General features: G+C 35.4%; 6 protein-coding genes across 6 annotated transcripts; 4 read left to right on the top strand and 2 right to left on the bottom strand.

The window, feature by feature from the left end:
• The first annotated feature begins 4,635 nt into the window (after positions 1-4,635).
• LOC143579900 (uncharacterized) lies at positions 4,636-9,594 on the top strand. Its single transcript, XM_077063076.1, has 3 exons — positions 4,636-4,723; positions 7,186-7,296; positions 8,338-9,594. Exons 1-3 carry the CDS (start codon positions 4,646-4,648, stop codon positions 9,475-9,477), a joined length of 1,329 nt encoding a protein of 442 aa, XP_076919191.1. The 5' UTR covers positions 4,636-4,645; the 3' UTR covers positions 9,478-9,594.
• A 17,026-nt stretch (positions 9,595-26,620) lies between these two features.
• Positions 26,621-28,903, top strand: LOC143579899 (uncharacterized). The gene is made up of 2 exons (XM_077063075.1): positions 26,621-27,160; positions 28,574-28,903. Exons 1-2 carry the CDS (start codon positions 26,642-26,644, stop codon positions 28,721-28,723), a joined length of 669 nt encoding a protein of 222 aa, XP_076919190.1. The 5' UTR covers positions 26,621-26,641; the 3' UTR covers positions 28,724-28,903.
• Positions 28,904-34,539: 5,636 nt separating this feature from the next.
• On the top strand, positions 34,540-37,189 carry LOC143579898 (uncharacterized). Its single transcript, XM_077063074.1, has 4 exons — positions 34,540-34,830; positions 35,633-35,797; positions 35,979-36,030; positions 37,027-37,189. The coding sequence occupies exons 1-4, from the start codon at positions 34,553-34,555 to the stop codon at positions 37,120-37,122; spliced, it is 591 nt and encodes a 196-aa protein (XP_076919189.1). The 5' UTR covers positions 34,540-34,552; the 3' UTR covers positions 37,123-37,189.
• Positions 37,190-38,218: 1,029 nt separating this feature from the next.
• On the bottom strand, positions 38,219-44,480 carry LOC143579897 (putative ethanolamine kinase). The gene is made up of 11 exons (XM_077063073.1): positions 44,336-44,480; positions 42,061-42,152; positions 41,863-41,969; positions 41,468-41,573; positions 40,479-40,601; positions 40,282-40,373; positions 40,034-40,118; positions 39,833-39,938; positions 39,628-39,694; positions 39,320-39,412; positions 38,219-38,512 (listed from the first exon to the last, which is right to left on the bottom strand). The coding sequence occupies exons 1-11, from the start codon at positions 44,452-44,454 to the stop codon at positions 38,381-38,383; spliced, it is 1,122 nt and encodes a 373-aa protein (XP_076919188.1). The 5' UTR covers positions 44,455-44,480; the 3' UTR covers positions 38,219-38,380.
• A 2,594-nt stretch (positions 44,481-47,074) lies between these two features.
• LOC143579886 (uncharacterized) lies at positions 47,075-48,989 on the top strand. The gene is made up of 4 exons (XM_077063062.1): positions 47,075-47,224; positions 47,318-47,567; positions 47,660-48,052; positions 48,847-48,989. The coding sequence occupies exons 1-4, from the start codon at positions 47,075-47,077 to the stop codon at positions 48,987-48,989; spliced, it is 936 nt and encodes a 311-aa protein (XP_076919177.1).
• A 6,931-nt stretch (positions 48,990-55,920) lies between these two features.
• LOC143579896 (adenine nucleotide transporter BT1, chloroplastic/mitochondrial-like) lies at positions 55,921-60,101 on the bottom strand. Its single transcript, XM_077063072.1, has 3 exons — positions 59,510-60,101; positions 57,499-57,660; positions 55,921-56,394 (listed from the first exon to the last, which is right to left on the bottom strand). The coding sequence occupies exons 1-3, from the start codon at positions 60,080-60,082 to the stop codon at positions 55,921-55,923; spliced, it is 1,209 nt and encodes a 402-aa protein (XP_076919187.1). The 5' UTR covers positions 60,083-60,101.
• Between the last annotated feature and the right edge of the window lie 11,988 nt (positions 60,102-72,089).

The raw sequence follows: 72,089 nt of genomic DNA, 5'->3' as shown, positions 1-72,089 counted from the left end.
TCAATTCTCGTTTACGAAAAAACTTTTGCTTTTCAAAAAGTTGAACAAATAAGCAATTTTCACCGGCGGCTTCCTGTTAACCAGCAAACCATCTTTAATCTATCTAGTATGGCCTCATGCAATAAGTTCTTATGATTTTCTTTGGGATTCACAAAACAAGTTAATTAAATGTAATATATTTTGCAAGAGCCTACTGGTACAACAAGCTAATTAATAGTTTGTACGTAATGGGTTATAGTCTCTAAAATTTCATATTAATGCAAATTAAATTTCAATTAACAACCATAAGGTTCGTATTTGTTTGAAATCTTTTTGGCAATCTTAAAGCGGCATCCCGTAGATCGAAATATTTTGTCGGCCAGCACATTTAACTTATGTTGATTTGAACTTTGGATCGGATCACACACTAAGTTGCAAACACGTTGAACATGCATCTAAGGTTGTCCGTAACGAAGAGAATACAATGAATAGACTTCTCGATCTCTATCCCAATTAGAAGAGATAAGCGAATCAAGATGCGAAAACGGAAATCAATGAAAACAAAATTCATTGATAGGTCTTCAACAATAACAAGAATGGTTATAGAGCTAGGACGATAACAAACAACCTATGGAGAAACACATAATCATTGATATATATAGGGGGACTACAGGGTTGGTTGGCGGTATCAATGGTTGAACTGCTCCAGCCCACTCCATTTGTTGTTCCTCCCATACTGGCCGGGTAGATATGCGAGCGGTGCAGCGAGCACGTGGGGCAACTCTGGTGGATGGACCAATAGTAGGCTCTGATTCAGTAGGCGCCCAGTTCTCAGGGCCTGGAACGAAGTCGTTTGGTCTAAGCACGGGTGGAAAGTCTCCAGCTTCCACGGGTCTCGAGGGTCCTGCTCCCAAGTCAAACGGTTGAGCCGTCACATAGGCTCCTTGCTCCATCGAGTAAGTTAGAAAAATTTGTCTTGCTGGTGAGTCTTTGATAACAATGGCTTTTCCACGATCATTATTTCCTGCCATTTCTTTAACTATTTTTGACAAATAATAATATATAATTGTTAGTACAAATAACATTTAGAACATATATCTATATGTGTGTTTACTAAATACCTTAAATATGAACTTAATGATGCGTTGTCCTACATATTTTAATTGTGGTTAAAGCTTGGGAATCTTAAGTTTTTAAGAACCCAATTCCCTGAAACTGTTGGCTCTGATACCAATCTGTCACAGCCCAACTAGGGGGGGTTATTTGTGACAACCAGTATCAACCAAACGCAGCGGAAAAATATTAATATTATTACAATACTAAGTGTCTTTGTCCCAAATACAACAAACAGAAAGGAAATACAAAGTTTACAACGAAATGAATTATTCATGAATCTAGTCTATTAGTCTTCTAGCTTCATTTTAGTTGTAACTTCGTTTCGCATCGTGCCTAAGTGCGTCACACCTAAGTTATACCTGAAAATACATACTTAAAATACGTCAACAATATGTTGGTGAGAACATGAGTTTAAGACACATGACACAATAAAAAAATATGGTGCATATTAAACAAATTCATAATCAAACCTGTGTCCACGACTCGTGAACATCAAAATAAATACCCCTTACCCATACCCTTATTGTTATGGGTCAAATTACACTTATGTCTGTCCAACATAAGTTACAAACGGCGTGGATATATGTCACAAGATATACATTTTATCATTCAGCGGGTGGTCATCCCATGATGTAGGCCCACTATGTGCGGGGATCTTCCCCAGATAGCACTACCCATATATCTCGTAGCTCCTTTCAAAGTTAATGATTGTGCTATAAAGTCGGGGATTGTTTAAGACAACTATATCGGTTTTGGTTAATAATACACCAAATAATTTATAAAAATATTTAGGAGTATGTATTCCATGTCCCAAAAAGTTTTAAGTAAATAGTTGAAAAGAGGGATCACATGAACTCACCTCTTAAACTCTTGATCAGAATGCATGTCTTGTAAGCTTGATAGTTTAAGACCCTATATTATATTATTGTGTTACAATATAGCTTATACAAAAATATATCCTAGATGTGTTTGTGCCCAAACTTGGTTTTGGGCCACATGCCAAAGACCTTATATTGATTATAACGTATAATAATTTTACTTACATACCGTAGGTAAAACAAATATGTATATCTTAATATAAATTTTCTTTAGTTTAATTTTACATGTTCATTTAACAATTTTTAGCTTGTCGGTTTTAACCAAATACCACTTATTAAAGGCCTATTTGTTTTAAATAATTAAAAATAAATGGTTTAATTATAATAAGACTATATTAACTTATTTTTGATTTTATATTACTGTAAAAACATGTATTTTTATATTGTTTAATTTATTTTGTTACTTATCTTTAAAATTTCTATTTTCAAATTTTAAATGGTGAATAAATAAAAAAAAATACCTAAGTTTAAGCTAGATATTATAAAATTTTGTTTTTATACAGTATATTATTTCAAAATATATATACTTATATATTTTAAATATTTATTTTCTGTAATTTATTATTTTTATGTAAACTAGTCACTTTTAAAGCCTATAATTGGTAAAAATATATAAAATTTATCAAAAAAATATAAAATAAATTTTATGGCTAATATACAGTATATATGCGCTATAAAAATTATTAGTTCAATTATATGGTTGATTTTTAATGGTAAGGTTATTTTAGTCATTTCACTAAATTTTTATAAACGCTACAAAATTAAGACCTGCACCTAATTCATTATTTTCCCATGTTTATATTCATATTTTTGATGTTTCTGTAAATTTTTATAATTTTTGGAGGTGTCTAACTATTTAATCCGTTTATTGGCATTAAAGCTCGTTTTAAATCGTATAAGTGTATATAAAAACATTTTTGAGTGATTCTTTTTATAAAAGTACTTATTTAGGAACTAAGTTTTCTGGAAAAATTGTGTTTTGTAATTTATTTGACAAAAGTCCTGTTTTTGAATTATTTTAGTTTGTGAAATCGGGTTACATCGGTTATTAGTGAGATTTAGCGATTTAATCGAGTTTCCAGCCAGGAGTTGACACAAATAAGGTGAATATGGTTTGGTTACTGTAATATTAGAGGTTCTTAAAGTATTGGTCAGGTGGGGTATAGCCCGTGCCTACTTAGCGTGTAAAACTCAAAAGATAACGTTGTAAATGTAAAGCTTCGGTATGGTTTTATGTACCTTTGAGTTAGGGTTGGTAATACGCACGATTGGATGACTTTAAGAATTTTAGCGACCTGTGATAATGTTGGCATAATAATATTAAGGGTTTAGGAATGGCAACTGTAAAGTGATTGGTTTCATATGCAAAAACCAGGTTCTGGGTTACCGTTTAGGTCTGGTCTAGAGCTGTTGTGAACACTTCTTGGGGCGCAATTAAGACTAATATGGATCATGCATGGAAGGTCCAGGGGCTGAACAGTTTCTGTGACAACAAGTTTGAATGATTAGGATTTAGGAAGTAGTTTTAGCACATGAAGGTATTACAAAGTAAAGGTTTGATGTGTTTGAGTGTAGAAATTGAACCTGAATTTTTTGGAGGGTTTCCTGAGCGAAAATCACAGCAGCAACACAGAAATTCCAGGGGTTTATTAGTGTTCCTGGAACATTTTCAAGGCTGATTTAGTATGAAGAATATTGTTTGAGAATCAAAATTTAAAACCGGCAGGAGGATTACTTACACCACGGGGGATTGATTTCATTTTAGGGCTGATTCAAGGTTATGATATCTTCAAGGTTGATTCAAGACATTCAAATAGATTAAATGGCTGGAACAAGAGAGAGTAATGGATTTTGAGATAAAGAACAATCAAGAAATCTCATAGGAATTTATAGAACTTACAAAGAGAGGTTCATGCTCCTGCAGTTTTGATTTTCCCGTATCTTGTTGAGGGAGTTCCAAGGGATTTCAATAGGGGTTAACATCTAGGGTTTGACCTTGAATCCTGATTATGGATGATACGTTAGTTTTTGATAGAATCCAGAGGAAGACTTTTTGAAAAGACCAGAGACTTCTTTGTTCAAGATCTTGATGTAATCTTTGTTTTAGTCAACCATTCATCTATGTAGTTCGCTCACTTCTCAAAAAACCGGGCAGCCCGAGCCGCAGAACCGGACCGGTTGAACCGGTTTATCATGGAAAAAATATTATTTTTTTCTTTAATTCTTTTTCCAACTTAACCAACATGTTTGAGACAGAATTTGTTCGGCATACCCGACCGGTTCATTGTCCAGTTATAATAACATTACTTTTTGTCATCATATAACTTTTCACAAACTCCACTTTACTAACTGAGACGTCAAATGTTAGGAAACATCTCTAGAGAAAGAGTTTTGACCGCTTATGGCTTAAAAAGATTATAAATGAGTACCACATGTCACATGATATCATACTCGTCCAAAACTCTGCATTTTCCAATTTTATTAATTAAAATAAAATAAAAACCAGGGTCATGAACACACACACGCATACACAAACAGAGAGCACCAAAATAATAAAAAAAACTCTTAAATGAAACCCAATTTCTGCATCACAAAAACCAACCAAATGAAAGCCTAACCATAACCGTACTCAATCAACCATCACCGATTCACTCGCATTAATCAATCAATCAATGGCTAATGAACAGGAGTTACTGAAGCGGTTCACTGACTGCGTCTATTTCCTAGCCTCTCCACTCACTTGCAAGAAGGTATCGTCATTTCCGTTACCGATTTCAGTTAATTGTTGTTATTTTCGTTGATTTCAGTCAATGTTGTCGGTAATTAGTATTACGTTTTGCGAGGATGTGTGAATTGCTAGGGTTTTACGATTGTTCGTATTTCATAGTGTTTGATAATGTAATGCCTTAGGGTTATTCGTTTCCGTAACCGGTTTTGTAAATGATTTCAGTTAATTAATTGCTATGTTTGTTGATTTTAAGCTTCTAATTGTGTTAGTGAATGTAACGATTATGTGCTTTTTTGCGAGGATGTGTATGCTAGGGTTGTACACTTTTATGAATCTGGTTATTGTGTTGCTTTTATTTATGTTTTTCGTTATAATGTTTGTATTTGGGGACAATGCAGTGAAATTTGTTTGTTTCTGTTAGAATATTGTGTGTATGGAAACTTGTTTGATTTATTTATAGGGTTTGCTACGGATTGCGTTAGGTTAATTGTCGTTTGGAACTTTAGTTTGGTTGTAGAATGTGCTGATTAGGGGTGAGCTATTCGCGGTTCTGAACCGCTAGAACCGGGGAACCGGAACCGAACCGCTAGATCCGAACCGTATGATTGTATTTTGGGTCCGGTTCCGGTTCCGGTTCTTAAATTTAGCTGAAAATGGTTCCCGATTCGGTTCCGGTTAGACCGAAGGTTCCAGTTATAGAACCGCTAGAACCGGGTTAGGTTTAAACTTTGAAGATTATATTTAAAATCCTATTTATTTAGTATGCTTTCATACTTCCATGTACGAGCGACCATCCACGTCCTCACTTTTCCGGTTGCATTAAATCCCTTACAATATCATAAACAATAATCATCTTCCATGGCCCTAAATCTGTTTTAAAAAATAATTGTTTTCTGAAATATTTTGAGTTATTCTAATATATTTTCAATCCCCTTCATTAAAATATAATATGTTGATATGATAATGTTTTATTTTATGGGTTGTCGCTTATTTATTGCACCTTCTAATATTTCATATTTAGAATTTTAGTTGAAAACTGGTTCTGGCAAGACCCGTTTAACTTGGTTCTGAACTGAACCGGAACTGTTAAAATACGGTTCGGTTCCGGTTCTTATATTTAGCATTTAACGGTTCCGGTTCGGTTCTCGCGGTTCTGAACTGTTGCACAGCCCTAGTGTTGATTATTTTAATATCTCTGAATTTAGTGAGTTTTTTGTGTTTTTCATTCAATTTTGTACTCTATTCATCTTTCTTGTTAGGGTATTATCTCGAGTTCAGTTAAGTGCTCTTCTGCTAGCTGATTTTATGCTTTTAATTGCGTTGATGATTATAGCGTGTAAGGTTATTGGTGATTTGTATTATGTTTTGTGAGGATGTGTTTGCTAGGGTTGCATTGTTCTTATTTTATATTTTCTGTTATAATGTGTTTATTTGGGGATAAAATGCAGTGTAGTTTGTTTGCCATCGGTTCGTGTTAGGGCTTTGGTTTTTGTGTGTGCTTTTATTGGAAATGATTTATTAGTGTTAGGTTAATTTTTATTTCAGGCTATAGTTTGGTTATAGAATGTAGCTGATTAGCTTAATACATCTAATTATCTTTGATTTTAAACTTTCAATTGCGTTAATGAATGTATCGATTATTGTTATCGGAAAATCATCTTATGTTTTCTTCAATAGGTATGTGTTTTGCGAGGCTGTGTATCCTAGCGGTTATTGTTATTGTTGATTCTTATTACGTTATGTGAGGATGTGTATGCTAGGGTTTTACAAATCTGGTTAGAATGTGTGCATTTGGAAAAATGCAGTGTACTTTCTTTGTTTCGTTTAAAATATTGCGTGTATGGGGACTTCTTTGATTGATTTATAGGGTTTGCTACGGATTCCGTTAGGCTAATTGTCATTTGTCTTTAGTTTGGTTGTAGAATGTAGTTGATTACCTTAATATCTTTGTATTTCGTAAGGTTTTTTGTGTTTTTCATTCCATTTTGTAGTCTATAAGGCTTTCTTGTTACGGTATTATCCTTAGTTCATCATTATTATTAATATGTGGTTGAATAGTGGTGATTGTGGGATGATGTTATGCAAATCTTTAATAATTTATAGTTTAAGCTTTCAATTGTGTTAATTAATGTAGCGATTGTTATTATCAATAAATTGTATTACCTGTTCTTCAATTTATTCTGTTGTGGGTATGCGTTTTTCGAGCCTGTGCATTCTAGGGTTCTACGAATCTGGTTATTAACTTATTATATTGTTGTTATTTCATATTATTCGTTACAATGTGTGTGTGTAATTGGCTTTCTTGTTAGATTATTGTGTAATAAGTTATCTGGAGTTAATAGTTATTATTAATATGTGGTTGATATAGTGGTGATCGTGTGATGAATGTTATGCATGTCAGCATGTGGTCACAAACACAATTATATATATTTTTTTTCTTCTTTTGTTATTGTGGAACCTAACTGTTGATAATTGTGTTTTTAGGGAATTGAATGTGACTACAGGCACAGCGAGATTGCTAGGCTGAACCCTAGAGATTGCTGGTATTGGTTGGGAGGTTGCTGCTATAACCCTGATTGTGCTTTCAGGCATCCTGTAAGTTCAGGCTATGTTTTAGTCAATATTGTAGCTTTTTCTTTCATGCTGTGTATCAAGGTTAATCGTAACGCGCATAACTAAATATATGAATAATGCATTCGTGTTTTATAAATGCACCAACAAGCATGCACATCTGAGAGGTATATAGAGTACATGAATAAAAAAACCTTTTTGGATATAATTTGACCATCGTACTTGGTAAATGCTTGAGTTTTTGTTTAATTTTCTTTTCTAAGGTATTGCTTGTCTACTTCAACCACGTGTCATATCGAGGTGTTTTCATTATAATGATTTAATTGCTTTTCACATTCAATTTTTGACACGCAAGAGTTCATATCGAGTTGTTTTCATTATAATGATTTAATTGTTTTTCACATTCAATTTTTGACACGCAAGAGTAGGGCGTGTCTCCTAACTAATTGGCTCAGCCTTAAGTAGTAAAGTAACAAGTAATAAATAAATATTTAATGCTTGATTATGCAAGATTGCTATGGCCAAAAGGGCATAATTTGATTTACTACATTATTAAGAGTATTGACAATGATTTTCAACTCTGCACAATAATAATACGTATAATTTAAGAAATCATGGATAGGTTTTGTACAGAGAATTAAATAGGATTTGATTCTTCATTACAGTGGTGATTCACCAATATGATGTTGACAATTTTTATGCAAAGCATTTATCTATAACAATAAATATAAATCTGCAAATAAGCTATATAGGAGGTCGTATGCATTGAAAATAGATTCGAGCAACTTGCTAACTGTCTTTTTTGTTTCCCTTTTATCTAATTCTTTTATGTTGACCTGCATCGGGCTTAATTTTCCACCTATAGTTCGGATATTCTAGCATGCATTTTACTAATTCCACAATCAATAACACTTCATTGCACCAAGTATCACCTATCTTTGGTCTCGCAGCTTATGACAATGATCAAATTTTATATTCTGTTATGTTGATTAATGATTCAAGTATTTAATATTTTGGGTTACCCTGTTTGCCTTAGTTACTGAATTAATTCTGTTACTTTTGTAGCCACTCGAGGGATTAAAGGAACCACAGCATGAACCTCTAAACCCTAACAATGGCCCCACTTTACCTGTAGACAAAACTAACGACCCGTGTTACTTCTACTCCAAAGGCTTCTGCAATAAAGCCGATAGATGCTCGTTTCTTCATGAACCACCTGCCTGTAACAAACCCATGGTTAAAAATGAAATTCCCTGTGAAAAACAGTTACATGCTGTAAACTACAATGTACCGACACCTGTCCAAACTGTTTATACTCATCCTGACCCACCCGACCCTGCACAAACCGAGCACACATATACAGTGGTCAAGCACATGACAGATTCCCACCAATCAGCTTCTAGAAGTGAATCCGTTGAAAGTGAAGAAAATGTGGAACGAGAAGAATTTGTCGACAGTGAAGAAAATGTCGAACGAGAAGAATTTGTTCAAAGTGAATCTGATGTTTATGATGATCAAAGTTCGGATGGTTATGTCGAACAGGATAAGTGGTTGGATTTATCACCCGGTTTTGATGTTTTCGTTGAAGGCGAAAAAGAGAGACTAGAGTATGAAGAAAATGAAGTTGACTTTTTCTCGGTCAACGGTGAAGAAGACTACAGGGGGTTCGACTTTCGTTATTCTGAAGATAACCGTTTTGATAAAATTCCCGAGCAATCAAGGGTTAGCATCTTTAACCGTCTTTCATTCAAGAAAAGAAGTGTTCACAAAAGACTGGTTTTAAATGTTCAAAGAGGTCTCAACCTTCGTGACCATTTGAAGAAAGTCAAGGTTGTTGACTTAGACCGTCATATCCGGAGAAACATTCGACCGCGCAGGTCCCGTGGTGAGGTTGACTTTGACCATAGAGGCTGGTCAAAAAAGACTTTCCCGGTGAACAGATACCGGCCGCCCTTAAAGAAGCCACGGTTTCTTTCTTCAGATGTCTCAAGGCTAAGAAAGCCAAGTCAGCAACACAAACGAGAATCTCGGAAGGAATCTGGTGTGTTTACAGGACCAAAAACGCTTGAGCAAATTAAAGAAGAGAAGAAAAAAGCCAGGGAAAGTCGAGATTTCGAGTTGAATGATCGAAGCGGGCCGGATGGGTTATTTCAGGGGCCTAGACTGCTTAGTGAGATTTTGAAGAATAAGCGAAAGATGGGTTAGGTGTAATAGAAACCGAACGTGTTTGGTGTACAGTGCTGAGCTGGATATTGATGGACTATAGGGTTTGGTTTGTTGTGTCAGAGACTATGGTTTTGTTAGTGTTTTTTTTTTGGGTTCAGTTTTGGGGTGTTGGAAGGAAATCTGGTGAAACCTGCTTTTATATGAGAGAGTTTTCATGGTTATATAGTTATCCTTTTGTTGTCTTTTGTGGTACAAAGTGCACTCTTAAGTCATAAGAATATAAGATGCTGATTTGTTGGTGACAATCTGAAACTATTTACTTTCATTCTTATCTAAATACTAGGTAAATAAGTAGAGGTGAAAAAAACCGATTCCAGACCCGACCTGTGGTTCATCCTCAAAACTGTACCCGTAACCGACCCATACCCGCCGGAACCGGTTCACCAATACCCAGTCAAAAGCCTACCCGTAGCCCGATAAACTCGGCAAATCCGGTCAAATACCCGACCATACCCAGAATCGGTTCCTACCTGACCTGATTTTGTTTTGTTGATCATACTGACCGGTTTCAATTTCTGAAAATACCCAATTTATGCACCTCTATCAATGAGCTTTTAGTTTTTTTATAAGTTACACTAAGATTTGCCACTATTTACCTTACTCTTAACACCCTCAAGACACGGAACATTTCTGAAGAGGTAGGTCCCAGCAGAGCCCAGTTGGACCCGCAAGACTCACTTTGAAAAGGGACGTCTGCGCAGTTGGACCCGCAAGACTCACCTTGAAAAGGGACGTCTGCGCGGTTGGACCCGCAAGACTCAACTTAAAGAGGGACGTCTGCGCAAAGACCAACTGGATCTGCAGGACCCATCACGCTCAGAGAGATGACGTCCTTACGCGCAGTACGCAAGCTGTTCCCGCAGGAAAAGCCTCCCAATGGTGACGTACTCCGCCTGTTCCCGCAGCTACGGATACTAGCCATCAGGGAAGGCTACCCGCACAGCAAGGCTACACGCACAAGGCACTAACTCTCAAATAATTCAGTAATGTCACCTGAAGAAGGAATGAGCAAGCCGGGAATACTCCCGCACAAAGCCGGGAAAACTCCCGCTCAAATGAGCCAGTCCGTACGCTACTGGAGGATCTTTTGTACTATACCTGCCAAGGTATGGACAAAAGATCTGACCAAAGCTGCGACAGCTCACTGACAACAGTACGACGAGCAGCACGCTCTAGTACTTAATATCACTATCAGCCGCTGCCTACTCACCAACCCTTGTCGTGGCACGTACATAGCCAGCAGTTGGTGGAAAAGGAACAGTACACAGCCGGCCATGTCACTATCAGCCGCTGCCTACCCACCAACCATCAGCACGGCACGTGCGTAGCCTACAGTTGGTAGAAAAGGAATATTATACAGCCGGCTGTACCTTCTTGGACACCTACCTTCGGCTATAAATACTCCAACACCTTGGAACGGTATCATATCTTATTATCATATCTTCTCATATATCTGCTCTAGTCATTTCTCTTAATATACACTTATATTCAGAGCAATCTAGTCTTTTTCAGTATTTTCAAAACTTCTGGAAAGATGGTTAACGTTACTCCGGTCCCAAGGCCAGCGAGTGACCAAGAAACCCCCGGTAATCACAACCCCAGCTACTGGGAGGAACACCGGCGAGTACACAAATTTTACGAACACTACCCCGGTTACCCAAGCCGGGGCAAGTGCAGTAAATTTTACGAACACTACCCCGGTTACCCGAGCCGGGGCAAGTGCAGTAAACAATCCTCCCCTGGGATTCATTGATACCCAGGTGGAGAGACATCAGACGAGGCTCCCCCGCCAAACACTTGATCAAGTTAAAGCGTGGGCGGAAGCACGTCAAAAGGAATTCCAAGCTGAGTTGGATGAACGCCTGCGTTCACTCCAACAGGCTGACGAGTTCGGAAACACTCAACAGCTCAACATGAGCAATGAGTGCGAGTACTGGGACGATGATCGGGAGGAATCCGACACCGACGCAAACCCTCGCCATAGGGCGAAAGGGAAGCGTAAGGAAACGGACTTCCAACCGAGAAGGAATTTTAGAGAAACCTTCAAACCAAAAAACGCGGGTGGAAACCCATGTGACTTCTCCAAAACCTTTAGACCAACTGTTGCAAATGCGGGAATGTCCAAGTTTGCAAGGGACATTACGGAAGCAATCGCCTCGAAGAGTGCCAAGCAAATGTCCAATATAGGCACATACGATGGTATATCTGACCCAGACGATCATTTGAACAGATTCATAGCGGGGGCAACCGTCAGCAATTGGACGGAACCCACGTGGTGTTACATGTTCCAAATGACGCTTGTTGGGGCAGCCAGAGCGTGGTTCGACCGTCTACCGGTCCACCACATCTACGATTGGGCAGACTTCCAGCGGAAGTTCAGCCAACACTTCAGTCAACAACGAAAGTATACCGAAGAGCAATGGACGATCCTCAACTGCATCCGAGAGGAAGATGAGTCTTTACTAGACTTCATCACGCGCTTCAATTCAAAGAAGCTAAGTCTGGGCACTATTAGCGAAGATCTTGTTCGCGCTGCTTTCATCCAGGGCGCCGAATACCCAGAGCTCATCCGCACCTTAACGGGTAAAGATGACATGCCATCCACGTGGGATGGCATCATGACAGCAGCTAAACGCTTCGCGGAAACGGAAAAGCAACTGGGTAGAGATCTCCCCCAGAGCACAAACCTCTACACTCAGAAAACAAGAGAAAACAATGTCCTTACCGCCCGACTAAACAAAAAGAGGAAGCTAGGCATTTGGCAGTCAAGGGTAAACTTTGACACCTCATCCGGCTCGCACCCTCTGTTAGGCGGAAAGGATAATACGCAGTTGTCAAACCGGAACTCCAGATGGACGCTACTCACCAAAAGCGTCACCGAAATATTTGCCACCGAGAGGCTCCCATGGCCAAAGGCTCCAATAATCCGACAGCGTCACAACGCTGATCAGAGCAAATCCTGTGACTTCCACAGGACAAAAGGCCACACCACCGAGGAATGCTTAGACTTGAAGGACGTCGTCGAAGCATTTTTCAGAGATGGGAAACTCACGCACCTCGTGGCGTAATGAACGCTGAGCAGGCTAATGTGTGTAGAACCCCAGTTGGGGAAAACACGAATGAAACTACAGCTTCAATGTTGGAGACTACATACTGCGTAAACAACGAGATTCCGAACCAGGTACATATCGGCTCGAAAGGCTCGATGACACTCCCATCCCAAGAACATGGAAGGGAGCTCAATTACACAGGCTGCATGTAGATCAATTCCAAACTTGTAAAGAAAAGGCCCAAAGCCACTTCTAATGGAAATGATTCTCCTTATCACATTGACGCTGATGGTCTTACATTTATACTTATGAACTTTCCACACTGATATGCCGGTATTCACTGCATAAATAAGTGGGGAAGTCGTTGCCTGTGGACGGCGGCAAAACCCGCATAAACACAAAAAACGGCAAACCTTCACGCAGGTCAGTTATAGGTGAAGATTGGTCATCCCACTAAATGAAAGTGACGGTCCTACCCGCACAATCATGATAGAGAAAACTGAACACTAACCTATTGACAACCGCGCGTCGAACGGTTAACTTATTCAAAACACTGATATGCCGGTATTCACCGCATAAATAAGTGGGGAAGTCGTTGCGTGTGGACGGCGGCAAAACCCGCATAAACACAAAAAACGGCAAACCTTCATGCAGGTCAGTTATAGGTGAAGATTGATCATCCCACTAAATGAAAGTGACCAATCTATGAGTATGTGTATCCACCAACAAAACAATAAACAACTAGCACATAATCACATAATTTATAAGCAATATGATGCGAAACAAATACATACAAGACACGAATGTAAAATTTAGTTTGACACAAGAAACAAAGTTTGGACGTGTTACACCCCAAAACGTGTAAAAGTAAAAAGGGGTTATGAAAACTCACCTTTGATATGAAGTGTAAATAAACGAAAAGTCAAAGTGCGTCAAAGAAATCGAATAGATTGAACTTCCCGAGCTACAAATAAAATAATACATGTATTTAACGACGAGTTTATGGAAATATTAAACTAGTTATTTTATAATTTTGTTGGATATATATATATATATACATATATATATATATATATATATATATATATATATATATATTATTTTATTATAATTTTCACCAGTATTTAAGGCGTCAGATTTTAATAATATTTTATGTTTAAATGGTAATTTAATGTTTTAATAATATTTTAATATTATTTGGTTAATAACTTAACATAGTTACGAGGAATGTGAAAATTTGCAAGACACGGGTTAAGATTTATGAGTTAAAACAACTTTTCTAATGGCCAAACGAATATTTAAATGATTAAAGTTAAAGGATTAATATTAACGCAAACGAATTTATTTGGCGGTTACGAGATTTGAAAATGGTTTTATTAAGGGAAATAGTGAGTTTTTATTTAATTTATTTTATAGAAATTTTATTTAATTTATTATGATTTTTAATTGAATTTATTTGATATTAATTATATATATATATATATATATATATATATTAACTTGAAAATAAAGGAGTTTAAACAAAAAAAATACATTCTGACCCGGGGTTTCGAACCCGGACACCTCGCCCTCACAAACACGCATGCTAACAGGCTGAACTAAGCCTCCATTCAACTTATAAACGAAAACTAATTATTATTTACACTAGTTCAGTTCATCCTTTTCAATTGAAAACCCTAGGAAATCCAATTCGTTAATTTGGTTCCATATACGATCAATTTTAGTTAGGGGTTTTGTTAAATGCATGTAGCCGATCAAAAGCCCTATGGTAATTACCTAGTATTGGACTTGTTGGACGTTGAACGGAGCTTGGCCGGAACCGATTGTTCTTGAGCAAAATTTGTAATACTTAACGTGTGCTTTAGTGTAATTGATCGATATGAGCACGTTTGCACTGAAGTATGCTTCCTATTTTTACAAAAAATTTGACCGTTGGATGATTAATGCCCGTTAATGGGTTTCAAGAATAATCCGGCAGTTGGGTGATTAATCGGCCATTATTAGGCCGTTTATGTATGTTTTAAAGGTGGTTTAATATTATTCGTTAATGGTGATATACGTTGGATTAGTTACTGATCGTTAATTTAGCGTTTCGGGTGTTATTTAAAGTCGCCGAAGATTAACCATGGCTGCCGGAATTCTTCGTGTCGCCGGAAACAGGTTGCCGGGAAACCGGGTCTTGAGGGGGGGCTGGGTTTAATAATAATATTTTAAATACAACTTTCATATTAGGTCCCTGCACTTTCTAGTCATTTTAACTTTTAAATTAAAATATATTTTCAATAATAACCTTGAACCTTTGATTGTTTTGAAGAATGAGATGCTAATAGACTTGGATATTTACGTATTAAACCATAATACCCGTAGAGTTTGGAAATTGAATAAACATAAGTTTTAAATCCTCGGAATTTCGTTATTTGAACAAAATGAATAATAAACGAACGAACAATAACCGCAAATCATCATGAATATTTGATTAACAATAAACGATGAACACGAATATATTGAACGTCAAAACGAGTCGATTTAACAAGTGCAAATTCAAATAAATGTTAACGAATATCACATGAAACGAAACCTGATATATATATAAACAAAAATTCGAAATGGGTTGGGTTTTCAGGTTTGAAAAGTGACGAATGTTACATAGGGTGTCAAGACAATGCTCATAAGAGGATGCAATGTTGTAAGAAAAATGATTGCTTGATCCTCACCATTTAAGACCACCCCACTATTCTCAAGATCTAACACAAGTTTATTAAACTTGTGTGTGTGATCTTCTAGCTAGGGATTTACCATGATTCATATAGAATGTATACAATCATTCCTTTAGGTATAAACGATTTGGAAGTGACTTTGTCATGTACAAGGAGGTCTCAAGCTTAGACCAAACCCCAGATGTTATGATTTCTTTAGACACTTCACGACGTTCTCGATCTCCAAGACTAAAAATGATCGCATTACGAGCCTTTTTGAGCATATCCTTCTTCTCCTTGTCTGTAAGACCTTTGGGCATGCTTGGTTCCCCCAACAGAGCACCAGAGACCCCCTGATGAACCAACAATGCACGCTTAACCCTCCACAGACTAAATCGTTTCTACCATCAAATTTCTCCAACTTAAACTTCGTGGACACCATCTTAATCTCTAATTATGGACTAATTGATTGAAATAGCTGAATCTAGCTAGCAAGGCTAAAGGCTCTGATACCAATTATTATGAAACATCAACGATTATGAACAAAATAAATATCAAGAATCACTCACAATTGATTATTATTGACAAACTAAGATTACATAAATGAAAGAAATAAAAACAAGAAGTAATCACAACTAATTTGTCTATTGGCAAATAAAGCCCTAATCCCCAACTGTGTGTTTAACGGCTACTAACTAACAACTTCCAATTTACATCTTTAGCCCGTCCAGTGTCGAAATTGAAATTCTAGCCTTGAACTTATCAAGAAATGACACCACAACCCTTCAAGTTAAGGAATACAATTAACAATTAGATATACTGGACTAGACTTCCTACTGGACTGGATTGCATGTAGCCCAATAGTCAGCACTAAATCAAGGCAATTAATTATCGACATATATTGAATAACGAATAAAGAAAGAAAGAAAACGATAGAAAATGTTTATATGATCTATTCATAATAACAGTTTATTTTTCTTATGATAAAATATGAAAAACTTCATATATTTAATGAGCTCGAATTGCAGTTGTGGATAATAATAACGATTATGATGGGGATAGTGACTGTAAATAATAATAATAATAATAATAATAATAATAATAATAATAATAATAATAATAATAATAATAATTTATCAGTATTACATAATTTTAAATCACAACTGATATTGTTGTTATTAGTTTAAAATGGATACTTTTGGTTTATAATCTTAAATACCAATAGAGTATTTGATCAAATTACTATTTTCTTACCATTTGACATGATAGATCGTTGTATTATTAACAAATAATTTTAGTAGTTGTCACTGTTTTAAATTACAATTATTGGAATAAAGGATTTTTATTAATTCTGGACATAAAAAAGCATAAGCACAATACATGCTTTGGTATGGAAGAATTTGGGTCCGCCTCAAATGACAAGATGACATATCAATAACAAACCCTACAAGACAAAGGAGTATTAATGCCATTAAATATCACAAAAATGAAGGAATGATCCAATAAATCCAACAATTCCCATCATACATCTATTTCAAGAAACATTTTAGCCCCACTCTTTATAATGAACAACCAAACCACCAAAACTTATCCATCCTCTTGAGGAGAGGTGGGGGTGGTGTTTTGTGGTGTTAAGCAAACCGTGACTCTTAATAGGACGGCGACAAAGTTAATGGACTGTGTGATTTAATAAGTGTCGGAGGTGTAGGATTTGATCGGCTAAGGGTGGGATGGGTTTAGTTTGGAGGAAGGTTGATGCCAAAGTCAGGGTAGGTTTGGGAATGTGGCTAGTGCCATGGTGGTGCCAAAGCTCATAATCTATTATGGACCATGGTCTAATAAAGGCTTGTGGATGAGGTGGGGTGACTAGCCATGGCTTAGAAGTAGGTTGATGTCCAAGTCCATCAGCTATTGTTTATTTATTAATCTATTTATTCTTGGTAAAAGGACCATGCTATTGAAAAATAGAAAACCATCATGAAATGAGATTACAAACAAAGGATTCTCTACCCCCTTGCCATCATCTATTGTTTTATTAGGGTAGGTTGGTGTAGTGATGTTATGGTGGTGGTTCATCATGATCAATAATGGTGTGTATTATTAGAGGGGAGCCAGGGATGTGTGGGGTGAACTTGGGAACCATGGCTTGATTAAAGGTGGGGTGATGCCAAAGTCCAAAATCCATTATGGACCATGGTTCAATTAGAGCATTGTCTTATGTATTATTCCTTAACCAAAAGATACACTATTATGTGGAACAAACCAAGTACACATAGCTTAAGAAAAGAAATATGTGGTGTAGAAAAATAAAAAATAGTAACACTTGATGTGTGTATGTGTTATCAAACTTAATGACCCTGTAAAATTATCTATTTGGTTAGGGGTATGGCGGACTAAATAGAACTAGGTGAACTCATATATACTCGAGTAGTTTGAATTTATAATTTCACATCAAATTATTTAACCTAGTGGCTTGTAGGTCGATGACATTAAAGTGTTAGATAAGATGTAGTCTCTCTCAAGTGGTGAAGTCCGATCTTATTATGGGCAACATGGTGTAAATCTAGTAATAGATTAGGAGTGTATGAGTTTGTCTTTAAAAAGATCAAATTATTTGTAAATTAAAGTAACATAAATTAAAAACTAGTCGATGGCTTCTTTTATAAGAATTTTGGTTTACATTAATTTTTTCTGTTTGTAATTTGATTAATTATTTCAAAATAGTCCTCATTTTCTTGCATTAAATCGTAACAAAAACGCGCTACTCTAAATACAAAAATGTGACTGTTTTAATAAATCCATGCCTTTCTTTCATTTTTTTTTCAACTAAAGTTAAATACACATACTAACTATATTTTAAGCTCTCCACTATTTTTAAATAAGCATGTTTTAAATATTTTTTTCATTAGAACTTTAGTAACAAAATATTTTAAATTTTCTTATCACAATTTTATGATGAAACCAAAATAGCAAAAATTAATAAAACTTAGCACTGAGTTCATTTAACTCGACATATTACACTTGGCATTGCTCTAGTCTCTAAATCCTCCTATTTCCTACATTCATTGAATAGAAGTAATCATAATTTCAATAAGTGGATTTAGACGATTAATGCATAGTCATGCACTCAATAATGTTAACTTAGCTTTTCAAGTTTTGTCTACTTCTATTTCTTTGTAATCCCCTTACTAATTATTACTAAATACTATCTTTTAATTTTGAAATTAAACAAATACTAAATACTAAATACTAAATTAAACATATCCTGCCTTTAGAAATGATATTCTAAACATAAATAATAATTCACTTCCATAAAAATAGATACAAGGAATTGTCATACACTTTTAATCTAGTGACTATAATATATCTGTAAAAACTATCTTAGACGAGCAAGATATATAAAAGGAATTGTCATACACTTTTAAGACTAGAACTAGAAAAACAAACATATGTCTAATCAATCATACCTAGGCCTGTAAACGAACCAAACGTTCAGTGAACTATCTTGAACCGTTCGGCGGGAAGTTCGTTTATCTTCGTTTATTTAATAAATGAACGAACATGAACAAAAAATTTGTGTTCGTTTAATTAAACGAACGAACATGAACGCATGTTCTGTTCGTTCATTTATGTTCATGAACGTTCGTTTATTTCTGTTTATTTATGTTCATTTATGTATTAATATTAATAGAAAATAATTAAATATTATCTGGATTGGTCATCTGCTTGAAGGTTTTATATTTGTTAATTTGTGTTCATTTAAGTGTTTTCATTTAAGTTTGTTTATATTTGTGTTCAGTTACGTTGTTCATGCATGTTCGTTTATCTTTGTTCAGCTATGTTAGTTTAGATTTTAAACAAACAAACACAAATGTCCATTTTTAAATAAACAAACATGAACATAAATATTGTTCGATTACGTGTCCGTGTTCTTTTAAAGTTAAATGAACGAACACGAACATGCCCTTGTTCGTGTTCATTCGATTCGTTTACAGGCTTTCATTATTCACATTGATGAATAAATCGGTCTCAATCTCTAGGTTCTGCCGATTTTATTTGTGTTCGTTTGTGTTCGTGAACACATTAATTTCCTTAATGAATGAACACGAACATAAAATCACGTTCGGTAAGTGTTCGTGAACACATTATTTACTTAACGAACGAACATGAACAAGGCCTTGTTCGTGTTCGTTCAGTTCGTTTACAGCCCTAATGATACCCAGTAAAATTTTACAAATAAATTAGTTATTGATAAATTCTTAGAAAAGTTGGATTTAAGCATACCATATCTCTACCTAAATAATGAAAAGTTTTCTCCAACTCTAAAACTATAACTACATACGAAAAGTATATTATATGAATCTTGACCAAGAAAAAAAAAACAAGAAATACAAAAATGAATATAATCTTAATGTACAAAAGTACGCAAATGTCTAATGTATCGCTCATTTAAACGATATATACAAATGTTAATTTACTCGGTCATTACAACTCTCTATTTCGTTGCGTTTATTACGTTGTATCACCTATTTAACGTGCCTTTTGTTATATGTTCTTTTCTTGTATCTTCTTGAAGACTCTTGATCAGTATAGAATTTTTTTGAATCATGATATAACCGGCTTTTACTTAACGTATCATTATAGTTGTATTTTCTTACTTTATAACGAAAACATTGCTATGTAGTTGAAACCTTGCATGTTGTAACTTTGGGGTCACACTTCTCAAATCTCCTACCTTCAAACACACACACATGCATACACGCATGCATATGAGCATGCTTGTTATGCTTTAAAATATGAATAATATCGTTTTTCAGTTACCTATAACCGTCTTATGTATCAATGATTAAAATAATATATACAAGCCTTTATTTAATTTTCTAGTTTTCAACTTAAAAACAGTTACGCATTAAACGGCCCAATATATATTCCCTACATCGTTTAGAATGCATCATTCATCTTGTATGTTAGATCTAACTAGAAAATTTTCCTTTGTAGGGGTTGAATACTAATTTGCACTTAAGTGAGAGAGATGATGATGATGATTTGAATGGTAATTGTCTTGTTCCTGCTGACATTCATCTTTGTTTTGAACGTTGAGAATGTCGGGCCCATGTTGTTGATAAGCAACAAACACCAAATATGGACAAGTATTCGTCGACAAAAATAATCAATCATCGTCATAATTTATATAACATTTCTTTCTACAAAAGTTATACCATAAGTAAGCCACGAATTGTATTTTTCTCATATGCATGGAATTGTAGTCAAGAAACAAAGAAGAAACTTCAGCGCTATGTTAGAGATAGATATGCATTATTTATGAATTAAGAATGTGATATATAAATATATTTTGTTGAACGGCTACAAATACTCATCTATTTTTACTCATACTCCTAAACTATTCCAAGAGAAAACCTACTATAATGCTAGGGTAGCGTTTAGTATGCGGGAATAACGGGAGGAGTTGAATAATTCATTACATGGGAATGAAAAAAGGAATGTTTGGTTGCTCAATGGAATACAATCATCCATTACACATGGAATCTCATTCCATCTAAACAATTCCTTCCCACCTCCCTTCATTTTTTTCAATCAATTCCTCATTCACCCTACTTTCTCAACATCGCTACCACCTAACAACAACTACCACCACTACCATCGCCACCACCATCACCTTATCGCCGTTGCCACCACCACCTCCACCTCCACCACCAGCGCTACCACCGCTACCACTGCTACCACCAACGTCGCCGTAACCACCGCAACCATTGCTATCGCCGCCTCTTGACCATCACCGCCACCACCACTGTCACTGCCAGAATGTCACCACCCTACTATCGCCATCAATAATAATGCTATCACCACCACCCCTGCCGCCTGACCAACACCACCACCACCATCGCCACCACCATTTTCATCATCGGAGCTACCATCGTCACCATTGCAAGGTTTTTTTGTTGTTTTTTTGATTAAAAAGTATTTTGAGATATGAGTGTTTTTTATTATTTCAATTTCATTCCTACAATTTTTTGGATACCAAACAACAAAAAGTAATAATTCATTTCATTCTTATAGGTTAACCAAACAAGACAAATGAATGGTAATTATTTATTTCATTCCATTGTCCATTCTATTCCTTCTCCCATTTCATTCCCCATTCATTCCATTACCTCCAACCAAACATACCCTAGGTTTTGAACCCTGATTCTCATATATAAACAAAATTTAAATATTAAGGTCAATTGTAGCTATATGTATATGGGGAAAAGTTAAAATACAAAAGGATACAAAAATGAGAAGTGTGAGAAGGATTTGTGACTACAAAAAAAACATCTAAATAAATAATGATAATAAAATCATAACTCAAAATATAAATAAAAACTGAAAAAAAATTAAAAGAGTAAAATGTTTCCCCCGTCATTCACGTTAAAAAATTAAACGCCGAAAAGACACAATGACGAAAATGAACAGAAGACACAATTATAACTAAAAGAAGACACAATAGATCGCAAAACATAACGCAATGCCGAACAAAATATAGCACAATGTCAAGAAAAAAAATACATAACGTCAAGGAAAACAGACACAATCAATGAAGAAAATAAACACAAAACACAATGATAAATAAAAAAACACAAAAAACATTTTCCCTCGGCATTGTGTTTGCTTTTTTTAAGAACGAGAAGACGATGGAAACATTTTTGTGTTTTAACTTTTGTTTGTTTTTTTATTACATTTTGAGTTATAAGTTTTTTATTAATTTTTTTTTATTTTTAATGGCTTTTTTGTGTGAGGATAAAGAATTCAATTTTTCTCATCCTTCTCATTTTTGTCACTCTTTACAGAATAACTTGACCGTATGTATATGTATGAGGATAAAGAATTCAATGTGAATGATCTTGACATTAAATTATTTTAGGTATTGGTTTTTCATGATCCCAAATATTGTCTTTTGGTCACTGCTGGTCTCAACTAATGAATTGGCTACTAATGGTCCCAACTTTTAAAATATTTGTTCCTAACGGTTCGCGACTAACAGAATCCTAACGTCATTAGTTTCAGGTCGCCGGAAAAACGGTTTTGGCCAGAAAACTCAATTTCAAACATCTCGGTAACTTTGTATCGGACCTTTAGGAACCTTTTTCTAGTAAAAGCCTCAATTATTGAGGTGGCCGGAAACCTTAGAACCATCGTCGGAATCGGTTGATGGTGCTCAAGTGGTGGTAGTTGGTTAGCAGTGAGTCAATTGGCGGTGGTTGCGGTGTTCAGGTGGTGTTTTCCTGCAACAAATTTGAATTTTCCGGCCAAAAACGTTTTCCCGACGACTTGAAACTAACGGCGTTAGGATTCTGTTAGTCGCGGACCATTAGAAACAATACTTTAAAAGTTGAGACCATCAGTAGCCAATTCATTAGTTGGGCCAGCAGTGACCAAAAGAAAATAGTTCGGACCATTAAAAACCAATATACCATTATTTTAAGTATTGAAACATTTAATATGTAATTTATTTATATATTTTCATGTACCTAGGAATAGTAATACTTCTAGTAGAGTTTAGTAATCTCAGGATTATCAGGATTATATCTTAATATAGACTATCATGTCTCATTTCTCAGGGCAAGACTATGCATTGTGGAGCCGCTAGAGGAGTCACGAGTGGGCGACGCTAGCGAGTGGAGTCGTGGTGGCTAAAGGGAACGTTTGGAAAGGAATGTTTTGGGAGGCGTGCAAGTGACCGTTGAAGGGTTTTTTTTTCTATATTTACCCATATAGCAAACACTTTCACACACCAAAAATTCTACAAAAAATACTCACCCATTCAACTCAATACAACCAAGTACAAACCAAAAAATGCAATGGGGTACTTTTTCTTCGTCCGACTATTCAGAGAAAGACGACCTTGTTTTGTTAAGCCGAGAGAATAACAGTTAACTGGTTGGTTGAACGGTTTCAAGGACGACAAAGACTAACAAGGCAACCACCTTTTCCCCGTGATCGAGTGGGCGCTAATGAAACTTTGGTACGTCACTATTTTATCCTGGATCCCCTTTTTTGACGAACAACATTTTAGGTGTCGGTTTCGAATGAGTAGACAACTATTCATGCGTTTATCAAATGATTTGTCGGATCGGTATCCTTTTTTCAACAAAGTGAAGATGCAAGAAGCAGATCAGGTTTCACGGCCATCCAAAAATGTACAGCTACTATTCGTCAACTAGCGTATGGAATTTCGTCAGACGCAATAGATGAATACCTAGAAATGTCTAAAAAAGTTTTGCGAGACTCACTTCATTTTTCTGTCAAGGTATACATATATACATATATGTTTCGTTTTAGTTTTATTTTATATAACGTCTGAGGGTTTACTTGACAATGTTTATACATAGGGATCATATCGATTTACTCACGTAGATATTTGTGCAAACCAACTTTGTATAATATACAACGTATATATGAGGTGCACGGTGAAAAACATGGTTTCCCCGGAATGCTCGGTAGCATCGACTCTACACATGTTGGATGCGATATGTGTCCTACGGCCTGGCGAGGCCAGTTCCACCGGGGTGATCACCCCGCCCCAGTGTTATACTCAAGGCGGTGGCCTCCCAAGATCTTTGGTTTTGGCATGCGTTTTTTGATGTTGCTGGGTCAAATAACGAAATAAATGTTATCAAACAGTCACCGATATTCGATGACATTATTGAAGGAGTTGAGCCAACTCAATCTTTTTATGCGAACGGGGTTCAATTCAAGCATGGCTACTACCTGGTAGATGACATTTAAAACAAATGGTCGACGCTTGTTCAAGCTTTTGCATCTCCAGTTGAAGACAAACGAAAATACTTTAAGAAGAAGCAAGAATCGACATGAAAAGATATTGAAACAGTGTTTGGAGTTCTAAAGAAAAAAATTTCATTTGATTTCGAGGCCACTACGGTTTTGGTCAAAAGAGAAAATAATGGATGTCGTCTACACTTGTATAAATCTACATAACATGGTTCATGAGGGCAATGTATGGCTATTTGTCAAAATTACAAGGTGACGTCTCACGGTTCGAATCAACAATCACCGATTATGAAAAACTCCAAAATGTCTTATATCTCAAGAACCGCAAGGTCCACAGAAACTTTCGTCATGAGTTGGTCAAGCATTTGTGGGCTAGACGTTCCGATGATCTTGTACTAGACTAGTATTATTTGTTAATATTTTTATTTTAATGTAATATTAGTTATTAGTTTCCAAATTTAGAAGAAAAAATTAAATAAACAAATAAATAAATCAGATAATTCGCTGAAGCCACCATTCGCCTAGATCACAACAGGCTCAAACGGCTTCAGCGAGTGTCTAGTCAGCATCCAGTCAGCACTGCATGGCATATTATTATTGGATGAATTCGAAGCTCGGCTTAAGTGACAACACACAGTCTAAAGCTTATTCATTATCCACCTGGTTTGCGAGTTTCTCTATATGTATTAGACTGGCGTTGTGGAGCCGCGAGTGGGTGCTGCTAGCCACGTCGGTAGCGAACATCAACAACCATCTGTGAGTGGAGTCACGGTGGCTGAAGGGAACGTTAGGCGTCGGGATTAGTTATTTGACCATTGGGCTTAGGTTAAAACAAAAAAAAAACTTTTTTTTACCTACATAAACCCCACCATTAACTTTAAAAAATTACCAACACTCTTAATTCTCTCTACACTACTTCAAAAAAATATATTCCATATTACTCATCTACCTTTTTTAAAAAATATGGATCAATGGGTGGTTGTTACCAACTCGAAATGTCTTTTGGTCAAGATCATGACGACAACGTGTTTGGCGCTACTGAGATGGAACAAAACTTGAGTAAAATGTCACCACCGTCTCCCGACTTTTTTGTTCCGGAGACACAAGAGGTTCGTAAAGAGGCCGCCAAGGGCAAACGAGCCCAAAAAAAAAGAAGAATCAAGGAGGAGCAGGAGGCTCGAACCGAGCGGCCGAGGAATTCGTTCCAAAAAGAAAAACAACTACTTGGACAAAAGAGGAGAAAAAGGTTTTGTGTCGTACTTGGGTTGAAACATCCGAAGATCGGCAAACCAGTATTTTTTTAACCTTTTTTTTGTTGAAATATATAAATATTAGAAACGAATAATGTAAAACAACCACGTAATACGAGGGATAAAAACTAGTTTACATATATTGACGAAAATTGTTCTTATTATTTTTTCTTAATTTAAGAAAAAAAATAAAAATTGCAATACAATCATTTTATTATACTTCTATAAAGAATCAATAATAAATCTATAAATATATATAAACGAAAACCCAAAAATCCTATGTGTCGCGATGTGGTCGCTCCCCTCTTTTATGGAAGCCACCAGATTTCTTGATATTTAAATGAAGGTTTCTCATTGATTTAACCCAAATTCATGGGTATTGGGTCTTACCAAAACCAGATAGCTCTTAAACGGGTTATAACATGTCATTAAATTAAAAATTAATCTTACCAATTATTTGATATGAAAATCCTACAAAATAGGAATACTAAAATTTAATATCCAATTTAAAAATTAAAAGATATTATTCGTAATTAATAAAAAATTTTATAGTAAAAAACATAAGCGGGTCATGGGTCACCAAATCCAGATAGCTTTTAAACGGGTTATAGCATATCATTTATTTATGAAACCCTTTCATCATCAAACCCTAAATATATTATTAACTTTCTTACAATAAAAAAAATAAAATCCAAAAAAATAAATATTAAAAAACAAAAAATGTAAAACAATCATTCTCTCAAGCCATCAGATTACTTTATTTGTAAATGACGTCTTCTCACGCGTTTGATAAGAATTCACGGGTAAAGGTCTCACCAAACTCAGATAGCTCTTAAACGGGTTATAACATCTCATTATATTAAAAAATAATCTTATCAAATATTTGATATGAAAATCCTATAAAATAGGAGTATACTAAAAATTAATATCCTATTTTGTTTTTAAAAAAAGATATTATTTATAATTAAGAAACAATTTTATAAAAAAGAAAATAAACGGGTAATGGGTATCACCAACTCATATAGCTTTTAAACCGGATTATAATATATCATTTATTTGTGAAATCATTTTATCATCAAACCTCAAGTATATTAATTTTTAACTTTTTTACAATAAATAAAATTCAAATTCAAATATACATATATAAATATTAAAAACGAATAATGTAAAACAAACCCCGTAATACGGGGGATAAAATCTAGTAATATATATAGTGTTACGTCTAGCATTGTGTATTGATCATCTAAACCCTATATATTCATCATTATATCTTTGTGTTTTCTTTCTTTAATTCTTCTTAAGTTTAATATTCCACCACTCCACTTGCATTAAAATGGCCACCAATAAAAAAGGAGTCATGCATGTATACAAACTTGACACCGGCAACCATCAACCGGAGCCCCACCCATCAACCACCACTACCACCAAGAAAATAATAATCCGGAGCTTAGGATCACTACTCCGGCGATCGAAAACCTACCGCGAAACCAATCACAATCATATTAATAATAATAACAATTCAACAAAAGAAGATACAAAGGAAGTGGTGTTAGAAACATCAAGAAAATCACTTCCGGTGGCAGTGGATGGCGGCCGGAGACCGGTTCCGGCGATCAAAGATGGCCGGAAGTCGGCTTCGGTGGTGGAAGAAGGGAAAAAAGGGAAAGTGGGAATTGAGGTGGGGCGGCGGTCTGCGGAGAATAGGGCGGAGATGGTGATGATTAATGTGGGCGAAGTGGCGGATTTGTATCAAGTGAAGGTGTTGGTGACGGACATGCCGGCGTTCATGCAAGTTCATGCATTCCGGTGTGCAAGAAGGACTTTTGATAGTTTGGATAAGTCTAGTCCAAGACAAATTGCTTTTAATATGAAAAAGGTATGTATTTTATTATGTAAGATTTTACTAGCTTTTTAAAGTTTTTATTGGGTTTGTTATACACGCGTCATCTTTAATAGAATATCATATAGTCGTTTGAGATCTTGTTCAACAGTTGTTTGAAAGTTAAGATGTCAAATCGTAGGTTTCTGTACATTTCAAATAATTGTTTGAAGATTCGTTTTATGATCGTTTGAATGGTAGGATCTCAAACTGTAGTCTCACTATTTTTCAAACGGACGTTTGACGAATTTTCAAATGACTGTTTGAATTTAAGGGTGTCGAATTTGCGTTTGGGGTGGTGTAGAATAGTAGAAGCTGTTTTTATAGCATGATGTTTACAAAATGAGTACCGTCATTTTTGTTTGTAGAGTAAGTGATTTTTTTTTCATTTTTTTCTTTTTGTGTATTTCTGTTTCAAGTTAATCCGCTTGCCCTTGATATTAAAATGATTTGATTTGTTTGGTTATAAAAAGATACGAATAAAGTTTAGAAAATAAGCATTTTAATTATTGGTTATATCTAATATTTATGTCCCCAACAATTTCTTTTAGCTTTATAGCATGAAATGCATTTTTACGTGTCAAACTCTATATTACTATAGGGGTGGGTTAAAATAAAAAAAGAGGGTTTTTTAGAAAGACTATGATTTATTCCTAGTCTTTGGATCATGTTAATCAATTGTTGAGATTTAAAATTACCAAAAACCGACATAGTTTCCTAGAATTACTCTTTCATCATTATAACCGACATAGTTTCCTAGAATTATTCTTTTACCATAAGTTTTAATGCCAAATGTCAAAAATTTATTAGTTCTTACCATTCATAGGAAACTCTTTATTCTTATTTGAACCCTTTTATATGAATATATTCACATATCATAGTCATAAACAAGTCTTTGAAAGCACAACATTACCCACTTTTTATTTTCTTTCATTTCACTTATATGCAACTTTTTATCTGAGTTTCTATTTTTTATTTTTTTCATCAAAGGGCCTACTTTAACCTAAGTAAAAATGTTGGTGTTTTTATATTTAAAGACGTTTCTAACAATAATAAGAATACAAGGTTTCTTTTTTTACCCCTATTAACTAATAAATTACACCATAATCTACTCATTGTCTAGGGCTGTGCACAAAACTTCCTACCTTAGGGTATACATAAATTCTATAATGTAAAATATTTTATGAATATGCAGACAAAATCAAGTAAATATTAAAATATAATTATTTTAATTTTTTTCTCATGATTGGTAGTTAGGCTACCAATCTCATCATGTGCCGTATGATTCAAATCTTGCTTTTTGACTAACCCATGTGTTCTAAATATAATAATCTGAAACAAAAAATTGTGTATCTTACGGTGTGAATTAAACTGATTTTATTTTTTTTATTTGATTATTTTGTGTGGCAGGATTTTGATAAAGTATATGGGCCGGCTTGGCATTGCATTGTGGGCTCAAATTTTGGGTCATTTGTGACTCATGCAACCGGCTGTTTTCTTTATTTCACTATGGAAGATTTATATGTTTTAGTTTTCAAGACTAAGTTAGAAAAAATGTGAACAATTCACATTAAAAAAGAAAACTAAAATATAAATCCTATAATATTGAATATGGATAAATAGAGTTACAGTTTTGTTTTCCTTTGTTTTGTTTTTTTATACTTTTCAGTTATTTGTGTTTAATCATGTAGAAAGGATGATGGTTTGACATGTAACTACATTTATTTAAATTGTAAGATTAGGGTTTCTACCAAATAAAGTAAGTAATAACCTTCTATTTTCCTTTCATATCATGTATTTTTTAAATTTAAGAACGAAATTTCAAAACAATAAAGAAAAACAAGAATTAAAAATAAAGCATACGATATGGACCTCTCGATCATTCATAAAAGCTCAAGTATATTATAAAGTTAAAAACTCTGGTCACCAAGTTAATGCATAGTCTAACCGTAGATCAACACAAAAAGTCGGTTGAAATTTAAAGAACTAAGTAACAGGAGAAGCAAGACCAATAGACGAGCCGGTCATTAAATCAAAGAATTCGATTACTCAAGTTAACAAGTCTTCAATCATTGTGTAAGATCTAGTTAAAGATTGGTGATTTGTTTTAAAGAAGTTTAAGACTACTACCTAAGCATGAGTTCATTTTTTATAAACCTAATAAACATGTATTTATAAAATAAGCTAAAACCTGTTACAATAATCAACGGATTATTATGCTAGTTTCGTGAATAAAAGGTGTAGGATTAATTAAAAGTGACAAGCTTAAAAATGATAAGATTTGTGTTCGAGTGTTCTAAACCACCTATCCATTTCCAAATCCCACCTAAGTAGAGGTGTACAAAACCGTTTTAATCCAAACCGGTTCGATTTGTAAACCGGTTAACCGGTTTTTAATTGATTTAGCAAAAAAACGGTTTAAAACCGGTTTGATTGTGAAATAACCGAACCGCTTTGAGCCGGCAGTCTGATTTGGCTAAAACAGTTTTAGATATGAACCGATCTGGTTCAGTTTCTGATTAAAGATTCTAGACCGGGTTTTTTTTTACATGTCTATAACTAGAGGTGCACAAATTGGGTATCAAAAAACCCGGGTTCAGTGGCGGATTCAGGAATTTTTTTCAGGTGGTGCACTACTTTTATATATGTTTCAATTTCATACGAGTATAAAAAATTCCGGGTCGGTTCGAGTTTCGGGCAAAGTTCATTACAAACTAACAAACTAACAAATTAAAACAAAAATTTAACAAATAACTTAACAATTAACAACATTAAGAACAATTAAATATCTAACAAATTATCTAAACTTACCTTTACAATGGGAGGAGTCTAGGAAGAGTGGTAAGGGTGAGTATGGGAAGGGAGAACATAAAAAAAAATAAAAACCTTGCTGCACGGAATCGAACCCATGACTTCTATTTACAAAACCAACAACTTACCAGCTAGTTCAGCGCTTGTAATATAAATAGAGTGGTCCCTTCCTAATTTATAAGGTGGTTCCTCTAATATTTTCTAATATATCAATACATTATTATTTCGAAACTTTGGTGGTTCCGGGGAACCACCCTCGTACACTATAGATCCGCCAATGTCCGGGTTCAGGTATGGAACCGGGTACGAGTATGATCAGGTATTGAAAAATCGGGTATTAGTAATACCCAGGTCGGGTTCGGCTCCGGGTATTGGTATGAAAAACCATACCCTATGTACCGGGTCCGGGTTGGGTATTGAAGTGGGTCTTCAATACCCGGGTATTTGAATACCCTATTTTCAGGTATTGAAAAAACCCGTTTTCCCGGGTATTTGAATACCCTATTTTCAGGTATTGAAAAAACCCGTTTTCCGGGTATTTGAATACCCTATTTCTGGGTATTAAAAAACCATTTTTCTGCCGCATTCTTCTATTAACGGGCCTACTTCGTTTTATTATTCTAACTCTATTTTTTTGCATACAAACTTCAAAATTCATTCAAACATATGTAAACAACTAAATAATGATATAAAAATATATATTGTGTTTTAAATTGTTGTTTGGTATATCAAAAGGCCAACCTCTAAATAAGTATTTATATCAAATATGTGCTTCAAAAAAGATCCACTGGAGAACGGCTATAGATCTGTGAGTAGTCACAAACCACTGTCAAGTGCCACACAGACACATGTGCACAAACGCTTATATCGGGTATGCAAAAAATCCGGTTTGGTATGCAAAAAATCCAGGGTTTCGGGTATAACTAGAACCAGGTTTCAGGTATAACTAGAACCGGGTTTCGGGTATTATCGGGTTCACATTGGGTTCAGGTTTCAGCATTGAAAGTCATATCATATTCGTACCCTACGGGTAGGGTTGGGTTCGGGTATTAAAAACCCAGGTTTAAAAAAACCGATTCCAGGTTTTTTTGGGTCCGGTTCCAGGTTCGGGTTTTTTTTTCACCTTTATCTACAACTGAGGAGGTTTTCAAAGCACCCAACCCCGTTTTGGAGGCCCATTATGTAGGGCCCAAATTATCTTAACCCAAAGAGAAGGTTTGTTTTTTTTATAATGCCCACCATTTTGCTAAGAGAGCCGTGTTTGTGGCTTGTTGGCTACCCACACCGAGACCTCCACGGTCTTTTCTAAGGATGATTTTCTTCCATGAGCCCCAAATTATATTCTCATTCTTTTATGACCAATAATTAACTTCATATTATTGCTGATATATCCTTGAACTTCATAATGAAACCTTCGTCTCTATCTATATAATTTAACTTAAAAAACATACGTTTCTCTAAACTTTGTTTACTTTTTAAAACCCTCTTAAAGCATTGATAACTTATCCAACATCAGTTCCCCCACCTTTAAGATATTAAATAATCTTACAAAAACACTCTACATCTCATTCACCATTTCTTTACTCAGTCAAATAACTAAAAAAATTCTATAGTACTTTTTATATTTAAAAGCTACTATTCATCTTCCATCAAATTGTTGTAAGTGTATAAAAATAAGAAAAAAATAAAATAAGTGTTTGTTAGTAAGATAAAGATAAAAATAGAGAATGAAATGTGGGTGGTTTTTAAAATATATATGAAAGATAAATTTGGAAAAATTTGATTTTTAGTTAAATTATAGGGTTAGGAGTGGATGAAATGTGAATGCTCATTTAACCCTCTATCTTTATCTTACCCACAAATACTTATTTTATTAAGTTTTCTTTTTTTACAAACTCCCAACAAAATATAGAGGGTTAACTATAAACCTTCATAAAAAATTACTTTAGTTTTCTATAAATTGTTCTCTTAGATAGAGTATCGAAAGTGGTGTTTTAGTTATTTTCTTTATTTACTTTTTATAATATATAGAAAACATGGGTTGAGGGGTTAAAAACATACTCGGTTTATGAAAAAGAATATTAATGTGTGTCTTGAAAGTTGAGGGGTTAATAAAAAGAATTAGGCAATGTTTTTAAAACCGGACCGGTTCGGCCGGTCGGACCGGGATTCGGTCACCCGACCGATCCGGTTCGATATAGTTCACTCGCTTCTCAAAAAACCGGCCGGTCCGACCGCAAAACCGTACTGGTTCAACCGGTCAGACCGGTGAAACAGACCGGTTCAACCGGTTTATTATGGAACTTTTATATATTTTTTCATTTAACATTTTTTTTATAATTTTTAAGTTCAGCCGGTCCGACCGGTTCGATCGGTTGAACCGGTAACCCAACCAGTTCAGTGTCCGATTCGGTTACGAAAACGTTGGAGCACATCCCTACGTGTGTTTTGACCCTTTAGTCTTCTCCATTTGAAAAATGAATTTTGTAGTCAATAATGAAGGGACACGTGGCTATAAACATTTTTCTTTAAGAAATACTCCATATAGATTAATGCCTTTCATAGTTTCATACAACTTTATCACCACCAACTTTTATTACAATTCAAAGTCAAATATATAACATAAATAACTGATATATAGTTTTTCTAGTCTTATGCATACTCGACCGAACGAGACTAGTCCGATTGGTCATTTGAGAAATAGTTGATTGCTTACTAACGAGATAATGGACATAACTATAATAAACTGATCCGTTTTAACAAAATTCGTTTAAATACATGAAAACTGGTTAAATTTGATGAAAAGTTGTGGATGTTATTGGAGACTGAACAATTTGCACCGTTATTGATTTAACTTTTTCAAAACATTGATTTTTGGTTATTAACTTTTATCAATGGTAACAAAAAAACAAGAATAACACCGAGTATGTTTATGACGGTGTAAGCTTTGTAAGCATACTTAACTTACTAATATATCAACAAGTAATTCTGTTGTTTCTTCCGATACCTTTTAATTTCATCTACACATTAATTCCTTTTATGAACTGTTTATATGATTTTATTGGTTAATCGAGGGCTTTTAATTAATCTTATTTATTTCGATAAATATGAATCTCATTAGTTTTTTCATCACAAATTCTTTTAATTAAATAAAATAAGTTGATTGTCAACTCTTAAGATGTGTGTTGCAGTCATGATATTAGACAACTCAATTATTTAATTTGTACATTTAATTATAAAGATAATCTTTCAATAAATAATATACACCTGTAGATGCGAATCTGCATATATGAATCTATGACTCAAAACAAAAACAAAAGAAAATAATTAAAAATAATAACAACTATAATTTTTGAGCGGCCAATGAATCTTTTAACTGGGTCACTAGCTAAATTCATCAAACTGGATACATTCACCTTTCGATCCGTAAAAAACCTTCACCCAAGGCCAACACTCATGAACACTCGTCTGAAGGCACGACAATGCGGTGAGATAACACCTGTTCAGTTCAAGGATGCAACTAGTGAACGTCACCTACTCGCCTAGTTTCCTATCATCGTGTAATGTTAAAACTAAATTATCAAGTCCCGGATCGATAATCAAACACGAATTAAACGAATAACTCTCGTTTATATTAATCAGAAAATATAACTCAAAAAACTGATTACAACTCTCAAACCCTAACTCAATTTGACTCTTGATGAACCCTAACTCGGTTACATCATGTTCACAATCTCTAATGTCTAACTATAACTCGGTTTATATAGACTAACCTAACTTGCTAGTCAAGACATTACCAAATATAATAAAACCTTAATTGCAACCCCATAAACCCATTACATTATTAGTGAATCTCACAGACCCAATAGGTCCAACCCAATCACCTACACGTGACGGGCCTAATAAAATGAAAATTACGTCCAACAAATTATGGGTTCAGAAATCAAAAATGCTTTACATAAAACACAAAATATCTTCCTTTCTAGCTATCACCTCATCACAGCTCATTGGCTAATAATAATAATAATAACATTCTTTTACATTAAAAGCAAAAAACCCAAGAAAACAAAAACAAATCTTTAGTGCCAAACTACCAAAATCGTCCTCCTTGTTCACACCTTAATTTCTTTAAAATCATCTCAATCTCTGCTTCAATCACAAAAAAAATTAATTTTTAAAACCCATCTGGGCTTTGTTTTGTTTTGATTGATTTCATCAACAAAACACCCAGATGATGGGTTTTTAATTTTTAATTCCAATTTTTATTAATTTAATCAATTCAAGATGTGGGTTTGTTGAGAATTGGTGAATTTGATCTTGGGTTCTATCAAAAATTTGATTTTGATAATGGGTTTTTGAAGTTGTGTTAAAATCTTGAAATTTGTTCTTTATTTCAAGATTTTGCATAATTAGGTTTTAGGGTTTCAGTTATGCCTTTGATACTGCTCCATTAGCTTTAAAGCTTCAATCTTTATATAAAATTTTCGTCAATTTTGAAAATTTAAGTTTTTGGAGCAGTGAAATTGATAAAGTTTTGGTTTTTTTTTTCTTTTTTTTTAATATTTAGAATATTAAAAAATGTCTGGTGGAACACCAACTGCTGGTGGGCTAATGAGGCAAAGGCATAGTCAAGGGTATGCAAGTTCAAGTGGTGATGATCTTGAAGATGATGCTAGTTCAAGAATTCGGACTCAGTCGCCTCGGGCTCAATTGCCACCTAAATTTAGTGAAACGAGAACATGGATTGAGGTTTTAGAGAATGTGATTTGGCTTGGTTCCGCGGTTTTTATAATATATTTGGGAGATTGGCATTCCAACTTGATTTATATCTTGATTCATGATGGCAGGATTAAAAGGTTAGTTTGCTCATATGATAATTTATGTGTGTTTTATCCGAAAGCATGGTGTGTTTTTATGCTTATGTTGATGATTATAACAAATTTGATTTTTATGTAATAAGGTGTTGTTTTTTGTAATCTGGACTCTAATTTGATGTTAAAAATAATTGAAAGAAATGGATTCATAGGTTCTTTGGGGAAGTTATGCACATAGGGATGTAAATGAAATGAACGTTTAGTGAACCGTTTGTGAACTGGTCGGAAGTTCGTTTGTGAACAAAATTTTTTGTTCATTTAGTTAAATGAACGAAGATGAGCACATGCTCATTCGTTTATGTTCATGAACGTTCGTTTATTATGTTCATTCGTTTACGTTTCTTCTTTAAAATTACAACTTCTTTAAATCGGATATCTTTATGCACATAGGGATGTAAACGAAATGAACGTTTATTATGCACATAGGGATGTAAACGAAATGAACGTTTAGTGAACCGTTTGTGAACTGGTCGGAAGTTCGTTTATGAACAAAAATTTTTGTTCATTTAGTTAAATGAACGAAGATGAGCACATGCTCGTTCGTTTATGTTCATGAACGTTCGTTTATTATGTTCATTCGTTTATGTTCATGATTATCGGATTATCTTTATGCACTACACTATCACATACTTTTAAGTAGCTTATCTCATCGAAAGGGTAAATTTGTAATTTTGAACCAGCAAGAATAATCACCTGAAATAATTAATCCCAAACCGCTTAGCTCACCAAAAGGGTAATGTTTCATGTTTTTTTGTATGGCTTATTGTTTGTATCTTGTATGCAGAATACCATTATATCTCGGATTATTTGGTGTCAGCCTAAATGTCGCCTATTTCGTGTATACAAGTATGTTAGTATTTGGTGTCCGAAAATCAAGCGAAAGGTGGGAGTTTTCCAGTATAGACGCCCTACCGTATCTTACAACAGTTGGACTCCTATCTTTTTGTTTGTAAGAAATTCATGTATCCTTTTGTTCATGCCTCTAATATGGTGTTTGGATGTGCGTTTAAACTGATTATAAGAAAAATGTAAAATTACCAAACTACCCCTAACGACTTCCAAAACACAAAAAGAGCAGTTTTTTTTTTCGAGTTTTAATATTTGTTTTCTTTTTTCGTATCCATTTGCAGGTTCTGTTTTGCTTTGTGGCCAATTTGGAGTTTCCTGACCCTCCCACTTGTGGTAAACGAACATGATCACTCGTTTCGGTCATAATTTGAAAAACGGGCAATTTCATATGAAAAAAAAAATTATATCAAATATACCCATTTAAAAAACTTAAATTTCATATTTTCTCATTTCTGTAAATAAATATTATAGTATGACCATTATACCCTTCTTTTTTTACACACAAACTCTCATGTTAAATTTTCAAGGAAGGGTATAAGGGGGTGTTTGGTACAGAGAAAAAGAATGGGAAGAAATGGAAATAGAAATGGGAGAGAAATGGAATTGGAGAGAAATAGAAATGGGTGGAGAATTGACAATCATTTCCTTTGTTTGGTACAATAGAGAAATGGGTGGAGAAACGGGAGCAGAGACGTGATTAGGGTTCCGCCTCGGCATCATCATGGTGGAGAAATGGTGGCTCAGAGACGCGTCGCAACACCGCGAACGGAGTAGAGCGTCATCATCATCGCCGCACAACATCAACACCGCGATTTAGGGTTCCGCCTCGCAACACCGCCTCGCGATTTAGGGTTTCGTTTTGGCTCAGAGACGCGAACGGACGTGGCTGCGGCGTCGGCCGCCGTGCCGGACGTCGGCATCATCATCACCATCGCCGGTCGGAGCATCATCATCATCATACGCGAACGGAGTAGAGCAGAGACGCGATTTAGAAGCAGAGAGAATTCCATTTCTCTTCCAAATGGAGAGAATTGGATTTCTCTACTTTTTGCCTACACCCAATTCTCAGAGAAAACCAATTCTCCGCCCAATTCTCCGCCTAATTCTCCCAAACAAGAGAAACCTAATTCTCCACCCTCAAATCTCTCTACCAAACACCCCCTAAATGTCATAAATTGAAAATGTGTATAATTTGATATAATGATTTTTATTGTCGGGTAATAATGTAATATGATACTATGCGAAGTTATGGGGTTGTATATGAAGTTGTTCCTTTGAAGTGTGAAATTACCAAACTACCCTTAACATTCGGCTCTTGGTTCTTTGCAGTTCACATTGTTCATGGCAGGCATGGTCATACTGCCATACATGGTTCTTGGGACATTCAAGCAGCAGCAACCATCAGATATGTTCCGTATCGATTGAAAATCATTTGTGCATATTATTCATAGTAAACGATACTAACAACAGAGCAGACGAGTTTTTCTTGAATCGGGCGACATCTTTTGTTTTAAAAGAAATAACAGAAATTTGAGAAAGTAGAACAGATAGAAACGAAACGAGGTTCATAGTGATTGATATATAGGTGTTATATGCCTGGATTTTATATATGTTATGAATGCAATGATGCACAAACATTTGGTACAAATATTTGGGATGTGCATCATGTTTGGATGCATGATTGATTACAAAAGGACAGAGCTATACACACACTTCATACCTGCATATGAACTTTTCGTCAAATCACACGGGTCTTATGACCTATATGGTCTATGATATGGTAAAGATATTCAAACGGACCCACCGTGTAAGGTGTTGTATGAGATGCGATATGGGCTTGTATAACTTTACTGAAGCTGACTGATGTGATAGTGGCGTGTTGTGTTAGAAGTCATGCAGGCTGTATGATGTAAAAGTTTGCTTTATACATGTCATTTATATGGCCCATAGACAGGTTTGTGGTTTGTAAAAGTCATATTTCCGAGTACCGTTTTTACTATATTCTTCCTAATCATAGCTTACCAATAGTCCAATACAAATTAGTTTTTGAACGAATATTATAATTTTTTGAACGAAATATATGTCAAAAAATGTAGTAATTTGCCATTAAAAGTAGTCATTTATACAACTTAATTTGCTTAAATTATTTTATATAATTTTAGTTTAGTTAATGAAAGACATGTTTATAAGCTTTATAAATATCTTTTTGTTTTTAAGTGATCAAAACTCAATTTAAACACATCCATGTCTTGAATGCCCATTGATGTGTAAGCTTGATGCTGACTTGAAATCGAAATTTAATTTTTTTGTTGCCCATCAATACATTGAGACCTATATCTACCCACCTTGATTTTATTCATCGTGTGATTTAGATATGTGGTCGACGCTTTAAGATATAGATATTGGCATCTGGCTCGATAAGTTCACCAATACTCGGTACAATTGTTCGACCCGAAACTTTTAACAAAGAGTATATAACCATTTAATATGTCATTAGATTTACAATGTATCACACATTACAAGCAACATATCATTGAGTTCAAATATAGAGTTCATGATTACAATCAAGTATACAACCATCTTCAAATTGTTTTAAAAAATTAAAACCTTTTTTATTTTATATTTTCGTAAAAAGGTTTTAAATGTTTTAAATCTGAATGTGAGGATAGAATGATGGTAGATTCTAAATGGTCTTAGATTGAGATAGGTAAGATTTAGCCAAAGAGAAACACTCGTCTTTTCGCCTCTTATATTCGTTGTATCTCGGGAAGAAATATTCAAGATAATCGAATTCTTCAATGTCTGACATTTTTGCCTGCCATGTAATGATTCAAGCCAATAAGATATGACATTAAAACCCGTGTTCAAAATCTAGGATAGACCGGTTTAACCATGCATGGTGTTTGTTCATGTTATGTTTATCTCTTAACAGATCAAACCGGTCAAATGAAAAATAATGTCCCAAGATTATTGTCCACAAATAAACAAAAACACAATTTTAAGATACGTACAATCTAGGGGTGTTCCTCGGTTTTGTTTTCGGTTTATTTGAGTTATTCGGTTCGGTTTGTTTGGCTAAAATCCGAATAAACCATTTTTAACTGAATTGACCGACTTTAACCGAATAAAATTTTGAACATCACATTCTTTAGCATATCCTAAGACCTAAAACCAAAATAAACGTACAAAACCCGAAAATAGTCATAAAAAAATAAACTTATAAACTATAAAAACGGGTACTCGATTATTCAGTTAAACAGAATTGAACAAATTGCATAACCGAACCGAATAAGAATTCGGTTCGGTTTTCGGTTTAATCGGTTCCTAACCAAATGGACACCTCTAGACTACAATCAATGCATATTTCAGTTAGTATAATGACAAGTTTACCCTTAACGCGTTTAAGATATCAGTTGCCGTGGAAAACTTACATGTTAATGGATGGTCACCCAAGTTGATTTTTGATGAAATAAAAACTTTAAAAAATATTATGTTGATCTGATATTTATTTAAAAACAGAAAATGTTTCGGGTCAACCTAACATATTTCGACGTCTTAACCTACCCATTCAACACAGACATCAATATAATGGTAAGAGTGCTTCAAGATCGTTATTCGGTACCTGGATTAAAGCCCATAATGCCCAATACAAGTGTGAAGCCAACATGTAGCATGTAGTCTCAACATAGAGTGCTTCAAGATCGTTGTCCAGTACCTGGATCAAAGGGTATTTTTGTCATTCTCCGAACATGTTCTTTACTTTCAAATGATTTCAATCTTCTTGATTCATTCAAACAAATTAGATAGCATTTTAATAGCATAGTTCTTAACTTTTAAGATTAGTAAATGTTGTATGGTTAACACAACCATGTCCGACCCATTGACCCGCACTAAAACTACCCGTTAAAAGAGCACACATTAATTACATACCTTATCTGGTTTTTCAGGGTTCAAATAATGCCTGAAGAAATGATATTGTTCATCCTTTGATGGGTACCTATATAATATGTAACTTCTTTAATTAAGCAATTAAAAAAGATTACAGTTTAAATATATTTGGAATGGTGTTTGACTGTTTAACCTGCCCTTCCCGGCCCGTTTGAAATTTCATCAAAGAACAAAGGAGATGGCTTACAAGGTGTAGTCACATTCAAATCCTGCATATTCATTGAAGTGATTTCCAATGTCAAAACCTCGGTAACTATACGATCCATATTCAAAATCTATAAAGTAGAGTTTTTCTGTTCCAAAATAATATTATAAAAAAAACAATATTAGTGCAATGATAATTTATAATCCAAATCTTCATTAAATGGGCTTAAGATTGTTGACTTACCTTCATCATCATTCAACATTAAATTCCCGGAAAGCAAGTCGTTGTGAGCGAACACCACCGGAGCATTAAGATGAACTGTCAATTCCTGTCTCATAAATCACCAAACATTTCTACACAAATAAACTCTGGTTCTTTTAAATTCGAAGGAGTTTAACATAAAAAACGTATAAAATGCGTGACAGATTTGTTAACAGGTTCTCTTTAGCTTAGAATAAAGTGAAACTAATATAGTCATTAAATAAAATTACCTTGAGATTTTTTATTTCAGTCTCAACTTCTGCAAAGGAAATTTTCTTGTACATATTTTGCTTTTGACGGTCATCAAATGTAAGATTGGATGCTGCAACCGAAAATAAAAATGCTCAATATTTCAGCACTTTATTAATGATTTACTGCAAAGAAAGACCACTAGCAGGAAGAACTAATAAGAATGAAAAAGAAATACCTTTTTTAAAAAATTTGAAGATGTCATTCCACAGCTGTGGTTCCTTGGATCCAGGAATATCTACCTGATGGAAACTTTTAAGTTGTTTTGCAATTTCAGCAGCCAACTTAGGCTTTCTCATATCTGTAAAATATATGAAAATTAAAAATTATAAGAAAATAGAAATGAATGTGTAGTTCAAATGATTACGTGTATCGAGCTTCACAGGCATTTAAAACAATGTTTTGCAATCACAACTATCAATATTTATTAAGACAATTAGGTCTGTAAGCAAACCGAACGTTCAGTGAACCTTTTGTTAACCAATTGGTGGGAGTTTGTTTATGTTTGTTTATTTAATAAACGAACATAAACAAAACTTTTTGATCATTTAGTTACACGAACCAACATGAACACATGTCTTGTTTGTGCATTTATGTTCGGTTATGTTTGTTTGTTCGTTTACATTCATTTATGTTCGTTAGTTTACGTATGTTTAAGTTTGTTCGTTTATGTATTCATTTATTGTTAGGCCCATTACAATTATGTCTGGTTGTATCAAATTAAAAAATCATCATTACAATTTAGTCTAGTTCTATTACTTTTTAGGCCCAATATATTAATATTCACGTTTACTTTTAGTTGGTGTTTGCTCTGTTCATTTATAATCGTTCATCTAGTTCATTTATGTCCGTTTACGATCGTGAACTGTTCATTTACACTATTACGGACGAACATAATCAAACATGAACAAGTTCATTTTCTTAGTGAATGAACACGAACAAGAAAAGCCCTTTGTTTAACTGTTTGTGTAATTGTGTTTGATCATTTGTTTGGTTAAAGTTAAACGTATGAACACAACATGGCCTCTTCATGTCCGTTCGGTTCGTTTACATGCCTAAAGACAATAGTCCAAAAACAAAACAAATAATAGTTCTTAACTTCTTATAAACTTACAGAACTATGAAATTGCTAAATTATTAACTTTCATACCAATTTAACATGTTTACCTGATGTATCCAAAGTGCGAGCATGTATAAACGATTGCACCATCCCGTTCTCAAACGTTCCTAGTAATTTGGGACCAAACCCTGCAGCCGAGAGGTGAACAATTGCCTATACATAAAGACAGTAAATAATAGTTACAAAGTGAAAATAAGTATATGTAGCATATTCCAAAAATAATATTGAAGACGACTTTAGAGTTAAAAAAAAGTACACTTAATTTTATGACCATAAGACCAAAATAGCCCTTGCATTTCTTGATTTTCTCTCTTTTTAAGACCGCATGTGCTGACATGCAACAATTACATGATATGGTATTGAAATTATAATATACTTAATTGATTTTTATTTATTGGTATATTTGTATAGATACATTGGAGATCAAGATTCAGACACTAACCTTCAATTCCCTATCACGATTTATAACATATTCGGTATTTGGACCATAGATTCTAACTGTCACATGCACCGTATTCCCATTTTCTTCTTCTACAGATACCTTATATACTACAGTGATAAGATATAATTATAAATAATAATTAATACGCACACATTCACAGGCAAGCATACATGTATACATATAGTAACAGATACATACATTTGTTTGTGATGCCACCAGACAATTTTTCAGCAATGAAGTGTGATTCATCCAAATTTGACCAGTGCTTGAAAAGATCCTTAAAAAGCTCTCTGTCAAAGTCAATGTCAAAGTCAAAGTCAAATCCAATTGCACACAATAGATAAAATTAAATATACTGGAATTCATACATCTAGAATATCGTTAAGTATGTTCCCTTTTTTCTTAATAAATATTTTTTGGATTTATCAATTTACTTTACTCAAGGGAACAACGAAATGTTTTCAATATAAAATTGTTCTCTCTAATTCATTTCCACATAAAATATTTGAAGAAACATTGCCAGTCAAGCAATACTAAATATTAATCAATTAATTACTACAAAATATCAACAGATATGTTAGGTGTTATCAATTGAGTAGACCAAAAAGGGATATTTTATTCTTTTGTCTATTTCATTTCCATAAAAAAAGAATTATGGAAACATCAGCAAGCTAACCTTATTAATATAATATAAAAATCAGCAAACGTGTGTTACTTTATCAATTTGTTTAACAAAAGGAAGCATTGAATAATTTGCATTTGTTTCAGTATCATTTTCCTCATCAAAACTTGGATGTTAATCATGTTATCAGCGATCGTTAATGTCCATGTATTTTGGAGATATTTAATTAGTTTGTAACTTCCGTGTCTGAATAACGACCCATTCAGACATCAAACTAGTTAAAACATCTCCAAAATACTCTTGGCATTTCTCCTAATTAACATAATAAGTTAATGACTCTCAGTTACAAAAATGATTACTTCATTCGTTTTGTGTTCAAGTTAAGCTCGAATCATGTAAAATGCATCAGAACACATGAACGAATCCACAAATAAAAAAGAACTGAGAATGATATGGTTAAGTATGCTCCCTTTTTTCTTAACAAATGTTTTCTGATTTATCAATTTACATGACTCAAGGGAACACACAATGATTTGAATATAGAATTGTTAACAACTTATACCTAACTCATTTCAACATAAAAAATTTGGACGGAACATTAACAAATCACATTTATATTAATTAATTAATTAATTACTATAAAATATCAGCAGATATGTTAGGTGTTATCAGTTCAGTAGACAAAAAGGCAGATTTTATATTTGTTTTGACCAATTCATTTTCACATAAAAAGGTTATGGAAACATCAGCAAGCAACCTCATTACTATAATAGAAAAATCAACAAACATGAAACGTGTGTTGCTTTATCAACTTGTTTGACAAAAGGAAGCATTGAATAATTAACATTTGTTTCAGCTTCATTATCCATCCTTAATGTCTGTGTATCTCAGAGATATTAACTAGCTTGTAACGTCCGTGCCTGAATCGATCCTCATCAGGTTTAAGTAACGATCAATTCAGACATCAAGCTAGTTAAACGTATCTAAAATACACGGACGTTTTTCCTTAATTAACATAATAAGTTAACAACTCTATATTACAAACACAATTACTTCCTTCATTCGTTTTGTAATCAAATAGAGCTCAAACCAAGTAAACTGCATCAAAACACGTGAACATATCCACAAATCAACTTAATAACCGTCTAACAAGAACAAAACAGAATTCGGATTGATTTCATTGAACCAGATCATCAATTCACAAATCAACTTAACCTAAAAATAAAACCAAGTAAAACGCATCAGAACACATGAACGAATCCGGAAATTAAAACAATAACTGTCTAATTAGAAAAGAAAACATAACCGAGACCGATTTTATTGATAACACCGATTCAATCAAATTATCCTAAGGCATCATAATCACATGAACATGTTCTCAAACTAACATAATAACCGTGATTTCAATCATTTCATTGAATCAAATCACCGAATTAACACTAAAATTAACCTGAAATCAATTAAAATGCATCATAATCGTATGAACATGTGCTCAAACTGACATAACTGAGAGCGATTTCCTTGAATCGAATCTTCCATTCATAATTTAACCTAAATTCATGTCAACGAATACGCAAACTAACATAATAACCGTTTAATTACAACAAATACAGAACTAAGACTGAATTCATTGCATCGAATCATTAATTAACTATCAAATTAACCTAAAATCAAGTAAAATCCATCATAACACACAAACGTGACCGAATATTAACATAATATCCGAACACATGAACATAATAACCGTCTAATTAGACTTATTTCACTTAACCGAATCATCAATTCACAATAAAATAAACCTAAAATCAACAATAAACAGAATTAACGGAAGCTAACGGTCAAATAGCTTACACGAGGCGAGGTTTAATCTCCGGTAATGTAAGCGAGTGGTTAACGGTGAGTGGAGAATGGACGACGTTAATGTCTCCGGAGGAGGCTTCCGTTATGCTCCTGATGTCAACTGCAACCATACCTACCACCGTCCGACGTCCGTTAGTTTTCCGTTAAATCTTATTCTATTCTCCGGTGAATACGTGTGACTTTGGAATAACTGAAATGGTGTGTGAGAGGTTACGTAGGTTTCAAAGTAATTAGGCACAGGGACTGGTTTTATAATAATATTCAGTTGGATAGTTTGCAATAATAGCCCTTGGAGTTTATAATATATTTTAGGGACAACTTAACTTTTAAAAGCGTTCTAATTAGGTAACTCAACTTTAAAAAGTGTTTCAATTAAGTCACTTAACTTTTATATTTTATTAAATTAAAGCTTTTAACATGTTTTTTTAGAAATTTTCTTTTTTGTTTCACATAGGGTATCCTTTTATCTTTTTTTAAGTTGACGCTGAGTGGTGACGTAAATTTTATTTTTTATTTTTAAATTTTAATATAATTAGCGTTTTTTTAAAATTTTTAAATTTAGAGTTAAGTGTCATTTTCGTACCTGTAGTTTGTCCAACTACGCAACTTTAATACCATTTTTGAATTTTTCGCAACTGGCTACTCAATGTTTCAAAACCTGGTCATTTTAGTATTTTTTCTTAATCTCGTTTAATTTGTCCGTTAAGTCAGGGGCATAATGGTAACTTAAGTTATTTTATTTATTTTCTTTTCTCTTTTAAATCCCTCCCCTTATTATATTACCCAAACCCTAATAATCAAAACTTAAAACCCATTCATCATCATCGTATTCACAAATTTGATTCACAAGCCCTAATAATCAAATCATAACAACTGAAAAGAGCAATTCCAATCATCAATCATCGTATTCAACCAATCCGATTCATAATATGGCCGAAATGTGGGTTGTTCGACAGGAATCGTCTGACTTCCAACCATCTGTTCAACCATCTGTTGAATATGGTTAGTTAATCAAATTCTCATTCAATCTGATCATCCTTTAATCTTGTTTAATAATTCTTTCTCGATCCTAATATGTTTCTTTACCTTAAAATTTCAGCAGACAACCCGTACATGTTTACACTAGAAGTTCACCATGGTGGTAAGTTTAGCAATGGTCCAGGTGGGAGAAGATACGATTTTGGTCATGTTGACTTTATTGATAAGGTTCATTCTGAATATTTCTCAGTCATTATTCTAAAGAATATGTTAGAAGAACTAGGTTATTTAGATGAAGATGTAGTAGCATACCATTACAAGCTCCCTAGAGAAGAGTTAGATATTAGTTTAAGACCTTTGGGTAGTGATAGGGATATTATTGAAATGGCAGAGCATATTCAAAATACTAGAGTTATTGAGGTATATGTTGAACATTTTAGAACACATCCTAGGAAATATTTGAATGTTAGAGGGGGAAATGATGAAGTTAGAGGGGGGAATGATGAAGATTTGAATGTTGGATGGGAGGATTATCAATTTAGTAATGATGAGGGTATTATTCACAATAATGTTGAGGGATCCGATGGTAGTGATAAGGGGGCTGATGATAGTGATGAGGAGGATGATGTTGAGAGTGATGAGAGTCCTGATGTTGGTAGTGATAAAGGGTCTGATACTAGTGAGGAGGATGACTCTGATTACATGGTAGACGAAGATTATTTAGATGATGATACTAATGTGGATATGAATGATTATAAAGTTGTTGTGGAGTTTAACATAAGTGATGAAGGCGAACAAGATGATGAAGATGAAGTTTTAGATGAGATTGACTTTAGGAAGTTTGATAGTATTAGTGGTGATGATACACCACTGCAACAAGCTCTTAGGCTCAATAGGAAAAACAAAAGGGGTACAGAAGATGTGAATTGCCCCTTTTATGTTGGCCAAAGTTTTGAAGATAAAGATTCCATAAAGTGGTTGGTTAAACAACATGCAATTGACTCAAGAAGGAAATTACATGTTAAGCTAAATGATAATCGAAGATATCAGGTTATTTGTTTAGGTGTGGACCCAAGCCTTGTTAGGTGTGAAAGTAAAGGAGATGGGACAAAAAAAGTTGAGACTTCCAAGGGGGAATCTGTAGCATGTTCAAGTGGGACCAAAATGATGGGTGTATCAAGGGGCAATTTAGTAAAATCCACACCTAAAAGGAAAGACCAGAAACCTACTTGCCCTTGGACTTTACACATATCAAATGTTAGGCAAGAGGGTAGTTGGACTATGAAAACATACTTTAAAGATCACACTTGTTTGCAAACAAAAGATGCTAACTTGTGCACCATAAATTGGTTGGCTAGGGAAATTGAACCAACCATTAAAAGTGATCCAAACAAAAAGCCTAGAAATATTGTAGAAGATTTGCAAAAGAAATTTCGAATACAAGTTTCCCCATATCAGGTTAGCAGGGCTAAGGCCATGGCTGAAAAGAAGGTTCTCGAAGATTATGAAGCTCAGTATGGGAGTCTAAGGGATTATACTGAAGAGCTTGTTAGATCTAATCCAGGTACAATAGTGAAATTAGATATTGAACCTTGTTGCGACCCTAGCAGTCCAACAAGGCAGTTCAGAATAATATATATCTGCTTTGGTGCACTAAAGGAAGGGTTTAAGCTAGGTGGGAGAGATCTACTTGGTCTTGATGGGTGTTTTATGAAAGGGCCCTTTCCATAACAGATTTTGACAGCAGTTGGGATGGATGGAAATAATGGAATTTATCCACTTGCATACTCATTGGTGGAGGCTGAGACAACTGCTAGCTGGACTTGGTTTTTAGAATGTCTGAGGGATGATTTGGATCTGTATTCAAATAGTAATTTCACCTTCATAAGTGACAGACAAAAGGTTTGTTTTTGTTTTCTTAAACTGTTTGCTTATTTTACATGCATATGATTTTTTTGTTTGCTTATTATTCATACATTTAATTGTTGTCTTTAGGGTATAATACCAGCTTTACAGAAGGTGTTTCCAAGTGCTGAACACATGTATTGTTTAAGACATATACATGAGAACATGAAGCCAATGTGGAGAGGTGTTGTGTACAAAAACATGTTTCAAAAATGTGCCTTTGAAACCACACCGCATGAATTTGAAAGGTGTATGAAAGAAATACAAAATAAAGACGCCACACTCTATGATTGGTTGAAAGAGATTCCACCCAAACATTGGTCAAGAGCTTATTTCAGTGGTATGCACTTTTCATTAGCTAAAGAGTAAATGTTGTATTTCCTTGAATTTATATAAGTTTTGTGATGGTGTATTTCCTTCAATTTATTGCAGTTAGGCCAAGGTGTGATGTTTTAATCAACAATATTTGTGAGGTATTCAATAGGCAATTGATTACGGGAAGAGACAAACCTGTTATTACTTGTCTTGAGTTCATTAGCGAGTATCTAATGAGAAGGATGGTTGTGGTGCATAAGACCATTGCAAGGTGCCAAGGGCCATTAACACCAGTGGCAACAAAGTTATTTGACAAAATCATGGCTGAAGCCAATAACTACACTGTTATTTGGAGTGGAAGTACAAATTATCATGTGACTGGTCCAACCAATGAGAAGAGAGCTGTGGATATGGAACAAAGGACTTGCTCATGCAGAAGATGGGAAATGACTGGCATGCCATGTAGGCATGCAGTAGCTTGTATTTATGATATGGCCATGAATGGACAAGGTGATAGCATACCAGAGAAGTGGATGGATGAAGCCTATTATTTAGATACTTGGAAAAAAGTCTAAGCAAAAACCTTACACTCAATTAATAGTATGGAGCTATGGCCAATCTCTGAATGCCCAACTACCTTAACAGCCCCAAAGTATCACAAGCAAATAGGTAGACCAAAGAAAAATAGAAAGAAGTCTGCTGAGGAAATTCTTGAGTTAAGTCAAACATTTCAAGAGCTGGTAAATTGACAAGGAAAGGAAATTCTGTAAAATATGACATTTTTGACATAACAAGAGATCCTGTGGCAAGAGCAAAGTTGGGCCTACTAAGGTAAAGGGAAAACAAGATGGAAATCAAAGGGAAAACAAGGTGGGGTTGGTAAGTCAAAGAGGAAACAAGGTGTGGCTAGAACACAAGCTGATAAGGCATCAAAGAGGACTAGAACAGAAGCTGTAGTTTGGATGTTAAGTGTTTAATTGTTTGAAACTCTATTTACCTGTGTTTGCTTGTTTGGTGTTAAGTGTTTGAATGTTTGGTATCAAACTTATGATATTAATTAGGTCTATGTAATATGTTTTGAATGTGTTTTAAAACCTTGAAAAATTAATTACTCTAATGGTATTATGTTTTGGTATTATGCAAACATGAATTTGGTTTATTTTGGTTGGTTCTTGTTTTGGTTGTTTTGGATCATAGATTGGATCATGGTTTGGATTGGATCAAATGTTTAGATTGAATCAAGGCTGCTGCTTTTTTGGATTGGATAATGGTTTGGATTGGATCAAATGTTTGGATTGAATCAGGGATTGGCTGTTTTGGATTGGCTGCTGCAGTTTGGTTAGCTGCTCATGTTGCAGTTTTGGATCAGCTCATGCTGCAGGGATTGGCTGTTTTGGATCTGCTCATGCTGCAATTTTGGATCAGCTGTTGCTGCAATTTTGGTTAGCTTATGTTGCAACTTTGCTATTTTGGTAAGTTGTTTTGAGTAGTTGTTGTTTTGGTTAGCTGCAAGTATTTGGATAATTTGCTTTGGTTAGTTTTTGTTTTCCAGATTACATGCTCATCAAACAAAGGAAAGTTATCCCTTGATTTGACAAAATTTATTCACATTAACCATTATGGTTTGACAATGGTTTGACAAAAGTATCATTATGGTTTGACAAAAGTCTCATAGATTACAAACAACCAAACAAACTCAACAAATAACCAAGCATCCATCATTAACACAATCATACCTTTTGATACATAGATTACAAACAACACCATTACATAATAATCAAACTTGCATTAGGCATACTTGCATTAGTTTTTCAATTAAATACATAATACAAAATGAAAAATAACCATGAAATGCATAACACTTGTTTGAGCCTTTTGTTCTCCATTGTCAATTTTCTTCCAATTTCTTCAAGGGTTGAGTTCGTCTTAACCATGGTTCTTGCCTTTTCTTTGTGTTCGTTAATTGACTTCAAAAGTTTCGGTATAATAGCACTAGCTCTTTGACACATTGGAGGATCAAGCTATAGAATAAACCCACAGTTTCGTCCCTTCCAATTTCATATTAATTAGGTTAGAAATTGGAGCAACAACACATACATACATATTAGGTTAAAATTTGGGAATGCAACTTACCGGTCTCGCACAAAAATAAAATTGTCGACCGGGGTTGTACGACGTCCAAGAGGTTCGAATAATGGTTGGTGAACTGCATGAGAAAGCCACCATGGCTGATCGATGAAGCGGATGACGGCTGTGAGTGATCGATGAAAGTGAAATGGGATGCCATATTATGAGGGTTTGGGTAATATAATAGGGGGAGGGATTTAAAAGAGAAAAGAAAATAAATAAAATAACTTAAGTTACCATTATGCCCCTGACTTAACGGACAAATTAAACGAGGTTAAGAAAAAGTACTAAAATGACCAGGTTTTGAAACATTGAGTAGCCAGTTGCGAAAAATTCAAAAATGGTACTAAAGTTGCGTAGTTGGACAAACTACAGGTACGAAAATGACACTTAACTCTTAAATTTAACTACATATATTGCAAATTCCAACCCACCACATATTATCTTCCATTCCTTTCTTGACGTACAAAAAAATCGGTGAGACTTGATTTGAAGATTTAGTGACCTGATTTGGAGAAAATATGCATCAGTGACCTAATTGGAACACTTTTAAAAGTTGGTTACTATTCTATGAGATATTCCCTATATTTAATTGCACCCGTCAAGTTTAAAGTATGTCTGCTCAACGAGTGACTAAATATATAAGCTAATTTTTCGAAACGATGATTAACGTTGTTTCAATAAGCAATTAATTTATTAATTGTAGTAAAAAGGAATATATCCTCGCCTATAAAATAAATTGTAGTAAAAAAGAATATATGAAAAATTGTACCAAGAGATTCCCTGTGTGTACCATTAAATCACATCCTATACAATATTTCTTCACAAGTTTATAGTAAAATTCTTTGGTAAAAAGAATTAAATAAAAACACAAGAAGCCTACATCATGCACTAGATTCCTTCACGGGTATGAGTTTGTATAAATCATCAACTAATATATAAACCCATTGTCTCCATGCATCTTCCTACTTTTTAAAATCTAACACTTGTTATAAAACTAGCATTTCAAAAATGAGTTTGAGGGTAAATCCAAAACCACTAGAAAAGGGTGTTCTATTTGCTACTAATGAACCCCAAACGTATTCATTGTTAGAGGATCCCTTGGTTGGTATGGAGTTAGCATCTATTGGTTGGTATGGAGTTAACACATCAAAATTTAGTTTCCTCCCGGTAAGTTTAAAATTTTTGTCAGGTTATATCTAACCTCGCTGCCCCCATTGCGATTTTATAACTTTTGCCAGTTTCCTTTGAAATCGCAGCCCCCCTTGCGAATTTACACTTAGTGGCTAAAGCTCGCAGTGCCCTATTGCAAGTTAACTACTTTTACAAAGAATTAAAAAAAAGCACCTACAAACATATACAAAATTTTCCATTATGGCATTACTAGCATGGAGGTAGCTAAACAGTGCACAAACTAACATTGATGTGGTACAACTCAAGCATAAGTATTAAAAGGGGTGTTTGGGATTCCTTAGTTTTACCAACTTATAACATAACTTATGATAAGTTAAAAAAACGTTTGAGTTTCCTTATTATACGAGAGAAAATGTTGATAAGTTACACATTTGTAACTTATGATTTTTCCTTATAACTATAAGTTATAAGGAGGTAAAAATAAGGAATCCCAAACACCCTTAAGTAATTTATATGTAGAAAATATTCCGTTGGATAGTTTTCAATAAAAGCTCTCATAGTTTATGATATACTTCATTTACCCCCTCTAGTTTGAAGTTTACTAATTTTAGGGTTTTACTTTTTCAAAAGCAAAAGAGGTTAAGAAGCTTTGCCCCAACTGAAATGGAAAATCATTTTCGGCACGTAAAGAATTTAGAGCACGAACACATGGAACTTTATCTATTCTCATGATGTCTTGACTAAATAGGAGAATGGCGTGTAAACATTTAGAAAAGTTTTACGAATGTTTCATCCAAAAGCCTTGTTTATTATGCATGTGCATTTAATTCTTTCAACCTATTAAAATCACTACGTGACGTATGTGTTTGTAGCTCTCAAAAGAAGTTATCTTGTTTTAGATTGAGGACAATAGACCATGCATCGTGAATATTTATGTATCTAATTGACGTGAATTGTTAATTGCTAAATGTTGGTTAGAAGTTGCATCTTCGAGTGTAACAACCCAACCAAACTTATGCTAACTCTCTTTTGCTTTTATAGGGTTGTGTTGATATGTTGATTCCTTCATCCGAAATAAAAAAACCCTATATGCCAAAAAAAAAAAAAAACCAAATTTCTTCATCCATCTTTGTAGTTAATTCTTTCATCCTAAACCAATGAATTGTTTTCTACCACAACTCTCCCCAATTTCAATTTTGTTGCCTAACCAATTTGCTAATCTTATCTCATAATTAAAACAGAAGGTTGATAATAAATTGAAGAATTTAGGTTTAATCATATCAAATTTAGGTATATTACTATTGATTAATCAAAAACATAATCAATTAATTCAGGAGCTATATGAAATACCATCATGTCTGAATGATTTAATTGCTTTATGTTATCTTCATCTTCATAAATCTTCATTTGGAGTGGAGTTGTTAATGTGCAGGGATGGAGGAGGATACATAACGTGATTTAGGTGTTTCAGTTTTTTTTAGAGATTTGTTAAATATGAATTACTAAGTTTTTATCAAAACTACGTAGTTTTGGTGGGTTTTTCATGTAAAGTTAGACGACTAACAACATCGTATTCACTTTCTCATTTAATTAAGTAGATGTAATAATAATAATAATAATAATAATAATAATACACGTGTCATAAGATGGATGATACATAAGTTTTATATGAAAAGTCCACTTTGTAAATGAAATATTTGAATTATAAACCAACAAACATCCTAGTCGTATACCAAGGCCAATTTAAGTTGATCACGTTATTAGTTAGAAACTTAGAATACACGTGACGCCTAACAACAAGATTCTTAGTAAAGAATCTTAGTGGTCGTTTGACATTGTTTTCATAGAAATAAATGCATGATTTGGAAGGTAGGGGGGAGAAATTTGATTGTATTTTGAAGAAAAAAATATGTACAAGACAAATTCTAATTTATAGCTTAAAAATGGATGAATCATATTAAAAGTCGTAACGTGTGATCATGTTAAGTTATATTCATTAATTTTTAGATTCAAATAAATTTTATTAAAACGGGATATTTACATGTTGCGGTAGTCCCATTTATGTTCACTCGTTAAGTCGTTATCATCAATTTAAATTTCTCTTATTTTAACACTTGTAATGTGTTTACATTGTATTCCTTTAGCATTGATACTCCAAACTAACAAAACAAAATTTAAATCAGTTATAAGTTATTAAATATATAATTTACTAAAAATCTTGTTAATATTGACTGAAATGGTTAGTTTTCGACTTTCATAGCAAAATCCGTAGCGAAATCAAGAACAATGATATTTCAAATAAGTTATAACTTTCTGTAGTTAAATCTGCAATGAAAGGGTGTACACTAATTGAAGGAAAAAAAGAATCCGTTGAATTTCAAGTAGTATTATTTTTAAACTATTATTATATACATAATTTACTAATCTTATAAATATTGATTGAAATGGTTAGTTTTCGATTTTCATCGCTTTTTTGTAAACTAATATGGAACGTTTTTGTTAAAATAAAAAAAATTGAAATTGTTGTTCATATCATTGTGTTCACCCAAAAAGAAAATGGAAATAGATACATCAAAAAGAAATTCAAAGGCACATATCTTTTTGTCACTTTAAACTTTATATAATTATTAATTTATTATTATTTGTATGGTCCTGAAAAATCTAACTTTCTTATTAAAAGTTACAAGAACATATTCTGATTTTTGTAGTTGTATCCTTGACCATTCGACTACATAAGGAATCATGTCCATATACATCATTGGTGTTCTTCAATAATCCGTTAAAGTTTAAAAGTCATTATGAACAAAATAAATGAAGTTTAAAAATTTTAAACCGAATATATCCGATCTTACCCCATCATTTTTTATTCTTAGGGCTTGCACAAGCAAATCGAGTTTTGCGAATCCTTCTATCGAGTAGTCGCGATAATCGGTTTTTATGTTTCACAAGATCAAAATAGTTATTCATATAAACTTGTCAAGTTAAAACGGGTCCAAATATATTAGCACCATCCAAATAAAACCAAAATTATTTCCACGACCCATTTTGAATGTAAGTCCATTTTGATATGAACTCATTTTTACCCAAACCAAATTCATAATTTTTTATTTATGATAGAATAGTTGATTAGGGTTAAATATAAATTAGCTTACTACCCATAATGGTAATGAACCAAGTATCCAACTCCAATTAGTGGTGCACAAACCAGTTAACCGATTATTTTAAAACCGGTTAGTTGTTAACGATCAAATAACCGGGTTAGACCAGATAATTGGGTCGGGTGCTAACCGGTTTTGAGACAAAGAACCCCTACCCCGGTATAACCAGTTTCGGGTATAACCTAACCGGTTAACTGAAAAAAATCGGTTTTAATAAAATAATAAAATAAATATATAACCGGTTTCTAATCGGTTTTAGAGATCAATAATATAAACCATTTTCTAACCAACGGTTGAAACAACTATAAACCATTTAGTGGTGGACCGGCTACTAACCGGCTAGGATTTCAGGTTAGAACCGGTTTACTTGTGCACCTCAACTCCAATATTGAAGTTACAAAAAGGATGGCCCAACAATCCAAAGGCTCCAAAATCACCTCTAAAAGAAACAAATTCAAGCTTTTCAAATTCAAAGGCTTCCTAACGGGCCCATGTAAAGGATGGCTCAACTAGAGGTGCATAGTCTAACTGGAAAAAACCACATGTTAGAAACAGGTTTATATTATTGATTTTGAAATCAGTTAACTAGTTTTTCTTATTATTTTATTAAAAACCGGTTTTTTTCGCACCGATTAACCGGTTCGGTTGGGTAAACCGGGTAGGTGTTTCTTGTCTCAAAACCGGTTAGTACCCGACCCGATTAACTTGTTATTTCCCGCCAAATTATTAGCCGGTTAGAAATTAACCAGTTATTGGTTAAACGAAATGTGCACCTCTTGTCTCAACCGCTCAACAAATTCCCTTCTCAAGCTCTTTGGTTTGGTTTATATTTTATAGCAAGAAAAGTTGTGCAACTATTGAATCACTGCTACTTATTATATTATGTACTTAAACTATACGTTGTAGCCTAACTAAAAAGTACATAACACTCTGCCACAAAGTAGTAGGCTTTAGTTACAAGCCCTTTAACAAGCTCTTTATGATTTAACTAAAAATATCAAATAAAAAGAAAGTATGATTGGTTGGCATAAGGTGAACACTATCTCATTGGTTCCCTTACAAAGTTAATGGGACCGCGTCTCTTGTTTTGACGCCCAACTATAACATGCTCGTTGTGGTTTAACGTCCCTAATGATGCGGCTTCACACAGCCTAACAAAAAAAATGCGTAAACCTCCATAATAGAGGTGCACAAAAAACTCGAACCAGGAACAGGACCCGAAAAAAATATACCAGGAACAGTTTTTTTTATACCCGGTTTTTTAATACCCGACTCGACCCTACCCGTAGGGTACAGATAGGGTATGCATTTTAGTACCAAAACCCATACCCGGAACCGGGCCCGATTTATACCCGGTAATACCCGAAAACCCGAACTGGTTCCATACCCGGAACCGGATTTTTCAAATACCTAATCTATATCCGAAAAATACCTGAAAAATACCCTAATATACCCCTAAATTGTAACCCCTTAAAAAAATCCAATCTATACCCGGAAAAAACCTCAAAAAAGCCCAAAATTAGGGTTTTTTCAATACCCAGAAATAGGGTATTCAAATACCCGTTTTTAGAATACCTGGTTCTATACCTGACCCGAACCCGATGCACAGGGTATGGTTTTTAGAGAAAATACCCGGACCCGAACCGGGCATTACCAATACCCGATTTTCCAATACCCGGTCATACTCGAACTCGGTTTCATACCCCGAACCCGGGTATTTGAAAAACCCTATTTGTGCACCTCTTCCCCATAATAACATAGCAAAAACACGGATTAAAAATTTAAACCAAAACTCTCTTCAAAAAGGTCCAACTGAAGTACACCAAAAGAAACCCTACCATCATAATCCTCTAAAAACCCTAACAAACCCATAAAAGGCTTTCATAATTCATTATTCCCATTTTCAAAATCCAAAAAAAAAAGAAAAAAAAAATCCATAGTTAACCAAAAACCTTCTTTTCATGGCTCATCATCTTCCTTCTCAACCAATATCTTCTTGCAAGCCTCATAACACATAAACGAAATCCCCGCAGCCGGCATAAGCTTCATACAACTCGGGCCCAACCCACGATAAAGCCCGTTAACGCCTTCTTTCTCAAGAATACTTATAAGCGCGTGCAGCATATTATCATAAACCCGACCGTTGATCGCGCCCGCTTGCATGTGTTTTCGGGCCACTTCAAGTGGGAAAGTTGCGCTGCTTGAAATCGCACCGGCTGCTGAGCCGATCAACAAAGTTGCAATGTTACCGATATCGTCTTTTTTCATGATTTTCTTGTAGGTTTTGCGTAAAGTGTCGTAAGCGAAGTAGTTGGTTGCGGCATATGGGACCACGCCGATTAGACTCGGGGTTAGGCCTCGGTACAGTTCGGCGGGTCCCTCTTCTTTTATTATCTTGACGAATGCGTCCACAAGATTCTTGTAAACTCCCCTCTAGATTTAAAAAATATATAGTTATATTAACAACATATGTCACAAGCTTTTCCAAAAGCAAACGAACCAAGCTGCTCGTCAGCTACTCGAGGTCAACATGCTAAAAGCTATAATAGATCTGAGCTTAAACTAAAGAAGCTCGAGTTCAAAATAAGCTTGTTTAATAAACGGTCTGAGGCTGAGTTTCGCTTAGCGGGCTTGAGCCAACTTGCGAGCCTAAACTAGCCAATTATTTATAAATTTTATTTAATATATAAATGTATATTTATATAAATACAAATAACTAACATATATTATGATACATGCAAAACTATAATTTAAAAACATGTATAAAAATTCATTATAAGCACACGCACACACACGCGCACACGCACACACACACATATATATATGTGTGTGTGTGTATGCTAACTAATAGTAATAAATGAGCTGAGCTCGAGCTTGAAAAACTATTCACAGCTCGAGCTTTAAAAATAGACCTCGAACCGAGCTGAGGTCAAGTAAGTTAAACAAGCTCGAGCCGGCTCGCAAGACTAAACAAGTCTACTATGTCTATATAGTAATGGTTATTATACATTATACAAATTAATTAAAGAATGCATATTAAGTTACATGTATATACACAAATTAATTATTAATTAATAAAAGAGCTAGACTCAAGCTTGAAAAACCTATTCATGAGCCGAGCTTGAGCTCTCGTAAGTTAAACAAGCTTGAGCTCGTGCCTAGTCAATCTTAGCTAGGCCCAGCCGGAATTCTGATTTTTTAAAATATCACAGCATAAAATGACCAAAAAACACATTCTTGGAGACTAAAAAACGTCTTGTTAAATCCGAGTAAAAATCTCTAAATTAGATTAAACAAAAAGCTAGTCAAGTAAATTTAATTTACATCTAGCTTACACATACTTCACCTAACAATATTAAAAAAGAAGCTACTTATAAAGTCAAGTTTTCAAAAGTCAAAGGAGTAAGGCTGCTTCTTTTTTTCAAATCAAGTTCACTTCTTGATATCATAAACTATATAAAAGCACATGTGCTAACTGCTAAATGAAACAAAAGTTGCTATATTTTAATCATTTGAAATAATGAAAGTGAAATGTACCTGGACAGTAACTCGAGTTTTTAGTAATTCAAGCGGATACGTGCATATGGTAGAGCTAATCCCAGCAACCGCACCAGCAATTAGCGACTCGGGCACACGAAATTTTAACTCCTGTCCGGGCTTAGGCGCCAAATTTTTCTTCACGGTATCATAAGCAAATAACTGCAACAACAATTATATATTATTAACCTATATTCCTTGGTTTAATCAACTAATTATCTAACTATGACTATATAAATCGCAATAATAACTTGCGAGATGACGTTTTTAAAATAATAAAAAACAAAATTACCATAAAAGCAAAACAAGTCATATCTTTCCCACAGATCATTAAAAACGATAACTAGACGTCTATAGCACCTATACATAAATTTATTTGGAAAAAAAAATCAATTTTTTTATTCTACAAATTCGCAAGAATCACTTTCAAGATGACAACTTCAAAATCATAAATAAAAAAACTCTTCCTAAAAAAGCAAACAAAGTCCTGTCTTTCACAAAATTCATATAAAACAATAAATTGACGTCTAAATATCTTTATGCGTCCAACTTTTTTGGTAAAAAAATCAAGTTTACATGGTACAAAAACAATATTATGATGAAGAAACACTAATTGACCCCGGGGCAGATTACGGATAATCTGGGGGTTAAGTAGATGTTTCCCACGAGGGTTAGGTCCGGCAAAGATGGTTCTTCAGATGACCTGCAAAACAGACACCGTGAGCTCGTCACTGAGAAGGGGGGGGTACCTCCTTGTGACAACCCTCCGGAGTGAGAATCAGACTAGATTGCTCTTGAATATAAGTGTATATTAAGAGATTGCTAGAGAAGATAAGATGTGATAAGATAAGATAATGTGTCCATACCATTCCAAGGTGTTGGAGTATTTATAGCCGAAGGTAGGTTTCCAAACAGGTACAGCCGGCTGAATAGTATTCCTGTTCTGCCAACTGTGGGCTACGCACGTGCCATGCTGGTGGTTGGTGGGTAGGCAGCGGCTGATAGTGACCAGGCCGGCTGTGTACTATTCCTGTTCCACCAACTGCAGGCTATGCACGGCCTCCGACAGGTTGGTGAGTAGGCAGCGGCTGATAGTGACATACAGTACAAGAGCGTGCTGCTCGTCATACTGTTGTCAGTGAGCTGTCGTATCTTTGGTCAGATCTTTTGTCCATACCTCGTCAGGTACAGTACAAAAGATCCTCCAGTATCGTACGGACTGGCTCATTTGGGCGGGAGTTTTCCCGGCTTTGTGCGGGAGTGTTCCCGGCTTGCTCACTCCTTCAGGTGACATTACTGAATTATTTAAGAGTTAAGTGCCTTGTGCGTGTAGCCTTGCTGCGCGGGTAGCCTTCCCTGATGGCTAGTATCCGTTGCTGCGGGAACAGGCGGAGTACGTCGACCATTGGGAGGCTTTTCCTGCGGGAACAGCTTGCGTACTGCGCGTAAGGACGTCACGTCTCTGAGCATTGTGGGTCCTGCGGATCCAGTTGGTTTCTGAGCAGACGTCTCTCTTTAAGGTGTGCGAGTTTAGCCTTTGCGCAGACGTCCCTGTTGCAGGTGAGTCTTGCGGGTTCAACTGCGTAGACGTCCCTCTTTGAGGTGAGTCTTGCGGGTCCAACTGGGCTCTGCTGGGACCTACCTCTTCATATGAGAATAGCATTTTGATACTAACTTATGCAACGTTCAGATGGCGTTTAAACTGTATAACCCTATTTGGAGATGTATGTAAAAGACTTTAACGAAAACTGATTATTGAAAGACAAACATAATTACCTACCTAATCAACTAATTACCTGATTCTGATTTTGCTGATTATTCAAGAAAAAAAAATCATTTTAGGCATATATGTAAGTTCTTAAAAAAACAATTCATTCAGGTAAATACAAAATCTCTGAAAAAAATGTAATGCGTTATATGATTATAAACCATAAAATTCATAAAAACCAATAATTAGCCATGTAACTCATTACAAGTCTAGAACTTAAACGTAAAAAAAGTTTTTGGGTACCTCAATTGCTTTGCTAGGCGCAACACGAATGACATTGACCAAATTACCCCTGAAAAGTCCGGTCCACCCTTCAGTCTTCATAATATCCTGAAAAACCTCGGTTGTAGAATGCCCGCAAGTACCCACCATCAAATGAGTCCTTATGGTCTCCAACGGTGCAACCGAAGTTCTAGAAACCGCACCCGCTATCGCACCGCTAATCAACCGCCTTAACGACGGGTTACCGATCTTAATTTTCAATTTCAACCCTCCACCTTTATTCTTCTTCTTTAACCCCCTTACAACTTCCTCAACTGCTTCTATTTCCGGTACCGCAACAACCCGAAAACTCGACTCGGTTGTTGAACTCGATACAAACTTCGATGATAACGGAAGCTTTATACCGCCCGGGTTGTCGGTGTTCTTTGAGTTAGGGGTAACCCCACCAAAACCCCCTTTGCCCATCTGCCCCACACTCGCAAAAAACCCGCTCGATTGCGAAAAGTTGTCGTCTCGAGGGCACCAAAGAAACCCAATTCCGGAATTTGGGAACAACCCATCTCCTTGATTTTCAAGTAATCTTGTTGTATCCATTAATTCAAATAAGGTTCCCTTTTTCTACATGGGTTAAATGTAAATAATCATCAAAATTAAAATTTTGGAGTTTTAATGTGAAACTGATTCTTATATTCATTATAAACTAGCAACCAAAATTTTACAAAAACCCAATAAAAATACAATAATTTTAAAAATAAATTACATGTAAACAATCATCAAAATTTAAATTTTGGAGATTTAATGTGAAATTAATTCTTGTAACCATTAAATCAGCCACCAAGATTATACAATAAGTCATATAATAACCCTATCAAGATTCAATTTTTTTACATATATTACATGTAAACAATCATAAAAAATAGATTTTTGGACTTCTAATGCAAAATTGATTTTTGTATCCATACAATTAACCACCAAAATTACAAGAAACCAATCAAGATTCAATCTTCTTACATATATTACATGTAAACAATCAAAAAATAATAAAAATTGAATTTTTAGAGTGTTAGTGTGAAACTGATTATTGTATACATTAAATTAAACATCAATATTACAAAAAACCCAATCAAGATTCAATTTTTTTAAAAACTAAATTACATGTAAACAATCATAAAATTGAATTTTTAGAATTCTAATGCAAAATTGATTCTTGTATCTATTAGATTAACCATCAATATTCAATTTTTATCCATGAAAATGAGCAAGAAAACTAATTAGAGCAAATGGGTTTCACAAATTTAGATTTAAACCAATGTTGATAATCTTAAAAAAAAAAACCCACCAATTTGTCGATGAAAACAATGAAAAAAACACAAAATAACGGATTTTGATTAAAATGAAAAAAGTTTACCAGGTAAGTGAGTTCTTTGATGGCAAGAAAAGAAATTGAAGAAATGGTTTGCTTGTTACACTCACTGATTCATTCTCTCTCTAAAATAATATTCAGGGAAGTTGTAGAGAGAGAGAGAGAGCGATTGGGGGTCTGCCTTGGTGGGAGTTACAGTGGCTTATGAATGACCTAATTTATTTAGGTGAAATCATAAAGACACTATTAAATAATTAATATTAAGTATTTAAATAATATTGTATTTTTGTTTGTTATTTATAAATCTTTTCCATGTATGTCTTTGAAGATGGAGGTGCACAAGCCAGTTTAAAACTCAAAGCTGGTTTGGGTTAAAACCGATTCGGTTTATCTAACAAAAGTCAAAATCGGTTTATGATCAGTTTTTGTTCGGATTGAAATCGTTTTTTACCATGCTATGATTGGTTTCGGTTCGGGTTTTGGGTTTCGGTTCGGTTTGACCGGTCTTTGCCGGTTTTGGCCGGTTTCGGTTTGATTAACTGATTTTGGAGGAGAAAATTACAAACCGGTTCCGAACCGACGGTTTCAATCGGTTCCAAACCGGTTTCTACATAATCGGTTTCAAACCGGTTCAGTTTCGGTTCAGTTTTCGGGTCGGTTCAGTTAACCGGTTTATTTGCCCACCTCTATTTGAAGGTAATGAAGTCAAGGTGGAAGAAATAATTGAAGATATTAAAACTGTTGGTTTTCTTTGATTTTAAGTATAGGTCAAAGTATAGCTTGTTAGAATGGTTAAATTGGTGTAACTTCATTTTCATGTGATTTCTTTATTTTGAGACTGTTCTCCGGGTTGTGGAGGCAGCTCGTGGGTGTTGTGTTTTTGGTTGGTTATGGTTGTTTATAAAAACTTATGGTTCGAAAAAAATATCATTTCCAATGTGTTGTGGTGGTAGTAAGCTTGGGTTTCTCAGTAGAGATTCATGTTTGATTTCCACTTACAACACTTTGAGGAAGGCAACGGTGGCTCAATGAAGGAAGACCGTGATATTTGTGATATATGGTTCAATCTTGAGGGTGTCTGGGTTTTCCCACCAGTGGGCCTTCGAGTGGGTAGGTTTCCCCGGAATTGGAGATAAATTGGAGCCGCTCAAGGGCTCTGTATGGCTGGGTTGGGTCAGTTGGCGGTGGTCTTTTACCATTGAGTCACCAGTATGAAGTACCTAGACAATTCTCCGTTTGGTGGTCGTTCAAAAAATATGTATAGTTTTATATTATAAAATAATTTATACTAGTTTTTTAGTATTATATGGTAAATCAACATAATTTTATATTTGAATATCATCGAAAAAAATTAAATATTAATATCCATTGCAAGGTTGTAAAAGTCGTTAGGTGACCAACTGGCGGTTGAGCGTACTCGGGTACTCGGATATAGTAAATATTAAGGAAAATTAATTTTTAAATATTATATATATATATATATATATATATATATATCAAATTGTTAGGGCTCGAATTTTCAGTATACTAGGCAAACAGTATGTTCAGGATAACTTCAAGACACGGTATCTTCCAAGGTAACAGGTATCCTAGATCTGTTATATAATTAACAGATTATTTTCCATCTTCCTTGTTTACCAAGTCAAGAGATTTATGGTGATTTGCTGGAGACTCGGACTTGCAGTTATTAGCGCATGATTAAAAAGGAAACGTGGGAATTAACGGCTAACTAGAAGGAGTCAATCATTTCCATAATTATAGGAAAGATTGTTAGCTTTATTTTTGTTATAAATAGAGCACCAACTCGGATCAATACAAACACACACGAGACTTACTAGTACTCGCATTCTCTGTAATCACGATCGAGTTTTAGCTCCACACTTGTAACCGATTTTTGTTATTAATAAACTGGTGGTGATAGTTTTCATTACCCGGGGTTTTTTTCTTGTTATCCTCAGGATAACAGGTTTTTTCCTCGCAACAAATCTTTGTGTTCAAGCCATTTTTACAAGCACCTGGTCCCATTTTACTAATTTGGTTGTAAAATTACATTTGTTAATTTTTGACCAAAATAATTTGGCGCCCACCGTGGGGGCAATCGGTGCTTTAATCCATCAAAACTGTTTGTTTCATTCTCAATTACTTTCATCCCTTCATTATGGCCTCACAACCAAAAACCAGCTCCATTTTTGCTCCGGTCACCACTGCTTCAAGTGCCAACCCTGGACTTCCACCAGTTCCAAAGAAGAGCACTCAGCCCAGAGGAGAACTTCCACCGTACCCGGAAACCTCTACACGGATAGATCCGGTTATTTCTACCAGTGATATTTTTGCTTTGATGAAACAGGTCAAAACTCATATGGAGCGGCAAGAGAAGACCAACTCGAGGCTATTTAAGGAGATTGAAGGGATCAAGAAAAAACCAGGGCAGGAGGCTACTCCAATCATGCCCAGGGTTCTTGATTTTGGTTATCCAGGATCATCTATCCTTCAGAATCCCGGATCCTTGGGGACACAACCAACAAGGACTCTGTCTCAGCAGCAATCAGGATACTGGGGAACTTATCTTCCGGTATCTTCGGAATTACCCAGACCAATGAGGCCAGAATCCATTAACCTGCAGCCTCGTTCAACCATGCCAACTGGCATATCCTCGTCAGGATCTCCTGCGGTGTCCTCTGAAGTGCATGTTGGAGATGATATCCCCATGCAAACGTCGCCTTATCCTGAGGATACCCTCAATGGAGGAACTAGTCGTCAAGGCTCAGGATACCCGAGGCCTAACCACGAACTCAGTAACAGTTTACTTAATGCTAATTTATACACTAACCGTGTGTCTATGCAGGATAAGGGGATATCCCCCGAGATAGCCACGGAATTGCAGAAAATGAAGGATATGATTTCCAATATCCTTGGGATAATCCGTCCCATAGCTGAAGTCCCGGCAGGCAGTCACAGATTAACCAGGTTCACGTGGCCTATATGCGACGTGGAGATCCCCAAGAAGTTCCAGACTCCCAGCATGAAGCTGTACGATGGCACTACAAATCTTGAGGAACACGTAGCTCAGTACAGAGAAAGGATGGAGATCAACCCCGTCCCTATTGACATCAAAGAAGCTTGTCTATGCAAGGGGTTCGGTTCAACACTAACGGGGCAGGCCCTCAAATGGTTATTGAGTATTCTTTCCAACACTATTACTTCCTTTCCTCATTTGATTAATTTATTCAATAATCAATTTTCTTGTAGTAGATCTTTTGAGAAAATGACAGGTGATTTATATAGAATTGTTCAGCATAATCATGAATCCTTAAGGGATTACATAACCAGATTTAGCAGGGAAGCTTTGGAAATCCCTAACCTTGACATGGCAGCTGCTGTTGAAGCCTTCAAGATGGGATTAAAGAAGGATTCTCATTTCTATGATAATCTTGTCATGACTCCATGTAGGAATCTTGATGAAATCAGAAACAGGGCATTAAGATACATTCGGCTAGAGGATAACAAGAAGGCTCATGGAAACTTGGTTATTCCGAAGTATGAGTCAACCAACAGGAAGTCAGACTCTCCACAAAAGTTCTCAAGGCCAAAGCCTTATTCCAAACAGGATAATCCCAGGATAAATAACGTAGAAGAAGACGAAGATGATGAAGAGTATCCTAAAATCTCTGAATACTGTTTTAACCTTGATATTGGTGGTGTGATTTGTGCCATGCAGGATTTAGGTGACAAGGCTAGATGGCCAAGAAAAACGAAAAACCCGGATCCAACAAAGACAAGTCCAAATGGTGTGCATTCCATGAAGACTTTGGCCATCGCACTGAGGATTGCATAGCACTTCGGAAAGAAATAGGATACCTTCTCAGAAAAGGATACCTGAAGGAACTGATTGGAAGATACAAGAACAAAAGTCAGGATCCTGTAAAGATACTTGAAAGGGCGCCTTCTCCTCCACCCGGGGCTAAGGTTGTATCCTTTATCTCGGGAGGATCTGACATCTGTGGAACCTCGTATTCAGCAGCTAAGAAGCGTTCCAAAGAAACAAAGATGGACAACGGAGAAAGACCTCTCCGTACCTCCACGTGGACCACACAAAGAATTATATCCTTCGATGAGGAGGATCGATGTGATCTTGTGGATCCCAACCATGATGGTTTGGTAATTACTTTATGTATAGCTAACTGTTTTGTGCGCAGGATACTCGTTGATGGAGGAAACTCTGTGAACATTATCCAGATGGATGCCTTGAGGAAAATGGATATCCCGGAAACGGAAATTATCCCAAAATCCTCAGTCCTTGTAGGGTTCAGTGGCAAGACTAAGGATACATTGGGAGAAATCAAACTTCCAATATACATTGAGGGAACTATCTCTTTACAAAAATTTTGTGTTATTGACTCATCGTCCTTTTTTAATGTGATATTAGGCAGGCCCTGGATCCACAGCATGAAGGCAGTACCCTCGACCTATCATCAATGTGTGAAACTTCTAAGCCCATGGGGGGTCGTCAAGATTGAAAGCGATCAGCAAGACGCAAGAGAATGTTATGCATCATCCATGAAGTGGACTACAAAGCCTAATCAAGCATGGCAATTACAGAAGCAACCGGGGGAGGTCCTACAAGCCAGAGACCAAGAAGTGAAGGAAGTGTCCCTAGATCCTCAGGATACCGAGATCAAAGTATTGTTAGGATCAGGTATGCCTGAGGATATCGAACAAGGATTGGTATCCTTATTGATGAAAAGATCCTCTACCTTCGCCTGGAAACATGAAGATATCGCAGGTATCTCTAATCATAATTACTCATAAACTTGGTATAGATAAATCTTTCAGGCCGGTACATCAAAAGCGAAGGAAGTTTGCTTCTAAGAGAAACATTATCATACAAGAAGAAGTGCAGAAGCTGCTCAAGACCAAAATGATAAGAGAGGTTCACTATCCTAGATGGTTGGTGTTTTGGTCAAAAATTGACAACTGATTTCATGACCAAATTAGTAATTGGGACTAGGTACTCATATAAAATGAATGTAAAAGTGGTTGAACACGAGGATTTGTTGCGAGGAAAAAACCCGTTATCCTTGAGATAACAAGCAAAAAACCCCGGGCAGTGAAAACTATCACCGCCGATTTATTAATAATAAAGGTGATTACAATTGTGGAGCTCAAACCTGATTGTGATTACAGAGAATGCGAGTAATAGTAAGTTCTCGAGTGCTAGAGTGTGTGTTTGATCATTTGTTTAGAGCTCTATTTATAATAAACAAAGTCTAACAACCATTACCTATAATTTAGGAAACTCTTAGACTAAATCTAATTAGCCGTTAATCTCTCAATCAACACGTTTCCTTTTATGCCACGATCTATCAACTGAAAGTGCGAGTCTTCGGGTGATCAAGCAATGGTCTTTGACCTAGTATACATGGAAAGTAGCAAATATCATGTTAGTTATATAATGTAATTAGGATACCAGTTACCTTAGAGGATACCGCACCCTGGATTCGTTCTGAATATTATCTTTGCTGAAGATACTGAAAATCCGTGCCCTAACAATTGTCCCCAAATTTGACAGTTGTAGATATGGTTTACAGCTGTGAAATTTTTGAAATTTGAATTTCAAATCTTGGCATGTGTGGTGGATCGATGATGCACGTGTCACTCATCCGTTCTTTGGGTAAACCTAGGCCAGCCTTATAATTACTTGGATAAATAATATTTCCATCCATCTTCTTCTATTATCTAGGTAACTTTTCTATATTCTCTCTTCTTAAATCATGAGTCTGAAGCTTCGTCCTTCCGGTATTGAGGATTTTGTGTCTCAGAATCTCCTCGCAAGTCCTGTGAATGAGATATGTATCTTTGGCAACACCGATATCGCGAACCTTCGATCTCGGGGTTGTTTTCCTGCTGGAACTGTTTTTCAACCTTTTGATGCCGCTTTATCTTCTGATTTTGTTTCTAAAACCTGGATTTGTTTCCCGTTTTTGCCATTTAAAATCGGTTTTTCTTACCCATTTCCTGCCTTTACCACCGAGTTCTTTTCCAAAACGGGTCTTAGTTATACCCAAACCATGCCCATGGTTTGGAGGACCTTGTTCGTTTTAGAGAGGTTAATTGCTGACCATGCCCTAGATCTTACCCTTTCGGAGCTTGCTTCGGTGTATGACCTTCGCAGCCATGGGTCTTCAAGATATCTCCTTAAAATTAAATCCGGTCGATCTCCGTTGGTTTTGAAAAATACCCAGAATAATGACCAGTGGAAGAGACAATTTTTCTTTGTTAAGAGAGATTCTCTTCCACAGCCCGATACCCTTCCGTATCTCTGGGTTTCCAAAAGTAGGATACTGTATCTTGAAAATATGTGCTGACATCTTTGTAACTGATATATATTCTTTGGTTTTTTTGCAGCTTTGAAGTTCTTTAAGATCGCTCCTCCCACCAGAGAAACCGAGGATAAGCTTGCCTCCTTCTTCCTTACTGACGAGGAAGAGAGAATGTTTAATCTTTAGTCAAGCTTTCAAGAACCATCTCCGTCCTCGAGTTCTGTTATGTCTAGTAAGAAATATTCGAGATGTTAGTATGATTTTTAAGGATCAGAGATACTAACCTGTGTATTTGTAGGCAAGTCTGCTTCTGCTTTTGCTCTTGAAGATATTGATAGCATGGTATCCACTCGAAGCACTATCAAGAAGGAACCTGTTTCCAGCTCCATCCCTTGTCTAGAAGGCAGTCGAGCAAAGGGCTCTAAGAAACGAAAGAGTCAAGAGACCAAAGAGTCTGTTCCTGTGCACGACGTTGATTTTCATGATGCCATGAATAAGACTCAGTAGGCATCTTTTCAGTCTGTCATGGCCTCCTATATTTTGAGGATAATTTATATTGAGGATTCTTTATCCTTGTAGGGCCTTGTGTATCTTTCTTCCCGGTTTGCTGCCATGAGCCTTGAACTCCATGAAGCCCATACTCGTATCTCTGAACTGATGAAGATAGGGGTCACAAAGACCAGTCTTCTTGATAAGAAGACCAAAGAGCCGGACGACATGAAACTAGAGCTGTCATTGGCCAAGAAGGAGCAGGTCCATCAAGAGGCTGAATGCTTGGTAAAGGTTTATGAGGCTATGGAAGGGGCGAAAAAGTGTGTTGATGTTTTCGTATTTCAATTCCGGCTCAAGATGGCTAAAGAGGCGAAGGATGCTGGTCTGGATACTCCCTTCTGGGATGTAGCTGGTTGGGAGAAGATATTGGCTAAGCTTGATGGGGAAACGGTGGAGGAGGCTGGACCGAGCGGAGCGGAGAAGGTTGTGGAGGAGGTAGTGGATGTGGCGATCAAGGCAGCGGTGAAGGCTGTTGGTGATGAGGTGCAATTAGGCAGTAATGGCGGTAAAGAAAAAGCTTGAGCCCAATTTTTTAAGGTTTATGTGTTTGTGGATTGATGTTGGGTTGTAATGGTTGTCGAACAATTTTATTTTCCTGTCTTGAACTAGTAAGCTTAGGATAATAGGATACATGGGTGGAGGGATCTTGACTTTCCAAGATGAAGCCCATGTTATCTTGACTTTTGAACATATGGCAATATTCGGGTGGAGGGATCTTGGTTTTTCAAGACGAAACCCGGGTGTTGCCTTTTTAATTTCCTGCGGTTAATAATAACATAATCTTTTGAGTTTAAGTATTGTATTCAGTAACTTGTAAATTTTAGTTGGAATATGGTTTTAATTTTCCGAAATAAGTTACTTCAAGGATAACGTATCCTAAGAGCATACTTCTTGGATATTTATAATTTCAGAGAAGGTATTTGTTAAGATCTTGTACGGAAATGTCCTGAGTATCATATATCCTGAACATAAAATACTCTTATGTTTTTAGAAAACACAATTTAAAAGATTTATTAGGAATTGATATGAAATAACTTCAGGATAACATATCCTTATGTCTTGCGTGAATTATTACAATCAAACCAAAAGATATAGCTTGAAGTATAAATTGAGTGATAAAACAAAGTGTAAGGAGTACCTTTGTGGAGATCATTTATAAATCTAATGGGCTTACACGTGATGTCCCCCACCGTTGATCTTTCTAAGTATCAAGCTTCTAGGATTTTGCTAAGTTAAAAATAACTTAGTAACCTTCTTAGATTAGCGATCTGTCAAAACAAAGTTAGATAATTCTGGCGACAAAGCCCATTAACTGGCGATAAAGCCTTTTTACTGGCGACTAGGCCTTTACTTTAGAGACATGAAGATGTCTAGACTTGAGATGAAACCGGGGAAGGTCCCAAACGCATGGGCATGATAATGCCGAGACTTTAGATAACACGAAAGTGTTATAAACCTTAGATAACATGAAAATGTTATAAACCATATGTGTGACACGTCTATCACTTATCTTAAGGATCCGGTATATAGCCAACAGCAGACGGATTGTCAGCTGGTCTGGTCAGCCTGCCTCGAACTATATCCGAATCATCGTGCGCTCCAGGCGTCGTTAGAAAGGTGAAGACCTTTAAACCTTTTAAGATATCCGGGATATCGTTTCCGTGCACCCCTGGCGTTCGTTGGAAAGGTGAAGACCTTTAAACCTTAGGGGATATCAGGGATATCACATTCGTGTGGGAGGTGATCAGCCTCTGACTGTTGTCGAGATATCATATCCTTTGGATAACTGCAAAACACTAAGCTCTTGACGAGGGGTGGGTGTTAGTCTGGCTAACACCCCTCCGATGCTTAAGTCAGTAAACTTGATTTAGAGATAATAAAGATCAAAAAATGTAAAAATAGATAAGGGAACATACCTTTATCCTAAGGATACGAACATACCAGTATGTTAACAAAAATACGCCTTGAGGTGGATAGCATTCCAAGCTCTTGGTATAGGAACACCTTCCATAGTAATTAACCTGTAGGCCCCTTTTCCTGCCTCCAATCAATCAGGTAAGGACCTTCCCACTTTGGAGCTAGCTTTCTATCTGCTGGGTTAGTAGTATTCTGAAATGCTTTTCTTAATACCATGTCTCCTACTTGAAATCTTCGAATTCTGATATTCTTGTTGTAGGACTTGGCTATTTTTTATTGGTATGCGGCCATTCTGATTCTGGCGAGATCTCTGAGTTCGTCAATGGTATCCAGATCTTCGGTAAGATTTTTGTTGTTGGACTCAGTATCCTGGATGCTGGTTCTTGCTGTGGGGATCACCATTTCTGTTGGGATAACGACTTCGGCCCCAAACACCAAGGAGAAAGGCGTTTGTCCCGTTGCATTTTTTGAAGTGGTTCTATCGGCCCAAAGAACAAATGGTAGTTCTTCAGCCCATTTTCCCTTCTTGAACCCCAATTTCTTCCTCAGATTGTTGATGATGATCTTGTTACTGGATTCTTCTTGACCATTAGCTTGAGGATGTACTGGAGTTGAAGTCACCATTTTAATTCCCCAACTTTCACAAAAGTTGGTTGTTCTTTTTTCCTATGAACTGTGATCCATTGTCACAAACAAACTCTGCTGGGATACAAAATCTTGTTAAGGTGTTGCGTTTGATGAACGAGATCACATCCTTTTCTTTGACTTGAACAAATGCCTCTGCTTCGATCCACTTGGAGAAGTAATCGGTCATGGCCAGCATAAAGACTTTTCCACCAGGAGCCTTGGGCAGCTTTCTCACAATATCCATTCCATTTCATAAATGGCCATGGGGAGATGATAGGATATAATGGTTCAGCTGGTTGATGTAATATGTTGCTATGTCTTTGGCAAGCATCACATTTGTTGGAGAAATCCATTGCATCTCTCCTCATTGTTGGCCATAAGTAACCTGTCCTTAGTATCTTGGATGCGAAGGCTCTGCCCCCAGTGTGGTTTCCACAATCGCCTTCGTGTATGTCTTTGAGAACTTCTTGTGCTTCTTGATATTCCAAGCATCTCAGGTATAGACCTACAAGTGATTTTCTATACAAAAAATTATTTAAGACAATGTATTGGGTTACCTTCATTCGGAAAGCTCTGGGATTTTCTGTCACACCCCGACTAGCACAATGCGGAAGCGTAAAACGGGAATGTAACAGACACCTCTGATATCAACACATTGTTTATAAAGAAACATTACAAACTAATTTACAATATATTACATTTCTTTGTTCTATCATTGTTTTACAGTCTAGGCGATACAAACAAAACTAGTCGTTAACTATACATTCTTACTACTATTGCCCTTACTTCTATTCATGTAGCATCAACCACACACTTCAGGCAAGTGACAGATCACCCAATCATTCCGATTTAGGTACACCTGAAAAGCAGTTTAAAATGGGTCAGCTACTAGAGTTGGTGAGTTTCACGAGTTTCAAGAAATCAGTAATGAGTATTCACAAGTCAACACTTGTAATCATGAAATAAGTACGTATGTATGTAAATGATGTATGTGATGTAATTATGCTAAGCTACAATGAAGCCTGGACTGTTCGTGCTGCGTGCCTCCATTTCCCACGCTCAATCAACCACTGTGGCCCCTTTCCGCCCACAACATGCCCCTGTAGCTATGTCTAACACTACATAGCCTGTTTGTATAAATATGGTCATGTGCAAACGGCGCTATGTGACACGACAACCAGGCCGATTCCGTTTGGGTATGTCAAACCAATAGTACTATTCACAAGCCACCGGCTCGAAGTTAATCACTGTGTTAGTGGGGACTTTTATGTGTTAGCACTTAGATAATTCACATCATCACATGTTTCAGGTATGTATATAGATATAAGCAAACATGCTTTTCACCCCAAAAGTTAGTAAAACAGTTTAAAAGTGGGGTCATGAAACTCACGGTTTAGTAGATAATCAGAACTGTATCGGCTCGTGGTTTGTTCGGTCCGCTATCAGTAGTTCCTATAATCAATATTATATTAATATTAATATTTTAATATTATTATAATCTCAATACTAAACTGGGCTGTATAACTAATCTGGGTGTAGCTGAAACGCCCAGAAAGTGGCAATAGGCTTAGGTTGTGATGTTGTTCAATGTCTAATACTTAAAACCGGACTTGGCTCAGACTCCCGTTTCCCAGCTGGGCCAAGTTGCTCGTTTACGCGTTCAGAAAGTAGTTATGGGAAAATAAGCTTGGGTAAATGTATTGGTTAATAAAATGATTAAGTTATAAAGAAAGATCACATACTGGGGTCCCGGATTAGCCACGGGGCCCGTTTCCGTTTATTCAGTTTGATTTGAGAAGAAACACGCACAATCCACCCAGAT

The sequence above is a fragment of the Bidens hawaiensis genome, unplaced genomic scaffold (genome assembly GCF_021521415.1).
Source record: "Bidens hawaiensis isolate Kalapana, Puna unplaced genomic scaffold, B.hawaiensis_p1.1 tig00030158_1, whole genome shotgun sequence".
NCBI classification, from domain to species: domain Eukaryota; kingdom Viridiplantae; phylum Streptophyta; class Magnoliopsida; order Asterales; family Asteraceae; genus Bidens; species Bidens hawaiensis.
Note: the sequence above shows the minus strand (reverse complement) of the source record. Positions and strands in the feature narration are given on the sequence as shown.

Coding starts and splice junctions, on each gene's coding strand:
- LOC143579896 (XM_077063072.1), bottom strand. CDS start 60,082: ATGGATACAACAAGATTACTTGAAAATCAAGGAGATGGGTTGTTCCCA. Junction 57,661..59,509: donor CGCCTAGCAAAGCAATTGAG/GTACCCAAAAAC, acceptor TTGTTGTTGCAG/TTATTTGCTTATGATACCGT. Junction 56,395..57,498: donor AAACTCGAGTTACTGTCCAG/GTACATTTCACT, acceptor TTTTAAATCTAG/AGGGGAGTTTACAAGAATCT.
- LOC143579898 (XM_077063074.1), top strand. CDS start 34,553: ATGTCTGGTGGAACACCAACTGCTGGTGGGCTAATGAGGCAAAGGCAT. Junction 34,831..35,632: donor CATGATGGCAGGATTAAAAG/GTTAGTTTGCTC, acceptor TCTTGTATGCAG/AATACCATTATATCTCGGAT. Junction 35,798..35,978: donor GGACTCCTATCTTTTTGTTT/GTAAGAAATTCA, acceptor ATCCATTTGCAG/GTTCTGTTTTGCTTTGTGGC.
- LOC143579899 (XM_077063075.1), top strand. CDS start 26,642: ATGCATGTATACAAACTTGACACCGGCAACCATCAACCGGAGCCCCAC. Junction 27,161..28,573: donor TTGCTTTTAATATGAAAAAG/GTATGTATTTTA, acceptor TTTGTGTGGCAG/GATTTTGATAAAGTATATGG.
- LOC143579897 (XM_077063073.1), bottom strand. CDS start 44,454: ATGGTTGCAGTTGACATCAGGAGCATAACGGAAGCCTCCTCCGGAGAC. Junction 40,119..40,281: donor CTGAAATAAAAAATCTCAAG/GTAATTTTATTT, acceptor TTTATGAGACAG/GAATTGACAGTTCATCTTAA. Junction 38,513..39,319: donor CATTATGGGCTTTAATCCAG/GTACCGAATAAC, acceptor ATTACATGGCAG/GCAAAAATGTCAGACATTGA.
- LOC143579886 (XM_077063062.1), top strand. CDS start 47,075: ATGGATGGAAATAATGGAATTTATCCACTTGCATACTCATTGGTGGAG. Junction 47,225..47,317: donor TCATAAGTGACAGACAAAAG/GTTTGTTTTTGT, acceptor TGTTGTCTTTAG/GGTATAATACCAGCTTTACA. Junction 48,053..48,846: donor TATGGCCATGAATGGACAAG/GTGATAGCATAC, acceptor GGATTGAATCAG/GGATTGGCTGTTTTGGATTG.
- LOC143579900 (XM_077063076.1), top strand. CDS start 4,646: ATGGCTAATGAACAGGAGTTACTGAAGCGGTTCACTGACTGCGTCTAT. Junction 4,724..7,185: donor CTCCACTCACTTGCAAGAAG/GTATCGTCATTT, acceptor TTGTGTTTTTAG/GGAATTGAATGTGACTACAG. Junction 7,297..8,337: donor ATTGTGCTTTCAGGCATCCT/GTAAGTTCAGGC, acceptor TTACTTTTGTAG/CCACTCGAGGGATTAAAGGA.